This window comes from Zingiber officinale, chromosome 1B (genome assembly GCF_018446385.1).
Source record: "Zingiber officinale cultivar Zhangliang chromosome 1B, Zo_v1.1, whole genome shotgun sequence".
Lineage (NCBI taxonomy): Eukaryota > Viridiplantae > Streptophyta > Magnoliopsida > Zingiberales > Zingiberaceae > Zingiber > Zingiber officinale.
In genome coordinates, this window is record NC_055986.1 from 145133797 (window position 1) to 145186032 (window position 52236).

At 38.8% G+C, this 52236-nt stretch overlaps 5 protein-coding genes across 6 annotated transcripts; 3 read left to right on the forward strand and 2 right to left on the reverse strand.

Annotated features, from left to right (window-relative positions):
* The first annotated feature begins 5464 nt into the window (after positions 1-5464).
* LOC121983474 lies at positions 5465-10334 on the forward strand. The gene is made up of 2 exons (XM_042536344.1): positions 5465-6082; positions 10197-10334. Exons 1-2 carry the CDS (start codon positions 5804-5806, stop codon positions 10332-10334), a joined length of 417 nt encoding a protein of 138 aa, XP_042392278.1. The 5' UTR covers positions 5465-5803.
* A 6684-nt stretch (positions 10335-17018) lies between these two features.
* On the forward strand, positions 17019-24044 carry LOC121983490. Of its 2 annotated transcripts, XM_042536347.1 has the most exons (3): positions 17019-17150; positions 17451-18773; positions 22892-24044. In XM_042536347.1, exons 2-3 carry the CDS (start codon positions 18495-18497, stop codon positions 23027-23029), a joined length of 417 nt encoding a protein of 138 aa, XP_042392281.1. In that variant the 5' UTR covers positions 17019-17150; positions 17451-18494; the 3' UTR covers positions 23030-24044. The 2 variants fall into 2 exon arrangements, with proteins under 2 accessions (XP_042392281.1, XP_042392280.1); XM_042536346.1 differs by having other exon boundaries at positions 17019-18773.
* Positions 24045-29524: 5480 nt separating this feature from the next.
* On the reverse strand, positions 29525-33075 carry LOC121983516. Its single transcript, XM_042536348.1, has 6 exons — positions 32675-33075; positions 31830-31915; positions 31591-31710; positions 30709-31506; positions 30421-30628; positions 29525-30326 (listed from the first exon to the last, which is right to left on the reverse strand). The coding sequence occupies exons 1-6, from the start codon at positions 32985-32987 to the stop codon at positions 29809-29811; spliced, it is 2043 nt and encodes a 680-aa protein (XP_042392282.1). The 5' UTR covers positions 32988-33075; the 3' UTR covers positions 29525-29808.
* Positions 33076-41330: 8255 nt separating this feature from the next.
* On the forward strand, positions 41331-44379 carry LOC121983532 (exocyst complex component SEC15A-like). The gene is made up of 3 exons (XM_042536349.1): positions 41331-41543; positions 41661-42138; positions 42237-44379. The coding sequence occupies exons 2-3, from the start codon at positions 41731-41733 to the stop codon at positions 44205-44207; spliced, it is 2379 nt and encodes a 792-aa protein (XP_042392283.1). The 5' UTR covers positions 41331-41543; positions 41661-41730; the 3' UTR covers positions 44208-44379.
* Positions 44380-45205: 826 nt separating this feature from the next.
* On the reverse strand, positions 45206-49086 carry LOC121983548 (14-3-3 protein 6-like). Its single transcript, XM_042536350.1, has 4 exons — positions 48522-49086; positions 48195-48317; positions 45633-45749; positions 45206-45525 (listed from the first exon to the last, which is right to left on the reverse strand). Exons 1-4 carry the CDS (start codon positions 48999-49001, stop codon positions 45469-45471), a joined length of 777 nt encoding a protein of 258 aa, XP_042392284.1. The 5' UTR covers positions 49002-49086; the 3' UTR covers positions 45206-45468.
* Between the last annotated feature and the right edge of the window lie 3150 nt (positions 49087-52236).

A 52236-nucleotide genomic window follows, 5' to 3' on the forward strand; every position in this document is an offset into this window, starting at 1 on the left:
CAATTAGCTTTGTTTGTGGATTAATAAAGCTTTTGGAATATTGGCTTACCGCATCAATGGGAATGGAAGTTGAGTAACATTTTCACTAGAACTAGAGTAGAAGGAAATATTTCTATGGAAATAACATTTCTTTTACTTGAGAGAATTATGAAGACTAAGTGATCAAAACATATTTATAAATTTTCAATTTTGTTAACCTTACAATTTTCTTTTGATGGTGTATAAGTATTGAAAAACAGGATGTGCTAAAACAGGTAAATGGGGATAAAAGCGGCATAAGACTAAAAGAATTATAAAAAATAGATTTTGTATGTGATTTTTCTTCAATGTATCACAAAAGATATTTATTTTTTCTTCATTGTTATTAGTAGTACTTTTGTTAAATAATTGTGATTAGTTATATTTTCCATGATGAGTTTTGTACTCCAAAGTACTTATGAATTTCGGCATTGACGTGACTTGTTTTGCAGAGCGGAGCGAGGTCTACAGTCGGTCAGCGAAGCCGCCACATCCCCAGCTTTCCACCTTCTCGTTTTCGGACATGATCATATAAAATAGGGATTGCCTTGTGTTGAGTGTCAAGTCAATTGAAAATTTTCATAAGACCACAATACAAGCAATATTTATTGAAGTGTTTTAAATTGTTTGATAGCAGCACATATAGAATGTTAATATAGTAAAGGTGAAATTGTTAAGATGGAAGTATGGAACTATTATATGTTTAGATGGTAAAATGTGAGAAAATAGATTGAGATAGTATGGATATTTTTGGAGGCGATTTATATATATTTTATAATTTAGAATAATGGAATATGGTAGAGTGGATGTTTAAGTTGTAGTTGGAGACCAAATAAAATATTCGTCAAAAGACTAGTTAATTGATTTGAATATTACTTATATATGCTTGTATAGAGCTTAATTGAGGATAAGATTCATGTAGTTGACCCTATATATATATATATAATTGATTAATTTAAATAATTGTCTAGAATTATATTATTATAGTCCATAAAACATATTTATAATTTACTTTTGAATATGATCTAAGTTTTAGTTATACACAATATATCAAAAGGCTTAAAAACCTTATCCGCAGTGTTATCAATTGACAAGAAATATAAAAGACAAGTTTTTATTTGTTGATTTTGGAGTTTAACACACTAAATTGTTCGCTTTCATGTATACTCTAATTCTTTTTCATGTAATCCATTCTTGTGTATATTAATTTGGTCCGAACCCAAACAATAGGCATAGTTTTTAGTAGCTAATTGAAAATTTTAAGCAATATGCTACTCTAATATTTTTAGTCACATGGCTAGAAATAAAGCATTCATTCTGTAGTTTCTTTGACACTATCATTAGTAGGCTTATGTTTGTTACTAAATTTAGAATTAAGAGAAATTAGTAGGCTTATTTTGGAAAGCATGACTTGGCTGTCTAAATTCAGTGAGTTATGGCAATAAGAAGTGTACTAATTTCAAATATCTGTTATACTTTATCTACTATTGTTAACACAACTACGCTTGTTCACACTTTAGATTCATAAATGTCTTTTATGTAAAGAATACCTAGTTGTGTTCAAAGCGTAAACTAGATATATATGTCAAACTCTATAAAATTTAGTCCATATCTACTAATATATGGTCATAGTAAAATCATTTGGACAATGCTTGAACATAAAGGTATTAGGATTTATAAGATGCCTTTTTGTTTCTCCCGTATACCTTTCCAAATGCTTTATTGTACTTATGTGTACTTAGATATGGTATTTGAAGTAGTTATTCATCTATATATGTTTGACATGAATGTTTTTTAAAAATTTGTGCAAGTGATCGATTGGTGTTATAATCTAAATTAGAAACAATTTCAAAGTTGAATTAAATATTTACAATTTGAATGAGTTTAATATGTTGAAATGTTTAACTATTTGACATTTTAGGAAAGTAATTAATTATTATTATTATTAGTTTTTGTTTCTTGTTGTGAAAGAACTCCCTATGTATTTGAACCCATAATAGCTTAATGAATGTTCTGAAAATTAAGCCAGAAATCGAACTTGTAAAGCTACTAGATGGCTGGATCAGTTGTACTAGCTAACCCCAAAAAATAGTTCTAAATAATTATTTATATTTTTATATGTGACAAATATATGATATCAGTCAATAGCCATTTTAAAAATAATATTTTGATTAATCAAACTATCAACTCATAAAATAAATCCATAAATATAAATTATATTTTTTATATCAAAATACTTTATATAAATTTAATAAGCTTATTAAAAAATTAATTTTAAAGTACTTGAAACTTATAAAACTTGTATATAATTAAACCTATTCTAGCTTATATCATATAATATATAGTAAAAAAATGCATATAAATTCAAAGTAAAAAATTTTAGAACACGCAAACTACACTTGTATATTACCAAAGCTTATGTACTATATATAAAGGTGACATGATATTTTGGTCTGGTATAATTTAGCTGTGTTGTTGGACCTAGCTTGGGAATCGGATTGGGTTAGGCAACAACTGTTTAGGCCATACATGCCTTGCAATATGGGTTCAATATTGAAGGTGTATGAAGTGGCCAAAAGTACCTTTGATTTTAAAAGACATCTCGTTTTAGGATATTTTGATTAAATTGTCTAAAAATACCAAATTGATCCAAAACAATTTCCTAATAGAATTTTTATTAATACCAAATTTTAAATTAAGATATACATAATTTTCAATTTCCTGAATTTTTGAACATTTTTCTGTTTATATATATATGTATATTATTTTTTTGTATTTTTTTCTTCTGTTTTTATTATTTTAAACATTGTTATGTTTTAAATCATTTTTTGGCCTACATGCTCATGCAGTGTTGGGCTTTGTAATGCAAACAATAAAACACCATGTAAAAATTGAAATACCTGGCTGCTAGATTAAGAATTTTATATTAACAATTTTCATTTTCACTGATTTTATGCCAATTGGTTTATAAATCAAATTACACTAGATTAATTATGAATTCCTGGTACTCGAAACAAAAAAAAACTGAAGTTGTGAAGTGGATCAATTGTCTAGGAGAAAATGACTTTCGCTATGTCTATGTTAGGCTCCTTTATCAATTTTTTTTTTTTGCATTGAACATTTTTTTTATTATCATTGTTGCTAGTAGCTTTTTCCTTCTACCGTTTCTCGTTAATCTGGAAATGAGATACTGGTTATGCCATAATATTTCAATGTGTGATTATTCCTAACCATGACCAAATTTTAAACTTATGATTTATTGTAATTTCATATTCAAGAAAAATTATAATTTTTTTTTTAATCTCTGCACAACTTTATTGATTTTATGCTAATTCTTTATTATGATCCTAATAGAAACTAAACATCCTGAGAGAATGTACCTATTTCCAAAAGTACCTAACACTAGCTGGTTAGATGGTTTTATTGAATGTACCTATTTCCAAAATTACCAACTGTCATGAACCGTGAACAAATGTTCATTAGAGAAAAGTGAGTAGAGTACCCTGTTACACTGAGATCCTATTCATGATAAAACACCACAATGGTTGACATTAGGTTTGATTCGCAAAGTGAAATTGACTAATAATGGAGTGGTTGCTCTTGGATAATAGAATAAAGTAAAAAAGAAACAGAAACATATGTTCATAATTTGTTCAAAAAGAAAATGAAACAGAAATATATCTTCATAATGTTTTCAAAGCATGGAATGGATGATTAGTGTCATTCCTACGTTTGGTTTGCCAAAATTGTAAGTCATAGACAAACTAAGGTGGTATAAGAAGAAATAATTAATCTATGAATTTGGATTCTAGGTCTATTCTTTAAACTTAAATATAAAAATAATTATTCTATCAAAACATATGCTATTCCTGCAAAGCAAACATACAAGTACAACTGAGGGCCATACTAGTCATGAGGTATTCACATTATCAGGAGGATTGGAACAAGGTATTCTAGGTGAATCTCAAAATATCCACAATCATGCTAGATTGGAAGGTAGGGTTTTTTAGTCAGTTGCCTTAAAATTTGCTGTTTCTCAACCTTAAAACAATTAAACTTCAAGACAAGCAGTGTTGAATCTCAACTCTTAATCAGTTAAACATCAAGACAATACCTGGGTGCACGACTGCGAGGGCGATTTCTTGGACGATTGGGCGCTTGCGCCTTTTTTCTGGCGACGATGGTCGCCTGATGCCGTCGGCTACAGATCCTTCCCACTTCTCTCTTCTATCTACATCTCGTCAAACTTCTGTTGCGGTGAGGGCAGATTCAGAAAACGTGATCCCTAAACCTCTGTACGAGGCGGATAATGTACCTTCTAGGGCATCGTATGCAGCGGCACTGAGACCACTCTCCCCCGCGCATCTAAGAAGAACTTTGAGGGCGTTGGAGAGGATTTCAAACCTGCGATCATCTATAATAATAAGCCAGGTATTTTCTATATGGAAGAAGAAGTTTCATCGCTGGCCAAACCATTTGAGTTCTCTTTGATTGGAAAATTTTCTGGTTCTCGCCCTCCTTATGCGGTGGTTCTCCAAGCTTTTCGAAATCTTGGTCTTTCGAGCTTCTTTAATATCCGATTTCTTAGATCTGGCTATGTTTTTATGCGCCTCACATCGAGTGAGGATATGGCTTGGGTATGGATTAGAGGAGTGTGGTTTATTGGAGGTGTGCCTTTGAGAATCTTCAAATGGACGCCATATTTCTCATATACTGCTGAATCTTCTGTAGTTCCAGTGTGGATACGCTTTCCAGATCTTCCAATTCATATGTTCAGCAAGGCTACGCTTTTTTCTGCTGCCAGCATCATAGGGAAGCCAATTAAAATTGATGAAGCTACAGCAGACTGCTCGAGACTATCTGTAGCAAGGGTGTGTGTGGAAATTGACTTGGTAAAACCAAAGATCGAAGACTTCTGGATTGGTATAGGTGAGGAAAAGAGACTACAAAGAGTGGAATTTGAGAAACATCCAAGTTACTGTGTTCAGTGTCTGTCTGCATCTGGACCATTCAGTTGAGGAATGTTATGCAAGTGGAAACAATGGGAAATCAGCAGGGTGGGGTCCGGCATTGGGACCTAAATCTGGTGGTGAGGATCTAAGGGAGAAGTTAAACAATAGGAATGCAGCTTTTACAGAAAAGGTGGATTCTGAGCTCCCTATTGAGGCACTGGATGGTAATGTTCAGAGGGTTGAAAAGCAAGTTTGGATACAAAAGAAAGGTATTTCAAAAGATCAAGCTACTAAGTCTAAGTTTGTTAAAGCTCAGGGAAACAGTTTTTATTGTTTGGCTGATTTGGAGGAGGAAAAAAAGGAAGTGCTGAGGAGGTGGTTGAGCAAGCATTGGTTGATGTGGACTCTGGATGTAGAGGAGACATGGGTGAATTAGAGGGGAAGCATGAATTGGCAGAGAAAATGTTGGACGTTGAGGAACAAGAGTTAGATGAGCTAGATGCTCACTTGGTGCTGTCTTAGATCCAGCTCCTGCTGTTAATCAGATCAATACATTAAAGGCTGGAATAAGGAGGGATAAGGGTAAAACTGTTGTTGGTTTTTCAGTAAAGGAGGCATTTCAACAGGTTGTACAAGACAATCGAGGTAGTTCTTTAGTTCAAAATCAGAAGGTGCCAATTCTGAAGGAGACTACAGGGTCTAAATTGGCTGCACAGGTTTTATATGGAAAGGGTCAGATTGTAATAAATCCAGGGCAGAAGGTTTCAGCAGGAGGAAGTGTGGTTGTTTTACAGAATCAAGCTAGCCCTGCTGGTTTGGCAAGTTTACTGGAAATGGATGATAATTCTATTTCCAGGACTGAAGCTTATAATGCAGCTGTTGGTTCTGGGATTTTTTATATGGCTGGGGTGAATCTGAAGGATGAAGTTGAAAGAAATGATATTTCTAAGTCGTTTGAGGATGAGGATGATTCTGATTATGGAGAGGCAGTGGATTCACAGAGGTCTTCATCTTTTCCACTGGCTTCTAATGTGAAAGACCCTCTTTGGAAAACCTCTACAATGTACAAACCACCTGGAGTTAGCCGAATGGTTACTAGAAGTAAGGCTCAGGTACCTAAAGCTCCTTCTTCCTCTATTTCCTAAATGGCTGGCTTAATATGGAATATAAGAGGGATAGGGAATAATGCTTCTATTAGGAGATTACTTTACTTGAAGAAGGTTCATCATATTAATTTTATGGGAATTTTGGAACCATTTATTCCACTTGATGCTAATTTTATTACGAGAAGATTGGGTTTTGATGGTGCTATTTCTAATTGCTCTGGTAAGATTTGGTTTTTGTATGATTATTCAATAATCTGTACTGTGCTGATAGATAATGATCAGTTTTTGCATCTTAGAATCTGCTCTCCTAATTTTCCTATATCTATATTGGTAACTGTGGTATATGCGAAGTGTGATAGCGTGAAAGAAGAAAACTATGGGATGATGTTCTGGCTGTTAAACCGGAAATGGATGAGTTTTGGCTAGTAGGTGGAGATTTTAATGTAATTTCAGATATTATTGATCATTCGGCAGGGTCTCTTGCTAAGCCTAGCACCACAAATGAATTTAATAATTTTATTATGTTAGCTGGACTTCTAGATGCTGGATTTGTGGGTGATAGATTCACATGGACAAATGACAAAGTATGGAAGAGGTTGGATAGGGTTTTGGTATCAACATATTGGGGAGACCAAAAACATATGGTAAGGGTGGAACATTTAAGTAGGGCAGCATCAGATCATTGCCCTTTGTATATCTTTCCCTAGCTTTACTATGCCAAGGGCTTCATTCAAGTTTCAAAAAATGTGGATTAAACACCATAATTTTTCTCTTACAGTACGATTGAATTGGATGTTACCGTGTTCAGGTTTTGGACTTCAGAAATTTCAATTTAAGCTTAAAAGGTTGAAGGCACATTTGAAATGGTGGAATGTGGAGGTATTTGGTAATATTTTTGAGAATGTTAAGAAGGCTGAAGAGGATTTTGAGTTGCCAGAAAAGGCTTTTGATCGCTCTCCAACGATGGAGAATAAAATTTATATGGCTAAATGTCAAGCTTCTTTGTTTCATATATTAGATATGGAAGAAATGTTTTGGAAACAAAAAGCAGCGATGAAATGGTTCGGAGAAGGTGAAAGGAATACTAAATTTTTCCATAATTTGGTAAGGAAAAGGAGGATGGCAAGCTGAATATTCAGGATTTGGGATGAAGGAGTTTGTTTGGAAGATAATAATCTTATCCAGACTTCTGGAGTTCGTTTTTTTGAAGACCTATTAACAGGGGAGGATTTTGAGTGTGACTCTGTAGGTATGGACATCATACCACAGTTAGTGAGTTTGGAAGAGAATCAAGTCTTGTCAGCATTACCATCTATTGAGGAGCTGAAACGAGTGGTATGGGAGATAGGTGAAGACAGCGCAGCGGGTCCGGATGGTTTTTCTGCAGCTTTTTATGTGGCCTGCTGGGATATTATAAAGGAGGATCTGTACCAAGCTATTTTAGAATTTTTTCAAGGGGGTTCTCTCCCTAAAGGCATGGCAGCAACTACAATAGTGCTTATTCCTAAAGTTGACAATACGCAGTGTTGGCAAGAGTTTAGACCAATTAGTTTATGTAATGTTTCTAATAAAATTGTATCTAAATTGTTGGCAAACATGTTGAGCTTGATGCTGGATAAAATATATCTCCATCACAGAGTGGTTTTGTGGCTGGAAGATTAATTTCTGATAATATTTTGTTAGCACAAGAATTCTATCATAAGTTGAACTATCATATTAGAGGAGGGAACTTAATTTTGAAATTGGATATGGCTAAGGCATATGATAGAATCCAATGGAGTTTTTTGTTTAGAGTTATGGCTGCTTTTGGTTTTTCTGACAAGGTTATTGATATAATCAAGAGATGTATTAGTGATTGTTGGTTTTCGGTGAGAATTAATGGACAGCTGTCTGGTTTCTTTCAATCAAAAAGGGGGTTAAGACAAGGTGATCCTATTTCTCCTTTACTTTTTATTATAATGGCGGAATTTCTATCAAGAGGTTTGGATGGCTTATTTGTTAAATATCCTCATATGTTTTTTGAATTTGGATGTACTATGAGGATTTCTCATTTAGCTTATGCAGATGATGTTATAATTTTGATGAATGGCTCGATAAATTGTGTTAGAAGGATTCGAAAGTTTTTGGATTTTTACATGGCTTCTTCGGGCCAATCTATAAATGCTGCCAAAAGTTCTTTTTATCCTTCAAAATCGATTTCTACTGATAGAAGGGGTCAGATTGCAAGTATTACAGGTTTTAGGGAAGGTACTGCTCCGATCATGTATTTGGGTGTGCCAATATTTTCTGGTAATAGAAAGGCAATTTATTTTCAGCCTCTTTTAGAGAAAGTGAGGGCAAGGCTGCTTGGTTGGAACCTCTCTAGGCTTTCTCATGGAGGTCGGCTCATGCTTATTCAAAGTATTTTGTGTTCGGTGCCTCTTTATCTAATGCAGGTTTTGCTCCCTCCTTTATCCATTCTTCATCAGTTAGAGATGATATTTGCCAAATTCTTTTGGGGTTCTTTGGGCTCTAATAAGAAGCCACATTGGATTAGTTGGGATGATATTTGTAGACCAAGATTGGAAGGTGGATTGGGGATACGAAGGCTCTCGGATGCTGCTATGGCGTTTACTTTGAAACTTTGGTTTCGATTTAGGGAGCAAAAATCTTTTTGGGCAATTTATATGTCTAAGTTATATTGTGGTGGTGCTTCTCCATGTGGTTCCTTTAAAAAGAAATGCTTCCCCATGCTGGCGTCGGCTTGTGAAGTTACGGAATTATGGAGAGAATAATATAGGTTGGATTATTGGAAATGGTGAAATTAATTTCTGGTATGATAATTGGTTGGATAGTGGTCCTCTCCATCTTTTTTGTCCAATTGTTGGCAATCCTGATAGCAGAGTTGTTGATTTTATTTGTAATTTGGGCTGGAATGTAAATGAGCTTCAAAGTTGTGTGCCGGAACAGATTGTTGATGAAATTAAGGAGGTTGCTCTGCCTGGGGGAATTTCTGGTGAGGCAGAAAATGTGGAACAGGCTGTACAAAATGGTGTTAGGGATTGTATAGTATGGAAGCCATCTTTGAATGGAAAGTTTACTATGAAAACTGCTTGGAAGGGTATCTGGAAAGACTAGCAACAGGCTGGAGTTGGGCAACAGCAAGCAGTTTGGAGAGCAGTCTGGAGTAAGCTTATTTTCCCAAATATCTCTATTTTTGTTTGGCGTTTCCTAAGGAAACGTTTACCTGTGGATGAAGTGCTGCAAAGGAGGGGAGTTTATCTAGCTTCAAAATGTTATTGTTGTGATTTTGTGGAGTCTTGGAATCATTTGTTTTATCATGGAACGATTGCATTAGAAGTGTAGAGGTATTTTGCTCAATTGTTTGGAGTTGATAGGTTTTTGGTTTTTGAAAATTAGAGAAGTGGCCGGTCTTGGTCCTATGGTGGTCATGTTAGGGAGGCTATCCCATTCTTGATTATATGGTTTTTATGGTGTGCACGAAATGATGCTAAGCATCGTGGGATAAGAATGGTAGCTAAAAAGATCATTTGGAATGTTTCCCAGTATATTATTTCTAGTATAGCTGCGGGGATCATTAAACCATGGCATTGGAAGGGCTTTATTATGGTGGCTCGAAACTTGGGGTTGCTAGTGAAACCAAGAACTGTTAATACTATTTCAGTGGTGACGTGGAAGAAACCAAAGGTTGGTTGGTTCAAGTTGAATGCGGACGGGTGCTCAAAGGGGAATCCAGGTCTAATCTTCTTTTGGAGTTATTATAAGAGACCATAGTGGTAATGTTATGATGGTAAAGTATGGACTAATTGGAAGGGGGTCAAATGTTAGGGCAGAATTGATGGCAATCCTTAAAGGCTTGGAATTATGTGTAGAAAAACAGTTCTTTCCGATTTGGCTGGAGTCTGATTCTTTGATAGCTTTGAAAATTCTATCAGCTTCGTATTTTTCATGGGAATGGCGTAATCTGATATGTAAAATCAAATGTATTATTTGTATGTATCAGGTATGGTTTTCTCATGTGTATAGAGAGGCTAATGCAGCAACTGATCATATTGCTAATCAAACGTTTATTTCACTTGTGGATGATGGATATTGAATGCTCCTCTTGATCTGTATACAGATAGAATATGTTATAATCATGAGATTGATAAGGAGCTTCGTGGAATTTGCAATTTGGATAAGAGTGGCCTTCCATATATTCGGTTTTCTTCAAAACCATGTTAGAATGAAGATTGGAGACTTGAACCTGTGGCTATAAAGAGCAGAATTCTTGAATGATTATTGTGAATTTGGTGTTTCTGTCAGGCTGGAATTTTTTATGGAATTCTTTTGGATCCGATGGTTTTTTTGCTCTTGTGTATTTCAGTTTGGAAGTCTTCAAAAAGGTTATGTGGTCGATGGGAGTTTTTTTAGAGATGAATGATGTATTTATTTCAAGGCTGCTGTGTATAGAATATAAAAGATAGTTGTGGGTTGCTAAGTAGACATGCTGGGCAAGTTTTCTTTGTGATTTGGTAATGTGCAAGATTTGGAGGAATTAATGTGATTGGCTGTGGAATTCTTAGTGTTCCTTATTACTGAGGGAGTATTTTATGGAACATTTTTTTCTTCTTATTGATATTATCTTGTGTCGTTGATTTCCTGGAATTTATACTAAGATACTGAGGGTTCTTTTATGATGGAGGGCAAGTTGCTGTAATATTTGAAGTGCTTTATCTAGTGGATATTAGGATATGTAGCTGGCTTTACTATGGTTATTTGGATGCTAAGTTCGGTGGTGATGGAGGTTTTATTTGCAGAAATTTTAAGCTGTGAATGTTTGCTAGGTGTGGTAAATTGTTGTTATTCGGTGCAAGTGATTTGGAGCTGCTTTGTGTCTACAAAGAGCATTGATTACAGAAGTTATGTGAGGGTTTTAAATTGCTGAATTTGGTGTAATTGCCACTATGAGTTGCTGTTATTTGGTGTTATTGTTGATGCGTGATTGCGTGCAGGTAAATTGAGATTTTGTTGAGCTGATGTTGCTGTTGAATTCCTCAGTTTTGCTGTTGGGTGCTGCTTCTTTTAAAGAAAAGCTGGTTGAAGTCTGTTGGCTGTGAAATTAATGCTGGGATTCATTTGGCTGGTTGTTTCTGTTATCTAAATATGAAGTGAACTAGGGTGAAAATATTGGTTTTGGTAATGTTCGTTGGATTTCTTTTGTGCATTTATTCTGTTTATTATGTGATGCCAATGTGTAGTACTGGGATTTCTGCATTACTATAGAGATCACTGTAAGTGGTTGGAGTCCTTGTAAATAAGCTATACTTGAGGTCAGGTTGGGCCCCCTTCTAGTATGGTTTTTTTTTTATAAGAAATGACATCTTTGCCCAAAAAAAAGCAGTGTTGAATCTCAAACCTTAAATAGTTATACTTCAAGACAACAAGCAGTGTTGAAAGTACACTTATCCAACTATGAAATCTAAGGACCAACATTTGGTATGGCCATATCTTAATTGTGGTTGCAGCTTCTCATTCCTCATACACTACATTTTTGTATAAGTTTCTTTAACTACCAAAAACTCTTAATCATGCATTATGTTTGGTGGTGCAGTGGTCACATATAAGTTTTTCAACTACTGAGCAAGAGAAAACTTATGTAAGGAATACTACTTCATTTAATGAATCCAACTTTATGCTATCAACAATATCTTCATTGTTTTTATCTCGATGAAAATAGATCCAACTACTACGATATAAAGCACTTTTCATTTTATTAGCGGTGGAAGTTACATTACATTATAGTATTTCTTTACTGAATTTTCATCATGGAGTAATTAAGTTTTTGTGTCCAAGTCTTGTGTTCTCTTTTCAGTACCATGACAATTTAACTATCAGTGTGTGCAACACTCTACTAAAGGATTTGTTCTTCTTATGGTGGTGTTTAATACTTTAATTCTCTGTGCTTGGGGCTCAAACAAACTATTTGATGTGAAGCTATTTTCTAACCACACTATCTATGCATTTCCAAACACATCCAGCCAATTTTCAATTATATAACAATTTGTTCGCTCTCCCTTAATATGGTATGCGCTTCAGAGAACATTAGTGTTTTGATCTCATTATATAGATAATCTATATCAGAGTTCGTAGTTGATTATTAAGTTTTAATTTGCATATGAGTTATCAGATTTGGTGTGGGACAACCAATCATAATTCCACTATCATCCTAGTCTTGAAGGAAAAGAATTGGATGGTGTTCAATCTGCTATTTCTTCACATATCTTGCTCTGGTGCTTTGATTGTTTCGCTCAGCAGTTTCCTACGATTTAAATGAATATTATGTTTACTGTGGTTGGTTTCCTGGAACTGGTGTCCTATCAGTTTAATAAACTTGCATGTTTCATTGTTACAAACAGCCAAGGTCAGAGAAGCATTTGACTAGTGTTTTATATGATTGCTTATTATATCATTCTAAAATCAAGCAGTTTGAGATTCTTTCATGCCGGTTTTACAAATACATCATTCAGACCAAAATCCTTTAAATTTATTTTCAGGTTTGAAATTGCTTTTTTTTAAACAAAAAAAAAAATCCTGTTGAGTTTCAGGATGGTAGAGTAAGAAGAGTTTGATCAAAGTAATAGGGGGTTGGGATGACTGAAGATGGAAAACTTTATAGAAAGAGAGAAATATGACTTAGAGGTATTTTGCAATATGCTTTTGTTTTGAATATTTTCATTTTGTTAAGGTTTTAATAATTATTATAATGCTATAATTTTATATTATTCTATTCAGTGTGAGTTGATTTTTCTCTTCTATAAATTCAAATTTGACTCTTTAATTAATACATTGTTTCAGAATCTTGTACCTATGGAATGACACCAGGATTCTTGTAAATCGCTACTTTATGAATAAATATTTTATTAAGGGAAATTTCATTATACACTCCAAGGTTTTAATCTAGAACTCTTTATCATTTTATGCTTAGATTTTTGTAATGTGACTTTAAACAAACGACATTGTAACTGAATACTTAAATTATAAGTTACCATTTAATAATCATTAAATTTATATAATCTTATACGACTATTTTAAAAATTTTAGTTTTCATAAATAGTTTGATTTCATTGTTACAATGTACAATTTGATTAAATTGATATTCATTATATTATAATTAATTAAATGAAATAAGTGAAATTCTATTTTTTTGTATCATTTTTGTTATATATATATATATATACATCATGTAAATACATTTTGTTATACATTATAGTTAGAAGGATAGTTAGGAGTTCTATATATTCTAATTTTTCTTTCTATTTAGATGTATAGCTTGTTAGATAATATTTAATAAAATATGAAGAGTTCAAATTTATATAAAATTTCTATATGGTTAGTAACTTAGTATAAAATTAAAATAAATAGCTAGTTAAGATTGGTCAATAGATGAAATATGGTAGTTCTTTGAATTTCCGCACACCTTACCTTGCACACCCAAAAAAATTTTGATTTGAAATTTATTTTTGTTTAATACTATAACCCAACCCCTAAATCCTAAAAACAAAAACTTATTGGCATAATCAAGAGCTCAAAAAAAAAACAAAAAAAAAATCAGTGTTTCACATGCTGTAAGAGGCGCCCATGGTGGTCGCTCACCACACCGAGGATAAATATATATATTCTCGTGTGATATGTGAGCTTGTTTAGACGTTGGAGCATCACATTTGTAATGTGATCGCCATCAATTTGGCTCTGAAAACTATTTTTTCCTATTGATTTTTTATATAATTCCTCATTTTCTCAAAATGTTGAATTACCCATTCATCTATTATGTTGTGGTAATTTGCAATTATAAATAAAAAACAAAGGATTAAATCTCTTTGGACAGAATAGATGATAAAAAAAAAACAAATCATAAAATGGAGCCACAACTTCTCAAATATACAAAAAAAATTATAATTAATAATTATATATACATATATGCCAAAAATACACAGCAATGCAATTTATTTTATTCTCTTTTTTTTGTAGGATTTCAAAGGATTTATCTTTGCTTTGGTTGCCCTTTAGTTCAGTCCGAATAAATTGCTTTGGTGGGCATTAATTTTAATCAGTGACCATTAGATTCAGATCCCTAAATCCTAAAGTCCAAATCTCCTTTGAAAGAGATTCCTATAACTCTTTATTCAGATCCTTCGTTGAAGTTAATACTTGTATTATTATTATTTTTTTCAAAACACATGTTGCCATAATTAAGCAACCAAACAACGTGAATGTCACTTCCTCTTCTACTAATTCCTCTCAGTCAATACTGCATTGTAATGCAAAGACAAACCCCTTTTGCAATCATAATGGCTCATGGGGTATTGGGGTTGCAACGAGGCTTCTTCTTCCTCTTTTCGTCCTCATTTCTCTTGGTGGATTTCTGCTTCCTCATTTCTTCGTCATGGAATCAATGACAACACTGCCGCCCCCTCAAAGTGATGAGAAATCAAGTGCTTTGCAGCTAGATCGGAATTCCTTCCTTGAAGGTTTCATATTTAGGACTGCTAGTTCAGTATATCAGGTATCTTTTCCTGGATAGCTTGATCTTTTTCTTAAAAAAGTCAAGTAGAAAGTTGTTTGTAAAATTCTTACTAATCTGCCAATGTTTGTTTTGGTTGATTTAATGGTGACATTATGAAGGCGCAATGAATGAAGGTGCAGAGGGCCAAGCATTTGGGATACCCTCAGTAACAGGCAGCCAGGTTTGATTTTTCTTCTTTTATTTTCTTTTTCTTGTGGTGTGTGCGTGTGCCCATTTTCTTTACATTTTTTCTTTTAAATTGACATGAAGAAACTTTGTTCTTACGCAGAGTTAATAGCTGATGGAAGGAATGGGGATGTAGCAGTTGATTCTTCCATCTCTACAAGGTAGATTAGTTGTTTTCCATCTTAAAAAAGGATTGCTCCAAAAAAAATTTAATTTAAATTTATGATTAATAATTAGATGAAATCACTGGAAGATGTGAGCATCATGAAGAGAATGGGCATGGATGCTTACAGGTTTTCCATCTCTTGGTCCAGGATTTTATCAAGTAATTATTAAACAAACTTACTAGGGTCGAATAAGTTCTCATATTTATGTATATATATTCGAGTAATACTTTGTTAGTTCACTTCAGCTGGAAGCTTAAGTGGAGGAATAAACAGGGAAGGAGTGAATTATTACAATAACCTCATCAATGAGCTAATAGCCATTGGTCGGATCAAATTCCATCAACCATGATCTATTTCCCCCCCTATTTTGTTTTCTCAACTAAAAAAATAAATCCTAATATTTGCAGTTTTGCAGCCATTTGCGACACTCTTCCATTGGGACTCTTTCTCAAGGATTGGAAGACAAATATGGGGGTTTCTTAAGCCAATTAATTATGTGAGTACATAGTTTCTGCACTTGGAAGTTTCAAGAATCTGAACATAAAAAATTTCTATTTCATTTTCACGTTATGTTTCAGTGAGGAGTTCATGGATTTTGCAGAGTTGTGCTTTAGGAAGGTCGGTGACACTGGATGACCTTCAACAAGCCTTGGACTTTTGCGTTGATGGTGTAGTCTGATGGAGACAAATTGGGGCAGTGTTTTACTTGGGCATCAGGGGAGTGTCATGTTGCAGATCTGGGTAGGGATCCGTACACAATTGCTCATCATCAGCTTCTGGCTCATATAGCTGCCGTGGCTTTATTCAGGGACAAATTCAAGGTGCCGCTCCCATTGCGCCTACTCACTAGGGTTTTTTGTGATTCTGGTCGGATTAGGATTTTATTTGAATCCAAAGCTCTAAACTTAGAGGCCAAGATGTCCAACCCAAAATACGATAAGTTGGATTAAAAAAAATAAGTATTTGTCATAACATGGATATGTCTACTTTGACAAGTGTCCTGCCAACTCCAATACTTGGACTCTTTATGACCTCCTTTTTGGAACACTCGGGGAGAGTTCAGGCTATGCAGAAAGGTTAAATAGGGATAGCCCTAAACTCCCACTGGTTTCTACCCTACAATGGAACAGAATCTGTCCATGAAGCTGCTTCCAAGTCTCTTGACTTCATGCTTGGATGGTAGGCATGACATAAACACCATCATATATAAAGCTGATGATTATCAAGCAAAAAGAAAATAAAATCATATTAAAGCCATAAGTAATTAGCCATTACTGGTTATATATATAGGCTTATGGATCCCTTAACTAGAGGGGATTACCCTGCAAGCATGAGGACTAATGTAAAAGATAGGTTGCCAACGTTCACTAAGAACGAGTCCCAGATGCTTAAAAGATCATTCAATTTCATTGGAATCAATTACGACACCAGTCTCTATGCCTACAGCAATCATCCTACTGCTGATGCGAACCCTAATTTTTACAGTGATCAGCATGCTATTCGAACAGGTATATATATTTAGGGAATTTTCATTTTACCCCCTAAGATTTACTTGCTTTTGAAATTCCCTCCCCATATTTTTAAAATTGTTGAAATGATCCCTGGCCGGAGATAATGGAGCTATGATGACTTAATTTTCTAATTTCAATGAATGAGATTGCATGTCTGCAGGTTGTCATTTCGCTCAGTGTTGGTGGTTGGTGGCTAAAAGGACAAGATTTTTTAAACTCTGGGGAGCATCGAATCTTGATGATCTTAAAACTCGAGGCTGATACTTCAAAATAAATAAATAATTAGGGAGCAACATGGTTTTCCCATATAATTCACATTTTGATAATTTGAGTCTGTATTTTTTTACCTTGTAAAGTTTTGAAACAGGGAAAAGTGATGGAGTTCTCATTGGTCTGAAGGTAAGAACATTTTTATTTTAAACAATGTGGAATTGCATTTTCTTTTGTCCTAATCCTGGACCGGTCGTCAAACATATTCAATCAAGAATTGGTGATTTAAGCCGGTCTGATTCTATTAGGGGAGAGCACTACGTTGAATCGAATTTTCAACTGGCTCGATAGGAATTTCTTGACCGGCTCACCACTCTCCCCCCGCGCATCTAAGAAGAACTTTGAGGGCGTTGGAGAGGATTTCAAACCTGCGATCATCTATAATAATAAGCCAGGTATTTTCTATACGGAAGAAGAAGTTTCATCGTTGGCCAAACCATTTGAGTTCTCTTTGATTGGAAAATTTTCTGGTTCTCGCCCTCCTTATGCGGTGGTTCTCCAAGCTTTTCAAAATCTTGGTCTTTCAAGCTTCTTTAATATCCGATTTCTTAGATTTGGCTATGTTTTTATGCACCTCACATCGAGTGAGGATATGGCTCGGGTATGGATTAAAGGAGTGCGGTTTATTGGAGGTGTGCCTTTGAGAATCTTCAAATGTACGCCATATTTCTCATATACTGTTGGATCTTCTGTAGTTCCAGTGTGGATACACTTTCCAGATCTTCCACTTCATATGTTCAGCAAGGCTATGCTTTTTTCTGGTGCCAGCATCATAGGGAAGCCAATTAAAATTGATGAAGCTACAGCAGACTGCTTGAGACTATCTGTAGCAAGGGTGTGTGTGGAAATTGACTTGCTAAAACCAAAGATCGAAGACTTCTGGATTGGTATAGGTGAGGAAAAGAGACTACAAAGAGTGGAATTTGAGAAACATCCAAGTAACTGTGTTCAGTGTCTGCATCTGGGCCATTCGGTTGAGGAATGTTATGCAAGTGGAAACAATGGGAAATCAGCAGGGTGGGGTCCGGCATTGCCACATTGGGACCTAAATCTGGTGGTGAGGATCTAAGGGAGAAGTTAAACAATAGGAATGCAGCTTTTACAGAAAAGGTGGATTCTGAGCTCCCTATTGAGGCACTGGATGGTAATGTTCAGAGGGTTGAAAAGCAAGTTTGGATACAAAAGAAAGGTATTTCAAAAGATCAAGCTACTAAGTCTAAGTTTGTTAAAGCTCAGGGAAACAGTTTTTATTGTTTGGCTGATTTGGAGGAGGAAAAAAAGTGGTTGAGCAAGCAGTGGTTGATGTGGACTCTGGATGTAGAGGAGACATGGGTGAATTAGAGGGGAAGCATGAATTGGTAGAGAAAATGTTGGACGTTGAAGAACAAGAGTTAGATGAGCTAGATGCTCACTTGGTTGCTGTCTTAGATCCGGCTCCTGCTGTTAATCAGATCAATACATTAAAGGCTGGAATAAGGAGGGATAAGGGTAAAACTGTTGTTGGTTTTTCAGTAAAGGAGGCATGTCAACAGGTCGTACAAGACAATCGAGGTAGTTCTTTAGTTCAAAATCAGAAGGTGCCAATTCTGAAGGAGACTACAGGGTCTAAATTGGCTACACAGGTTTTATATGGAAAGGGTCATATTGTAATAAATCCAGGGCACAAGGTTTCAGCAGGAGGAAGTGTGGTTGCTTTATAGAATCAAGCTAGTCCAGCTGGTTTGGCAAGTTTACAGGAAATGGATGATAATTCTATTTCCAGGACTGAAGCTTATAATGCAGCTGTTGGTTCTGGGATTTTTGATATGGCTGGGGTGAATCCGAAGGATGAAGTTGAAAGAAATGATATTTCTAAGTCGTTTGAGGATGAGGATGATTCTGATTATGGAGAGGCAGTGGATTCACAGAGGTCTTCATCTTTTCCGCTGGCTTCTAATGTGAAAGACCCTCTTTGGAAAACCTCTACAATGTACAAACCACCTGGAGTTAGCCGAATGGTTACAAGAAGTAAGGCTCAGGTAGGTAAAGCTCCTTCTTCCTCTATTTCCTAAATGGCTGGCTTAATATGGAATATAAGAGGGATAGGGAATAATGCTTCTATTAGGAGATTACTTTACTTGAAGAAGGTTCATCATATTAATTTTATGGGAATTTTGGAACCATTTATTCCACTTGATGCTAATTTTATTACTATAAGATTGGGTTTTGATGGTGCTATTTCTAATTGCTCTGGTAAGATTTGGTTTTTGTATGATTATTCAATAATCTGTACTGTGCTGATGGATAATGATCAGTTTTTGCATCTTAGAATCTGCTCTCCTAATTTTCCTATATCTATATTGGTAACTGATGTATATGCGAAGTGTGATAGAGTTGATAGAAGAAAACTATGGGATGATGTTCTGGCTGTTAAACCGGAAATGGATGAGATTTGGCTAGTAGGTGGAGATTTTAATGTAATTTAAGATATTATTGAGCATTCGGCAGGGTCTCTTGCTAAGCCTGGCGCCACAAATGAATTTAATAATTTTATTATGTTAGCTGGACTTCTAGATGTTGGATTTGTGGGTGATAGATTCTTGTGGACAAATGGCAAAGTATGGAAGAGGTTGGACAGGGTTTTGGTATCAACATATTGGGGAGACCAAAAACATATGGTAAGGGCGGAGCATTTAAGTAGGGCAGCATCAGATCATTGCCCTTTGTATATCTCTTTCCCTAGCTTTACTATGCCAAGGGATTCATTCAGGTTTCAGAAAATGTGGATTAAACACCATAATTTTTCTCTTACAGTACGATTGAATTGGATGTTACCGTGTTCAGGTTTTGGACTTCAGAAATTTCAATTTTAGCTTAAAAGGTTGAAGGCACATTTGAAATAGTGGAATGTGGAGGTATTTGGTAATATTTTTGAGAATGTTAAAAAGGTTGAAGAGGATTTTGAGTTGGCAGAAAAGGCTTTTGATCGCTCTCCAACGATGGAGAATAAAATTTATATGGCTAAATGTCAAGCTTCTTTGTTTCATATATTAGATATGGAAGAAATGTTTTGGAAACAAAAAGCGGCGATGAAATGGTTCGGAGAAGGTGAAGGGAATACTAAATTTTTCCATAATTTGGTAAGGAAAAGGAGGATGGCAAGCCGAATATTCAGGATTTGGGATGGAGTTTGTTTGGAGGATAATAATCTTATCCAGACTTCTGGAGTTCGTTTTTTTGAAGACCTATTAACAGGGGAGGATTTTGTGTGTGACCCTGTAGGTATGGACATCATACCACAGTTAGTGAGTTTGGAAGAGAATCAAGTCTTGTCAGCATTACCATCTATTGAGGAGCTGAAACGAGTGGTATGGGAGATAAGTGAAGACAGCGCAGCTGGTCCGGATGGTTTTTCTGCAGCTTTTTATGTGGCCTGCTGGGATATTATAAAGGAGGATCTGCACCAAGCTATTTTAGAATTTTTTCAAGGGGGTTCTCTCCCTAAAGGCATGGCAGCAACTACAATAGTGCTTATTCCTAAAGTTGACATTGCGCAGTGTTGGCAAGAGTTTAGACCAATTAGTTTATGTAATGTTTCTAATAAAATTGTATCTAAATTGTTGGCAAGCAGGTTGAGCTTGATGTTGGATAAAATTATATCTCCATCACAGAGTGGTTTTGTGGTTGGAAGATTAATTTCTAATAATATTTTGTTAGCACAATAATTCAATCATAAGTTGAACTATCATATTAGAGGAGGGAACTTAATTTTGAAATTGGATATGGCTAAGGCATATGATATAATCCAATGGAGTTTTTTGTTTAGAGTTATGGCTGCTTTTGTTTTTTCTGACAAGGTTATTGATATAATCAAGAGATGTATTAGTGATTGCTGGTTTTCGGTGAGAATTAATGGATAGCTGTCTGGTTTCTTTCAATTAAAAATGGGGTTAAGACAAGGTGATCCTATTTCTCCTTTACTTTTTATTATAATGGCGGAATTTCTATCAAGAGGTTTGGATGGCTTATTTATTAAATATTCTCAAATATTTTTTTGAATCTGGATGTACTATGAGGATTTCTCATTTAGCTTATGCGGATGATGTTATAACTTTGATGAATGGCTCGATAAATTGTGTTAAAAGGATTCGAAAGTTTTTGGATTTTTACATGGCTTCTTCAGGCCAATCTATAAATGTTGCCAAAAGTTCTTTTTATCCTTCAAAATCGATTTTTACTGATAGAAGGGGTCAGATTGCAAGTATTTCAGGTTTTAGGGAAAGTATTGCTCCGATCATGTATTTGGGTGTGCCAATATTCTCTGGTAATCGAAAGACAATTTATTTTCAGTCTCTTTTAGAGAAAGTGAGGGCAAGGCTACTTGGTTGGAACCTCTCTAGGCTTTCTCATGGAGGTCGGCTCATGCTTATTCAAAGTATTTTGTGTTCGGTGCCTCTTTATCTAATGTAGGTTTTGCTCCCTCCTTTATCCATTCTTCATCAGTTAGAGATGATATTTGCCAATTTCTTTTGGGGTTCTTTGGGCTCTAATAAGAAGCCACATTGGATTAGTTGAGATGATATTTGTAGACCAAGATTGGAAGGTGGATTGGGGATACGAAGGCTCTCGGATGCTGCTATGGCGTTTACTTTGAAATTTTGGTTTCGATTTAGGGAGCAAAAATCTTTTTGGGCAATTTATATGTCTAAGTTATATTGTGGTGGTGCTTCTCCATGTGTGGTTCCTTTAAAAAGAAATGCTTCCCCATGCTGGCGTCGGCTTGTGAAGTTACGGAATTATGGAGAGAATAATATAGGTTGGATTATTGGAAATGGTGAAATTAATTTCTGGTATGATAATTGGTTGGATAGTGGTCCTCTCCATCTTTTTTGTCCAATTGTTGGCAATCCTGATAGCAGAGTTGTTGATTTTATTTGTAATTTGGGCTGGAATGTAAATGAGCTTCAAAGTTGTGTGCCGGAACAGATTGTTGATGAAATTAAGGAGGTTGCTCTGCCTGGGGGAATTTCTGGTGAGGCAGAAAATGTGGAACAGGCTGTACAAAATGGTGTTAGGGATTGTATAGTATGGAAGCCATCTTTGAATGGAAAGTTTACTATGAAAACTGCTTGGAAGGGTATCTGGAAAGACCAGCAACAGGCTGGAGTTGGGCAACAGCAAGCAGTTTGGAGAGCAGTCTGGAGTAAGCTTATTTTCCCAAATATCTCTATTTTTGTTTGGCGTTTCCTAAGGAAACGTTTACCTGTGGATGAAGTGCTGCAAAGGAGGGGAGTTTATCTAGCTTCAAAATGTTATTGTTGTGATTTTGTGGAGTCTTGGAATCATTTGTTTTATCATGGAACGATTGCATTAGAAGTGTAGAGGTATTTTGCTCAATTGTTTGGAGTTGATAGGTTTTTGGTTTTTGAAAATTAGAGAAGTGGCCGGTCTTGGTCCTATGGTGGTCATGTTAGGGAGGCTATCCCATTCTTGATTATATGGTTTTTATGGTGTGCACGAAATGATGCTAAGCATCGTGGGATAAGAATGGTAGCTAAAAAGATCATTTGGAATGTTTCCCAGTATATTATTTCTAGTATAGCTGCGGGGATCATTAAACCATGGCATTGGAAGGGCTTTATTATGGTGGCTCGAAACTTGGGGTTGCTAGTGAAACCAAGAACTGTTAATACTATTTCAGTGGTGACGTGGAAGAAACCAAAGGTTGGTTGGTTCAAGTTGAATGCGGACGGGTGCTCAAAGGGGAATCCAGGTCTAATCTTCTTTTGGAGTTATTATAAGAGACCATAGTGGTAATGTTATGATGGTAAAGTATGGACTAATTGGAAGGGGGTCAAATGTTAGGGCAGAATTGATGGCAATCCTTAAAGGCTTGGAATTATGTGTAGAAAAACAGTTCTTTCCGATTTGGCTGGAGTCTGATTCTTTGATAGCTTTGAAAATTCTATCAGCTTCGTATTTTTCATGGGAATGGCGTAATCTGATATGTAAAATCAAATGTATTATTTGTATGTATCAGGTATGGTTTTCTCATGTGTATAGAGAGGCTAATGCAGCAACTGATCATATTGCTAATCAAACGTTTATTTCACTTGTGGATGATGGATATTGAATGCTCCTCTTGATCTGTATACAGATAGAATATGTTATAATCATGAGATTGATAAGGAGCTTCGTGGAATTTGCAATTTGGATAAGAGTGGCCTTCCATATATTCGGTTTTCTTCAAAACCATGTTAGAATGAAGATTGGAGACTTGAACCTGTGGCTATAAAGAGCAGAATTCTTGAATGATTATTGTGAATTTGGTGTTTCTGTCAGGCTGGAATTTTTTATGGAATTCTTTTGGATCCGATGGTTTTTTTGCTCTTGTGTATTTCAGTTTGGAAGTCTTCAAAAAGGTTATGTGGTCGATGGGAGTTTTTTTAGAGATGAATGATGTATTTATTTCAAGGCTGCTGTGTATAGAATATAAAAGATAGTTGTGGGTTGCTAAGTAGACATGCTGGGCAAGTTTTCTTTGTGATTTGGTAATGTGCAAGATTTGGAGGAATTAATGTGATTGGCTGTGGAATTCTTAGTGTTCCTTATTACTAAGGGAGTATTTTATGGAACATTTTTTTCTTCTTATTGATATTATCTTGTGTCGTTGATTTCCTGGAATTTATACTAAGATACTGAGGGTTCTTTTATGATGGAGGGCAAGTTGCTGTAATATTTGAAGTGCTTTATCTAGTGGATATTAGGATATGTAGCTGGCTTTACTATGGTTATTTGGATGCTAAGTTCGGTGGTGATGGAGGTTTTATTTGCAGAAATTTTAAGCTGTGAATGTTTGCTAGGTGTGGTAAATTGTTGTTATTCGGTGCAAGTGATTTGGAGCTGCTTTGTGTCTACAAAGAGCATTGATTACAGAAGTTATGTGAGGGTTTTAAATTGCTGAATTTGGTGTAATTGCCACTATGGGTTGCTGTTATTTGGTGTTATTCTTGATGCGTGATTGCGTGCCGGTAAATTGAGATTTTGTTGAGCTGTTGTTGCTGTTGAATTCCTCAGTTTTGCTGTTGGGTGCTGCTTGCCTGCTTCTTTTAAAGAAAAGCTGGTTAAAGTCTGTTGGCTGTGAAATTAATGCTGGGATTCATTTGGCTGGTTGTTTCTGTTATCTAAATATGAAGTGAACTAGGGTGAAAATATCGTTTTGGTAATGTTCGGTGGATTTCTTTTGTGCATTTATTCTGTTTATTATGTGATGCCAATGTGTAGTACTGGGATTTCTGCATTACTATAGAGATCACTGTAAATAAGCTATTATATTATAAATGATTAGAAACTAATCCACTTGTATGATCCAATATCCATAAAAATAATGTTTTAAGTATAATACGGTCGGTTCGGTTTTTTCGATTTTTTGGGAGTCAAAATCGTAAACCGAACCGAATAACCGAAATTTAAAAAACTTAAACCGAAACCGGCCGAAACACCAAAAAAACCGAACAAAAAAAATCGAATTTTTTTTGTTCGATCGATTTTTTCCAGTTTGAACCGAATTATGCCCACTCCTAGGTACAATACACAATCGGTCGACTAGAGATTCGGCTGAGATATATATTCAGGGAATAATATTGTCAGAAAAACACAACAACCTATCAGGGAGTAATAATAATTTATTAGAGAATATTCTTCTATTGTAACATGGGGATTCAATGAAACCTTCTTCGAAGGTGACTTTACACTTTTCATCATCCGATACATTATGACAGCATATTCCTTCAACCGTCACATTAATGGCGTAAGTTATAAAAGGGGTGCACATACGGATAGTGGAAGATTCCTCGGATGGTGATTGTACATCTTTCAGACTGTATATATTTCCTTACTCGACAATCTCTGACACTCGGCATTCTTTGCCACCTCATGATTCCGAAGGTTATGAGAGATGGTATATGATCCTGTCCGGAAGCTGAGTCGGATGAAGGTGAGCCTTGATGTACTGGAAGTTGACGGAAAGTCGCGGCGGCGTCGGATCTACCTAGCACCCCTCGGAAAGGTTCGCACGGGCGGATGACAAAGGAAGATGATTAGGATGATGACACTGCGGCTCTGCGCACACTCAAACGAGCCCACGAGTCGTTAGAGACCAGAAACCAGGGAAAAAGTCCTTGAGTCAAGCCCTCTGACGCTCAAGTCAGGTACTTTTCCCCAGAAAACACAAAGAAATGACGAAAAGTAAAGACTAGTGAGAAATGACGAGTGAGTGTACCTGCATAAGGGACAAAGCATCCCTTTTTATACTGCAACGGATGTTTCTGGGGTCTGACGGGTGTCAGGGAATGTCGGCTGTCAGGCTTTGTCTGGCGGTGAATGACACGCGGCACCTCATCATAGGCGGACGACATAACCAAAGGAGTAATGAGCTCCGACTGTTAGCATATTCCCTGACACTGATTATTCTCTGACAAGCAGTTACGATTCCCTGGCTTGTTTGTCCTGTAGTGCCTGGACGCTCGATCTGCATTTCATAGTATGTACTCCGGCCTGCTTCTGTACACTGTTATCCATGGTTCGTACGTCCCGACCTATACGTCATGCATGTATCTCGACCTGCTTCTGTCCGCTATTATCCATGGCTTGTCCGTTCCGACCTGCACGCCCAGGTCTGTCTCCCGACCTGCTTCTGTCTGCTATTATCCATGGCTTGTCCTTTTCGACCTACACGCTCAGGTCTGTATCTCGATCTGCTTCTGCCTATTATCCATGGCTTGTCCGTTCCGACCTGCACGCCCAGATCGGTATCCCGACCTGCTTCTACTTGTTATCCATTGCTTGTACGTTCCGACCTGCCCGCCCAGGTCAGTATTCTGACCTGCTTCTGTCCGCTATTATCCATGGCCTGTACGTTCCGACCTGCACGCCTAGGTCTGTGTCCCGACCTGCCTTCGTCTACTGTTATCCATGGCTTGAACGTCCCGACCTGTACGTCAGGTCTGTTTCCCAACCTGCATTCGTCTACTGTTATCCATGGCTTGCACGTTCCGACCTGCACGCCCAGGTCTGTGTCCCGACCTGTTTTTGTTCGCTGTTATCCACGGTATGTACGTTCCGACCTGTACGCCAGGTCTGTTCTCCGACCTGTTTCTGTTCGCTATTATTCACGGTATGCACGTTCCGACCTGTACGCCAGATCTGTATCCCGACCTGTTTCTGTTCACTGTTATCTACGACATGTACGTTCTGACCTGCACGCCCAAGTCTGTGTCCCGACTTGCCTTCGTCTGCTGTTATCCATGGCTTGCACGCTCGACCTGTACGCCAGGTCTGTTTCCCGACCTGCATTCGTCTACTGTTATCCATGACTTGCACGTTCCGACCTGCACACCCAGGTCTGTGTCCCGACTTGTTTTTGTTCGCTGTTATCCACGGCATGTACGTTCCGACCTGTACACCAGGTCTGTTCCTCGACCTGCTTCTGTTTGCTATTATTCACGGTATGTACGTTCCGACCTGTACGCCAGGTCTGTGTCCCGACCTATTTCTGTTCGTTGTTATCCACACCATGTACGTTCCGACCTGTACGCTAGGTCTGTTCTGCGCCAGAGGCCTTCTTTCCTTTACCTTTACCTGGCCTGTAGGCTCAGTCCTCAGCTGTACCTGGCCCGTGGGCCCGGTCCTTGATCGCTATCAGGGCTGGCTCTTATCCGACTTATAATCCTATCCTTTGACCGTCCTGTCAGCTGAGATTTTGACCCTAGCCACGTAAACTTAACTTTTGACCTCCACGTAAGCTGGACTTCTGACCAGCCACGAAGGCTGGACTTCTGACCTACATGTAAGCTTGACTCCTGACCATCCTGTGGTCTTGACTTCTAACCACATCATCTTACTGACCCCACGACCATGCACTGTATCAGTATATAAAGGGGTTCTTTTCCTTAGCGAAGTATGTTTACGCGGCGCGCTATATTTTACGCTCTGCTACACACATATATCTATTGTTCATCTCTTCATTTTTTGCTCGGTCAAGAAACTAACTTGAGTGTTGGAGGGCCTTTGTCAAAGACCCCTCCCTAGTTTTGATGTTAACGTTTTGTTTGCTCTTTTTGGTGTGCTCAAAGAGGAAGAAGAAGCTCCTTTTTCTTTCAAGTCAAAGTCTTCTTAGTCAACATCTGAGCTACCTGTCTAAAGTATCATCTTTTCAGGATCCAATAGATTAAAAATGACAATTAATCTATTACTCGATCACATTTATAGGACAAAGATTGGTTCAAAATATAGCAAGTGTAACTAGTCTTCTTACGTGAATATTTTGCTCCTTTCTTTAAAAGTTGGATTTATTATGATACAATTAAAAAAAATGATTAATCGGATCATGTAATATCGAATTTGGATGATTGATCTGGTCCTATAAAAGTTTTTTTTGGCCGCTAGGATAAATCGGAAAGTGTTCGCGGCGGAGGGCTCAGAAGTCCAACATTTCTTGATTGTATGTCTCATTTAAAGAAAAATTTTCTATAAATGCACGATAATTGTGAATAGAATCGTAAATATCTGGATAACAATTGGACATACATGAAACAAAGCCTTGCATAAAACTCCAAAAGGGATACAATTGATTACACCGAAAAAAATTGGCTTCTTTTAGCTGCATTATTCACTCTCATCCACTTTGAATTGGGGTTTTCTAGTACTTTAGCTGTGGATCTTATTTGCAAGTTAAGTATCAGCGTAGATGATTCTTTTGACTATGCGTGTGCAAAAATTTGTCAATTTTTGGCAAATATATGAATTGGAGATTTAGGCACAAACCAGATCATGAGTTATTAGAACCATCCATTATCCTGATCCAGATCCTGATCCTGATCAATCAAATAGATAGCATTTTCAGATGTATATAATCCTCTGTTCTCGTTGTTCATAAGTTGGAGATCTTATATTTGCAAATCTCTAAATTTTCTTGCTTTAGTTTGTAGATTTCCAATTCCTTAATCACCATATTAAATAACACGACCGCTATAAACTTTCCTTGAGTAAATATCACAGCATGGGATCCCATAAACTTCTCTTAGTAGCTATCTACAATTAAGACCAGAGAATCATGTTTAGTCCATAAAGACAAGTTTATGGATGCTTCGGAGCTATAGCTCTATAATTGGTAATCTTCACTTCCTTGATCTCCATGATCTTGCCCTTTTTCCTTAATTTGAATATCCTGAGGGCCGAAGGTTCCACACCCACTCACCCTGCAGTGAGTGCTGCCGTCCACAAAATGGCTCTCCAACTCTTCGATACCCAACCAAACAGCAACAGGCCACTCTATTGCACAACTACAATATAAATATGAAGGGTTGTGTCATGTATAACCTTGCATTTGTATAATTGTATCAGAGCTCTCTTGATTCTCCTGTAACAGCCATTGCGGTCGATGTTCATCCTCATAGTCATGCAGTAAAACTGAGCAAAATGAACTAGTCAGCAAAATATAACGGATTCTGCTTGAATCCAGGATCGTTGGGATTGCACCCTCGTCCGTCCTCTGCCTCGATATACTTCCAGTGAGTTCACTGTTGTTCAGGAGAAGGATAAAGGATCAGGTTCAAAAATTAGATATCCTTTAACCACTTCAATGTCGCCACTACAACGTGCTTATATGCTTGAACGGAGATGATAACGGAAAGGGACCCGGAAATGATCACATAGGCGGTAAGCCATAGTTGGCCGGAGACAGCATCTTTAAGTTTATGGATCCCATTTCAATCACACTTTTGCTTTATCAGAAGGAAAATTTTGGTCTGGAGCTACCAACTTTATTGCAAGTGGGATGAGTTGTGGTCTCGCGGATTCCCTGACACTCTCCTCGTGCTTGCCCTTTTCTTGAAGATAAAGAGCGGGAATTGAAGCTGTCTAATCACGTAACCCATTCTTCGTCAACGATTCTGCTGCCAAAAAAGTCCAGATTACTGGTGTTCAATAGCCCTTTAGCCCATATATCTAGTGTCTATCTTGGCAAAGGAAAGAGGAAAAGATCTATCGCCCGTAATTGTCAATTACCACTTGCAGCTGTGCCCATCGATACCCACCAATCGATGCTTGTGTGCTTGTGGTCCTCCTCTTAACTTTTCTTGCTGTCCACGCTATCCAACATCGTCCATCGACGATTTGGGCGCCACTCTCCTTAAAGATAAGGACGTCTGGTCGGATTTCGTCGTTCTAAAAAACAAGAATCAATGGTAAGTTTGTGGAACCGAGGCATGCAAGTGGCCATGTGATCAAGTTGGTAGAAAGTGATTATATTCGTCTCTATAATTTTTATTAATCGGTCAATAGGGAAATGATAAATTATAATAGATGATTATTAACCTTTTAATAATAAATATATATGAGAAAAATATTTATTTCTACTATAGTAAGATTCGAATTTTAGATTTCAAGTTGACCATACCTGATGCGTTAGCCAACCGAGAGGCCAAGTGGCCATGTGATCAAATTCGCGATTGCGTTGGTAAAAACCAGCGGCCGGCCGTTTCTGACTGAGTTATTGCTTCACAAAGAGACAAAATTGCAATTTCCCTCGTGCCGCCCACTGAAGAAGACCAGGAGGAAGCCACCCACGCAACTTACAAAAAAGCGACAAAAATGCTCTCGTATTCGTTCTTACATGCTAGAAAACAAAGCACACAGCTTTGAATTCAATACCAGCCGGCAGCACGCCAAATCAATAATGCACGTCGGTCAAACAATCGCAGTGCAGGAAGTGGCGCATCCAAAATGAATATAGGCAGCAAAATTTGGATTTACTTGTACTGATAAAGGTTAGAATAGAACTTCCAGGAATTGTTACATCAAGCAATCCTAGTTACAGTCCTAAATGAGCTATAAATACAAGAAGTACATGTCAGAATTCGTCAGCTCAAGGTGTTTATTAATCCTACAGAATCCCTGGTCTGAGAGGAGCAAGCATGGTGATGCTTGAAAATTGCATCAAGCCATGGTTAGTAATGACCAATTGAATAAGTATCACATTCCCTCCGGTTTTGGGGGCTGTACAATCTTGAAACTTTACTGGGACATCACCAGATTGGAAAGAGCCATTGGGGTACTGAAAAGGGGATCACTACCAATCTTGCAGTTCTCATGATCTACTGTCAATGACTTGGGCAGCACAAAGCTTCCACATAGAATATGCTCCTCCAAGGCCTGATGGCTACTGCTGTTAGTCACACGATGTCGTTTCTTCAAAGCAGAAGCATCATTGAGATTCACTTCCCTTCGATGTTTCCTCTTCTTGGATGAACTCCATTTTAGCTTGAACTGGTAGTCCTTGGTCAGGTCTGGAATGCCAGCCTCCCAATCACTTGATGAACCCCCGCTAGCTGTGCCACCAGCCGATAAGCTATTGGTAACCATTTGCATCGTGAGGTTCCCTTTGAAGGAGCCAAGCAGAGGTGAATCCTTGATACTAGACAGCAGAGAGTTGGCAATGTCGACCCTGTCTTCTATAGCATTCCACTTGTTACTGATCCAATCATGGGACTGCCGCAGCTGAGCTTCGCTGAAAGTAGAGGAACAATTTTCTCCTACACAACCGAAATTAGCAAATATGTCAAAGTTAGTTTTGAAAAACAAACAAAAAGAACCATTAACGTTACATATTCATGCCACTCTATTTACCTGGAAAGTATACATGCAGTCGCCCCATAGATTCTTCTCGTATAACAATACCTTCCCACCATCCATCATGCCACCACGCATCTACAATAGCACCAACATGGAAATGGCAAACTGATACACCCTGCAAAGGCTTTGGACGAACAATGGGCCTCTCACTATGAATCACGAGACTATCAGGTCCTGCAATTTTGGATAGTAGAATCCACTCCTGTAAGATGGAAAAAAAAGACATTAGCATCGGATGCCAAGTCACAATGGTAACTACAGAAAGAGGATCTGAGCATCTACCTCTAAATTGCCACTCTCATCCGGATCTTGAATATCTTGGTAACGGACCTTCACCTTGTCGCGGTGCCTCTTTATAATCACACATCGGAACCAGCAACCTCTTATTCCGCTGTCTTGTGAAAGTATTTCAACATGAGTCCCAGCATGAAACTGTTGCTGAAATTTGTGTTCGGATAATTCTTTTGTTGGCAATGCAGATTCAGAAAGGGTGTTAGCAGGGTTCCTTCCAGACTTGCTGCAAACAGGCCTTGTCTTATCTACGGAAGAAGTTTCTGCATCATGACCACTCTCGGCTTGCGAAAGGTGCTTCCTCTTGGAACCACTTACAGAAACATCACTGCTTTTATGCTCAGAAAAACTAGAGTTTGGACGGCTTCTCTTTATTCGCAACTTAAAAGGCGACGTGAAGGACATAGAACGAACTATTTCCTGACTCCAGTAGCCTTGGAGCTGAGTTATGTTAAATGGTTTGATGTCATCATTATCGATCTGCCTGTGGCACATGAAAGGTCTCCAACTGGTGTGCCTTGCCTCATTCTGAAATTGTTCGAAATGCTGAGGGCTGAGGACTGCAGCCAACCCATCGATGCATTCAACACTGAAATCTTGAAGACAAAGAGAAAAGAAAATCTCTCTGTCATTAGCATCGGGAGGCAAAACAATACCAAGTTCATCAACTTCGTGAAACCATCGTACCACAACCATATTTTTGTTGCTCCGTGAGTCTTCATATAAATCATCCACATATCCAACGCGTCTCTTGTTCTCCTCCACCATAACAAAGATAAAATCATGGACCTACAGAAAGGCAATAGATGAATTCTAAAAACTAGAACGCCAAGATTATACTGATAGCAAAGATGAAAATGTAACTGTTCATACCGAAATTGTAACTCCATTCTTGCAGAAGGATCGATAATGCCTTTTCCTTTTTCTGCATAGCCACAGGGCACCTAGCCATTGAAATTCTCTTGAAGGATGCTTTCTTTTCTCTGAAGGAAACTGCATGAACAGCAGTAGCATCAAAGATGAGTGAAATTTGACTAAATAGGAACGCCAAAAAACAGAAGAAGAAGAAGAAGAAGAAGAAGAAGAAAACCCAAGAATGATGTCTTCAGTACCTTAAAGTTTAGCATATCTGCAGTTTCATAATCCTCACCAACCCCAAACCTATCAGGAGAAGGAGAAGATACAGTGCCAATGGGATCTGCAAGAACAAGCGTGTCAGTTAGCCAAATTGTAGACAGCTCAAAATTCTAGGTTTAACAAAGAAAGCAAAAAGACGATGTCAGATAATGTCAAAGAACACACGATAAATATCTAGGCAGAAAGGAACTCCAAAGATCAACAGCAAAAAAAATCAGATAAAATCACTTACAATTAAGAGAACAGATTTCATAATCTACAAACTACGGAGAAAAAACAAATTCCATGGCAAATAAACAAAACTCGAAGATTCCTCCATGAACAAATTATGGAAAATAAAAATTTTGATTTTTAGGTTCCAGCTAGCGATGAAGGTAAAATAGGGATGAACTCGCAATAGATCTGAGAATGAAGACAATTTTTTTTTTCATAACAAACAAAGCAATAAAGAATTCAGAACCAGAATAGAGGTACGGAAGATGTCAAAGACGAAAGATTGCAGGAAATCGAATTATTTGAATTAAAATAGAACAATAAACTCTAATCAAGGAACAGCAATTGAACGTAACGTCTGCTTTTGGAAACAGGATGGCGCTTGCCAGCTGCCAAAGAAAACATAAACCGAATAGCAAAAGCCCTTTCTCAAAGACATGAAAATAAACAAAACAAAACATTAGGAAAAACGAAAAGAACCATCAAATGTTCTCCTCGCGTAGAATAAAATACAGATCAGCAAATTAAATTCCTTCCTCAAACCCCGTTTTTTTTCGAAGCTTCTCCCCCAAATCCAACCTAAAAACGAAAACCATGGGACACATACCTGAAACGAGGGAAGATAACCAGTCGATGACCTCCCTCCTCGAGCGCCACTTGAACGAGACCGCCTCCGGCGGCGAGTTCAGCGACGACGATGACGAAGAGGGTGAGGGTTGTAGGAAATAGGGCCTGGCGATGAGAGATCTAACAAACTGATTCGGGACAACGTAGGACATGTGTCGCGAACTCTTCTCCCGGCCCACCACCGCCAGATCCGCCCTGCCGCCGGCGCCCTTGAGGTAGTAGTGCACCACCCGGCGCCCCTTTCCGTTCGACACCACCACCTCCTGCCAGCTCGAATACCTCGCCGCCTCCATCTCGCCAAAGCCTTCGTCGAAACCCTAGAAAATCGCCGCCCCCCTTTGCCTCTTCCACCCTCCGCGACCAGAACAAGATCAAGATGGCATTTTTAAATTCTTTTCCCTTCAGCTATATAGCGAGCTGAAATGACTGAGAGAGTCATCGGTTTTGAGGATCGACGGCGGAGATCTAAAGCACGAAAACTAATGCGGAAAATCCAAACGAACACGAAAAAAAGGAAGACCAATCTCAAGAAAAAACGAAGACCCTCGTATCTGAGAAACAATTACGGAAACGCCACCGTCATCAGATGTCCAGCTTGACAAACGCGTTGCTTACGTCATAAACGCGTCCTTTGACTCGATTTTTGCTCGATGTTTGAAACGTGGCGTGTTTTGTGCCGCTTGAATAACCCGAGCGTGTCGGAGATGATCCGAACGAGGACAGGCTCTGCCTATTGTTTATGTTAAAATGTGTCTATTTTTTTTAAAAAAAAATAATATTGTTTTAGCTAAAATTATTAAATCTTTTTCATTTTGAATTAAATAACTTAAATTTTTAACTTGGTTCAAACTGATTAAATATTATTAAAACTGCTATAACATAAATGATTAAATAAAATTATTTAAAACGGTTTTAATTAAAACTTTTTAAATAGCTGGATTACAATGAATCAGAATGGATCAGATTATATTGCGGTCAAAATGATGAGAAGTGGGTGCCGTGTTAAACTTATCAAAGACTTTTTTTTATGGGTCAAAATAATAAATTTAAACTTTTTTTTACTTGTTTAATTCTAATCAAAACATGCAAAATTACACCAATTTTACACTCTATATAACATTTTAATAAACAGGCGATGAATTATACTAACAGTATAAGAGAGGTAGTGGCTAAATATATGCACAACTTTATTATTTTACATACTTTTTATTATAATATTTTTACTATTCTCTAAATCATCAAAAATTGATTTGAGAAAGTTAATATCTGAAACTCTTTTTTAATCCGATACTAACACTTCTTATATTGTAAGATCATATGGAGTATTCGTCCTGCCAATTTTCGAGCTACATCTTTAGTTTATCATCTTGTTTTCTTTCAAACATGATGAAGTATTATTAATTTCGGATATTTAATTTTATAATTTCAAAAATACATAACACATTCCCCGTTAAATACCATTTTTTTAATGAAATAATCATTAGTGTTTGAGTGCATGCGTCTCCCTTTCTTTTGCATAAGGATTTGCAAGTTTTTAAAGTTTACTATTCTTAATCGACATGAAGAAAAGATTTCAAACGGTCAAAATTAATGGATAGATGTTAAAAAATTTTAATCAAAATTAATAGTCTTAAAAATCTTTTTAACGTTTCCGTACCATTAAATCTAAATTTGATAGCATAAATTGAATATTAAATTTTTAAAAAATTTATTACAAACTCATTATAATATTTAAGATTAACTATACTCATTAATCAACATTACCAAAACATTACTAATAAATTCATATAACTCCACTAGTTCTAAAAAAAATATCAAATATTTAAATTTTTAAATAATATATGATACGGATTATGACGAATAGATCTTGAAGATGACATGTTAGTCAAAACCAAGGTGATGTGGAGGTCAAAATCAGGATAAGAGAGGATTTCGCACTTGGTTCTATTGATCGCCCAGCCTATAAGTTCTCGGATCTCGCTCGTGCGACCCTATAACAGAACGCCCAGATAAGGATGACTAGCAACGAACCCGGTCGAATATGATGACACTAGAGTTTTACTCTGAAACTAAAGAGATAGTGCACTTGGTAGCTAAAATGGTCGGCCAAGTTACAAGGAATTCAGCAGAATAAAAGACCGCCCGAGCTCTAGATACTTAGGCCTTCTAGAAACTCTTTATCCTTGCATAGCCGGATCAGAGGTTGGCTGGACTCGAGGTACATAAGGCTCTCTCTACAGGCTCGGTCGGGCAAAGACCGACCAGGTCGAGTACCCCTAGCTTCAAAAAGCTCTTAACATATGATCGATCATATAAAGGCCGATTAAACATAAGGCTCTCTGTATACGCTCGTCCGGGTAAAGATCGGGTGGGCTTCGCAACAGTTAGCCTCATAAAACTCTTAATATACGGTCAGCCAAATAGAGGTCGGTCGAACATAAGGCTCTTTGTGTACACTCGGTCAGATAAAGATCGGGTGGGCTTCATAACACTTAGCCTCATAAAACTCTTAATATATGATTGGTCAGATTGAGGTCGGTCGAACATAATACTCTCTGTGTACGCTCGGTCGGGTAAAGATCGGGCGGACTTAACAACACTTAGCCTCATAAAACTCTTAATATATTATCGGTCGGATGAAGTCTGAACGAATATAAAGCTTTTATATACACACCCGATCGGGCGAAGATCAGTCGGGTTGAGCACCCTTAACCTCATAAAGCTCCCAATATTCGCTAGGTTGGATAAAGGTCGGACGATCATAAGGCTTATTATGTAAGCCCGGCTGGGAAAGGGTCGGCCAGGCCTAAAGCCCTTAACCTCATGAATAGCTCCTAATATTCGCTCAGTCGGGTAAAAGTCGGACGATCATAAGCCTTCTTGTGTACACTTGGTCGGTTAAAGGCCGGCAGAGCCCAAAGCCCTTAGCCTCATGAATAGCTCCTAATATTCACTCGACCGGGTAAAGACCAGACGATCATAAGGCTTCTTGTGTACGCTCGGTTGGTTAAAGATCGATTGGGCTCAAGGACACGTGGCTTCATAAAGTTCTCAATACACGCTCGAGTGGGCGAAAGCTCAACCAGGCTTGAAACTACCTTTCCTCAGGAGATTTCCCATTAACGTTTGGCCATATAAGGGTATTGGAGCAATCCCAATGGTCAGTGCGACCATGTGTTTTGATGTTTGAGCAAAGGGTTTAAGTTAGGATTACCCTTGTTATTTGATATGTGTATGTGAGTGTGCAGGTTTACAGGATACACATACGACTCAGCTTGTTAGCTTCAGGTCTGGTGAAAGATGAAGCATATGAGGAACCGTGGACAAGGTAGCAAGGACAAGAGCCGAGGGAAGCACACTTCGAGGCATATGCGAAGGATGACATTGAGACAAGCCGTGAGCTTGAATGCATTCGAAGCCCGAGAGCCAAAGGAAAAAGGCTTGAAGGCAAGAGCCAAGGGAAGCGACTTCGAGGCATACGCGAAGGATGGTATTGGGACGAGCCGCGGGCTTGGATGTATCCGAGGGACGAGAGCCAAAGGAAGTAAGCTTGAACGCAAGAGGTCAAAGCTGCGAAGAAGAGTCAAATGAGTTGTGAGGGTCCGAGTGCTAAGAGAAATGTACTCGGGATGGGGAACCCTAAGTATAGGGTTGTACCAGTCGACTGGTATTGGGATCAGTCGACTGGTGGTGAGCACAGAAAGGTTATATCCCCGAAATGGTTGGGATCAGTCTACTGGTTCATGGACCACTCGACTGGTAGAAAAGCCGTTAGGCTGGCACCAGTCGACTGGTGCAAGGACCAGTTGACTGGTAACGGTAAAACAACATGGTTGTTTTCTTCCAAGCTCTATAAGAAGGAGCTTGGGATGACCGACCAAGGTGACGAAATTAGACTTAGTTAAAGTGTAATTAGTAGTCTACTAGTTCTCAAGTGCTTGTGTAATCCAAGAGATCTTGGTTGGAGTTGTGGTGAGGTTTCTCCACCCACAAGGAGACTTGAGATAGTTGGAGTTTGTCAGGGGCTAATCCACCGACGGATAGGGATCACAAACTTACAGATAACCATGGAGTAAGAGCTCTAATCTCCGAACCATGTTACATCGACGTGTATTGGTTTGTATTTTTTCTTTGTCTTTAACTTTCATATTTGTGTTTGTATTATTGTATTTTCGCTTGCGCACTAACAAATACGTAGGAAGTAAATAATTGGGGGCACGCCTATTCAACCCCCTTCTCGCCGGCCGCAAGATCCCTATCAATTGATATCAGAGCGAGGTCGCCCTCCGTCAGACTAACCGTCGAGGAAACTAAGAAGATGACCGGCTTGATAGAACCGCTGAAGTATGAAGGAGGAAGCTTATGGGACATCACCTTTTGGATGGTGAAAATAAAGAACTTCTTCTAAACGGATTGGGACACAATGATATCGTGAGGAATCATTTGAAGTCCCGAAAGACAAGAAAGGGAAGAAACTCCGACTACAATATTGGACGGAGGAGTAAACATCACGGTCAAAGGCAAATGATAAGGTAATATCAATGTTGATTAAAATTTTACCTTCTAACGTGATAAGTCGTGTAAATGAATATAAGAACACCCACGATTTATGGAGCGAGGTAAAGATGGTTCTAGGATAAGAACTCATGCCTACACAAGAAAAAAATGATGAAGTGGCTCAAGTTGAGGAGGAGCCAACGGAAATTGAGTCATGCTCAATATCCGAGGAGGAGAAGGAATATAAGACATCATCTACATCCTCAAGAATTGAAGAAGATTACAAGACAAGTGAAGAAGAAGAAGTCTTGGAAACCAACTTAGTGAGCATCTCCACCGAATTGAAGTCAAAAGACCACATCATTTTGCTTCGGATGCAATAAGAAGGGACACTACAAGAGTAGGTGTCCAATGGGTAAGAAATCGATATCTCCTAAACTTAATTCAATTTCTTTAGAATCTAATCTAAGTTGTAGGAAGAAAAGGAGAAGAAGCATATTAGATGCTTCACGTGTGGTGAAATGGGGCACTACCATACAAAATGCCCAAAGAAAAAAGAGCTCAAGAAGTTGGAGCAATGAAAGAAATTGGAGAAGAAGAAAAGGAGCTCAAGTCGAAGGGGAGCTTCAAGGGTAAGGGAGGTATACCCTAATTTGAAGTGTAATTCAAATTCAAATTCTTATGTTCCCATGCTAGGAAAAATAATGATTATCATTATGTAGCAATAAAAAATTTCGAATTTAGATATCATGATAGGAATAGGGTAAATGTTAGAGATAACCCTAGGAGACTCATGCATGATAAATCTAGAAACAATATACCTAAGGAAAACTAAGGCATTAATCCCAAGAAGGGGAGACACATGCCTAAAATGGGTAGGTATAGGAATGTCCAATTTGGACAAGTAAATTCTAGGGTTAGGAACCTAGAAAGGGAAAATCAAGCTTTGAAGTCAAAGCTTGATAGTTTGGAGAATTTCCTTAAGAAATTCACTATTGGATCTACGGGATTAAGTATGGTGTTGGGTAGCCAAAAACCCAACAATAATAGATCGGATTTGGGATGCTGATCTAGTCCCTCCAGGCCAATGAGAGATCATATGCTAGGGTGGCAAATGATCATGGCAATGGAGGATTCCCCAAGGCTAAGGGAAAGTCTTATGCTAGGGTTGCATATGACTATAGCAAGGAGAAGTTAATAAATGGCAAGGGAAAGCCATTTATGTTGGTGCGGGAAGCATCCGACGATCGAACTCAAGTTTTGATAATGACAAAGAGATTCAAAATTAAGTTTAATTGTTATCTAATGTGTATGATTGAGTGTTTCAGGAAAGTTCTAGTTGCGGTTAGGCAAAGGAAAAACCCTAGGGGGTGGTAACCCTAGGTCATAGGGGGTGGTAACCCAATGCGAAAGTCTTGGCGGGTCGAGTGCTTCAGGCGAAAGTCCTAAGGGGTGGTAACCCTAGGTGGAAAGTCCTGGTGTCGCGAACCAGGTGGAAGATTGGACGGGTCGGGAAGCGGACGTCGAGCAGAAAGTCCGGAGGCAACGAGCGCCGAGCAAAAGTCTAGTCGATCTGGAGGATCGTACTAGCAACAGGTAAATCTCCTGAGTGGAGTATGTGAGGGTACGTTCCCCGAAGAGGGAACAGTAGGCGTCGGGTCGACCTAGGATTTCCGGTCGGAAACCCGAAGTCAGACCCGGACAGTCCAAAGGCTGTCAGTTTATTCATTTATATATTCTATTGTGTTCTAACTCTGTTTTGCAGGTGACTAACATTTTTATGCAGAGTTAGAAGTGACCGGGATCGATCGACCGAACCTTAGGATCAGTCGACCGAACCCACAAATTAGCAGATAAGATCTCCAGAGGTTGGACCGAGCTCGACCAGGGGATCGGTCGACCGAACCTTAGGATTGGTCGACCGAACCTAGGTTGGGTGTCGACTGGATCAGGATGACTGGGTTGAGTCAGAAGAGCTTATCAGTCGACCGGACCGTTTTATCGATTGACCGAACCTCGGATGGAGTTTGACCAGAACAAAGCGGAGCGAGAGGATCGGGCGGATCAGATAGGAAGAGATCGCCTGATCGGTCGACCGAACAGGGGATCGGTCGACCGATCCGCCTCGAGTCAAACCTGATCCCAAGACTTGGGGATCTGGATCAGCGTCTGCAGAGCTATAAAAGGGAGCCTTGGGGTGCACATTCGATCAACGATTTCAGAAGCGAACTTTCTACTTCCTGCTGCTAACAAGTCGATCCCGAAGTGCTGCAACATCATCCCGACGACCCGGAGCTCAGTTCTTTCACCTTTCTATTGTCTTTGGTATATCTTATTGTTATTAATTGTCGTACTTCAAATTGTAAACATTTAACGAGCTTATAGTTGTTGCCCACCGAAAGCGATCAAAGATCGCGGGCCTTGGAGTAGGAGTCGTCACAGGCTCCGAACCAAGTAACCACTTGCGTCTCTGTGTGTTTGCATTTACTTTCCGCTGTGTATTTTACTCCGATAGTTTTTCAATTCAGTTAAAATAGCCACGAGCTCTATTCACCCCCATCTAGCGCGATCTCGATCCAACAATTGGTATCAGAGCGGGGTCGTTTTGAATTGGTGCAACCACCATTCAAAGTAATTTTACATGGTTTTTTGCTTTTCGGAAGTCAATTAGAATTAGCTTTGTAGCTACATTCTAATTCTTTTTACGAATCAGTTTTACTCGAATCAGGTGCAACACCAAATCGAGTTCGTAATATTTTTTTCTTTTCTCCCGCACTACTAATCCAAGTTTCTCCACCCACAAGGAGACTTGAGATAGTCGAAATTTGTCGGGGGTTAATCTACCAACGGATAGGGATCGTCCACCTTACAAATAACCATGAAGTAATAGCCCTAATCTCTGAACTACGTTATATAAACATGTATTGGTTTACATTTCTTCTTTGTCTTTAACTTTCATATTTGTCTTTGTATTATTGTATTTCTACTTGCACACTATATGTAGGAAGCGAATAATTGGGGGCACGCCTATTCAACCCCCCTCTAGCTGCCGTAAGATCCCCAACAAAGGATTGGCCGGGTCTAAAAGTACTTGGTGTCACATCGTCTCTTAAAGGTTATTTTAACATATAATTAATCATGTGGCTTCTCAAATGGATTCTTATTATATTTTGGACATCATATCAGTTTCTTAACAGTTTTTTATAACATTAGATACACAACCAAGCATATTAATATAAGGGCGAGTATAAATAAGGTCGGCTTTGAAGACCGACCAAAATATACTTAGTAGACAACTTCTGACAACATTATAATAGATCATCAAAACTTGTCAAGGAATATTCCTTTGAAGACTTCTTCAAAGGTTATTTTGCCTCTTATAGGCCAGCTAAGCATGACATCATATTTTTCTAACCGCCTCAGTGAGGGCGCGAAGCATACACGCCAAAAAAGTACATCAATGGGTAGATAAAAGATTCCTCGGATAATCATTCCAGAAGTTTAAGGTGGTACACTTTTCATCTCCTAAAAAACTCTGACAATTTGAGTCATCTCATGGTCACGGAGGTTATGAGAGATGACATATAAAGGAGGTCATCTCCGTTGACAAGGTACACAATTGGCATCACCTACACCTTACTCTCGTGCGAAGCTTTTTCTGAACTATTCTTCATTCCTCCATCCAATGCTGGACTAATTTGAGTGTCGGAGGACCTTGTCAATAACATCTTCCCTGATTTTTTATCACTAACGTTTGTTGGATCGACGTATTGTATGTAGAAACGGTGGAGGGTCTCATTCTAAGCTAAGGAAGTCATCCATCGATCAACAAATTAGCCATCAGAGTCAACGCATCATCTCCCTAGCCTCTAGACATGATCAATATACATTCATAAGTCAATTTCATTGGAAATGTATAAGTGAAAGCCTTTTTTTTCAATAATGTATCTATGCCCTGGACCTCAACTTGATAGGAGGGTGAGTTTTCAAAAATCTTGCAAAGGCTTGTGTAAAGATTTTGAGATATGCGTCTGCAAACTCAAGTGATTATTTAATAGAAAAAAGGGTGGGGGGAATATATTAAGAGTTTTTAGAATTACGAAAATAAATATGCGAAATAGATAATATTGAAACTCGTAATACAATTGTTTAAAAATAACATATAATTTAAACCAGGGCCTTAGATTTAAGGGGAATTGGACATTTGGCAGAAAAATGGACGAAAGACTGATTCAACTGCGCAGCGATTGCTGCGCTTCAAGGATCATACTTGTTCTTGTTCATCTTTCTCCTTCCTCTGCCCTCCAGCGATCCTCTCCGCCTCCTTCAACGCGACATCTCCTGCGATCCAGGTTTCCTCCTCAGAGCCTCTTTGAGATATATCAATAACCATACAAAAATTTCACCTTTTTCTTTTCCGTCTTAGATTTGAAAAATGAAAAAAGCTGCATTTTGAATCTGAGTTTCAGGGATTTCCGTCGCCATTTTTGTCACGGGTGGTCAAGGATTTGCATGCATTTGGCGTAGGGTTTTGAGAAAATGATGCTGCACGCGCCCTCCAAGAGGCGCCCCGCAATAGAAAACGTAGAAGGCGGCGTCGACGTCGTCCTCGCAACCTCCATCGGCAATGGCGAAGACTTGGGCCCCGCCGTCAGGCACGCCTTCGAGAGCGGCAAGCCCGAGACCCTCGTCCACCAGCTCAGAAACTTCGCCAAGAAAAAGGAAATCGAGATCGAAGAGCTCTGCAAGCTCCATTACGAGGACTTCATCGTCGCCGTCGACGAGCTACGCGGCGTCTTAGTCGACGCCGACGAGCTAAAGAGCATGCTCTCCAATGAGAATCTACGGTTACAGGGAGTGGCAACCGGATCCCTTCTAAATCTCGAGGAGCTCCTCGAGCTGTACTCGATCAAGAAGAATGTCTCAGAAGCCATGAAGACATTGAAGGTACGTACGTAACGTAATAAATCCTTTTCCTTTGGCAGTCGGAGGATTTGGGGCAAACTGATTAATTAACCGATCGATCGATCGATCGACTTCAATAGATTTGCATTCAGGTTTCGAAGCTGTGCTTGACCTGCAACATGCACATCTCGAGCGGCAGGTTCTACCACGCAGTGAAAATCTTAGACTTGATCGAGAAGGACTACATCCAGAACACCCCTCTCAAGGCCTTCAAGAAGGTGATCGAGAAGCAGATACCGACGCTGAAAAAGCACATCGAGAAGAAAGTCTGCAGCGAGTTCAACGACTGGCTCGTTCATATACGAAGTGCGGCTAGGGAAATTGGGCAGTTGGCGATCGGACAGGCCTCCGCGGCTCGACAAAGGGAGGAGGAGAAGCGGTCTCGCCAAAGGGAAGCCATAGAACAGAGCAGATTTGGCGTCGTCGGAGATTCTCTCTACTCTTTGGACATCGAGCTCATCGATGATGACTCGGTGCTGGAGTTCGACCTGACGCCGGTTTATCGCGCGCACCACATCCACACTTGCCTCGGCTTCAAGGCGAAATTTCACGAGTATTACTACAAGAACCGCCTGATGCAGCTGAACTTGGACTTGCAGATCTCGTCGGCGCAAGCGTTTCTCGAGTCCCACCAGCCCTTCTTCGCCCAGATCGCCGGCTTCTTCATCGTCGAAAATCGTGTTCTTCGAACTGCCGGGGAATTGCTGTCGGAGAGTCAGGTGGAGACCCTGTGGGAGACTGCGATCGGGAAGATGACGGCGGTGCTGGAGAATCAGTTCTCGCGGACGGATACCACCAGCCACCTGTTACTCATCAAAGACTTCGTCACTCTCCTCAGCGCCACCCTGTCCCGCCATGGCTACAGGGCGGCGCCTCTGATTCAGGTCCTCAACAGCAGCAGGGACAAGTACCATGACCTCCTGATCAGCGAGTGCCGGAAGCAAATCAGAGACATCCTGGCCAGCGATGACTTCGAGCAGATGGTGATCAAGAAAGAGTACGAGTACAACATGAACGTGCTGTCGTTCCAGCTGCAGTCCTCAGACACAGTGCCGGCTTTCCCCTACGTCGCGCCGTTCTCCTCTTCAGTTCCAGATTCGTGCCGTATCGTTCGTTCCTTCATTGAGGACTCTGTCAGCTACTTATCCTACGGCGGCCCGATCAATTTCTACGATGTGGTCAAGAAGTACTTAGACAAGCTCATGATTGAAGTGCTGAATGCGGCACTGCTAAGCATGATTCACACAGGCAATATAGGCGTTTCCCAGGCGATGCAAATTGCGGCGAACATAGCTGTTCTTGAGTGCACTTGTGACATGTTTCTTTGTCAGGCTGCCCGGCTTTGCTCCGTTCCGTTACGGTTAGTCAAGAGGCCGAATGCCGGGTTGGCTGCTAAGGCTGTATTCAAGGCATCACAGAATGCTGCCTACACTGCACTGATGCATTTGATCGATTCCAAGTTGGATGATCATCTTGCATTGTTGAACAATATCAATTGGATAGCTGATGACTCGACCGAGAACCCGAATGAGTATGCTAACGAACTCGTCGTGTTTCTCGACAACCTGATATCCACTGCTCAGCAAATTTTGTCTTTGGAGGCTGTTTATAAGATCGGAATTGGCGCTCTTAGCCATATTTCTGACTCGATTGTAGTCGCTTTTCTTAGTGATAACCTGAAAAGGTTCACCCTTAGTGCTGTTGTCGGCATTGGTAATGATGTAAGAGTGTTGGAATCTTTCGCAGAAGAAAGCTTTCAGAATTCCGGCTTGATCGATTTGAACAAAGATCGTAGCTTCAAAGACTGTTTGATAGAGTCCAGGCAATTGGTGAACCTTCTGCTCAGCAATCAGCCTGAGAATTTCATGAATCCTGTGATCAGGGAGAAAAATTATGGAGCTCTGGACTACAAGAAAGTTGCAAACGTCTGCGAAAAGTTCAAGGATGCGCCGGATAGGTTGTTCGGAAGTCTGTCGAGAGGAAATGCGAAGCAAGATGCTCGAAAGAAGTCCATGGACATGTTGAAGAGAAGACTGAAAGACTTCAGTTAACTATCATTCATTCAGTATGCAGTAAGAACTTGGCTTCTTTTTGTTACTTGACTTCAGTTAACATCTTTCTCGTTTCTATCAAAGAAATCTAAACTTGATATTTATACGAGTATCAGAAGGATGATCCAAGGAACTTCCTTGCCATCATCTCTTTATTTATTTGTACATTTTGCAAGAGGATTAGTGTTAAGATCATGCCCAAGCTCTGGAAATTGTTATTGAGCAGGACGTTGATGTGAGCTTAGAATTGTCTTTCTTGAGGATACAATTCAGATGTATTATAGAATTGCCAAAGCTCTGGAAATTGATCCTCCGCTTTCACCCTCAGTTGTTTAAACGACCAATTAGTTCCTCCGCTTTCATGCAGACAACCATAATTAATCCTCCTTCATGGCATCGTCCCCGTCTGGCCATGTCGAAGACCAATCTTCCAGATCTCGACGTTCCTCACCATCTACATGAGCGATCACGTCGACCAATTACTCCTAGTTACAGTAGTACTGTAGTGTCAAATACTTCGAAACATTACACACACATATGTAAGACATACTGCAAAAGTGAGTGAACTACTATTAAACGAAAACCAAATTACCACAAAGTTTCAAATCCATTCCATCGGATGACTCGTCTGTGGTATTTTTTTTATAAATATATAATAAATCAATTCAAAATCACCTTCAGTGGATAAAACGGATTGAAAATTTCATGAGAAAAGAAAAAGCTTAGAGTGCGTTTGGTTTGCATCATTTTCATTTTTATTTTCTGAAAAACGCGTGTTTTCTATAAAACAAAAAATGATTTTTTATCATTATCTGTTTTTCTAGAAAATGATAGTCAATTTTTTAGAAAATGCGCGCGAAAAACGCAAGCCAAACACCGTTTTTCAGAAAACGCGCGTTTTCCAGAAAATGAAAATGGAAAACGCGCGTACCAAACGCCCCCTTAAATTCCCGAGAGAGAAAGAGAGAGTACGAAGCCAAATTGAACAATACCAAAAATAAAGAAACTAATGTTAGTTTTTAGATTACAAATAGAATGCCATAACATCCCATAAGTGGAACTTAAGAGCACAGTTTGGCCACACTTTTAGTACCCACCAAATCCAAACTTCTCTGGGACACTAAGAACAGGCATACATAACCACTAGGAGGATTTTAGAAATACAAGCCACACAGAAAACAGGAAGAAGAAATAAAAGTGACAAGAAAAGCCAGTGGACATTAAATTTACGCACCACACTGAAAAATCTTCTCAGCTGCTATTACTCATCATCAGGCTTGGTTGTTTCTTTGATTTCATCCATGTCCATGCCATCATCCTAAAGATATAATACAAGTAGCCATGAATTAGACTCATGAAGAGGCCAAGGCTTACGGATCAACAATGGCAAAATGGCAAGAATTTTAGGAGAAACGTTTAGGACACCTGCATATCTGAGGTCCACAAGGTAAGGTTGTCACGTAAAAGCTGCATGATCAGAGTGCTGTCTTTGTATGATTCCTCTCCAAGAGTATCCAGCTCTCCGATTGCCTCATCAAAAGCCTAAAATGTGACAAGATAGTTAATGCTACATGGACGATAAGAGTTCATACAAAATCAAATGTACATGGATCACAGCAACTTTGAGAGAGAGATTCTTGGCCAGTAGAGTTCCTGATAGTGGTATATCCACTAATGAAAATTGTTAAGGGGCATCTTGTACCACTGTTAGAAATAGGGCTTTGTCCACTCAATCATCTGATCAAATATTTGACGGATGTCCCATAGACAGGAACTTGAAGGCTGACAACATGCTGAACAAATCTCTCTGCTCCCAAGCCCCATGTCAATAATAAGGTTGAGAGAACCACAACTAAAAATGAGATCCTTCTTAAGTATGCGCACACTTAGCATTTTATCATCATTTTTTTTACGTTAAGCTGAATTTTGTTTACCTAGTTAAGCTGACTTCAGTGTTGGTAAGGATCGCTCACTAGGAAACCAACACCATGTCTTGCTTCAGTGTAAAGTTGATCCAGATGCAGCTTGGATCAAGCCCCTCAATTTGGTGATCTAGTTCAACCAACAAGTGCAATAATCCAATTTAGTAACACGAGGAATATTGGTGCAGAAGGTACCCAGTTATTCACCTTTTAGATGTTCTGTTAGAACCAAAATTTAACAAGATTCTAGTATGCCAATTTTTTTCATAATACAACTCTTTGACCTGCCAAATTGGGCTACGTGTGATACTAATTAGACAAGTGGTGATTCAAAGAGGTGAAAATTGAGAGTCCAGAATCAAGTTGAAGAACCAACTTCAACTGAATTGAAGATAGAGAGGGAAGACAAGTTTAATGAATAGCAAGGGCTACAGGAAGACCTTCTCCACAACAAATATGCAAACCTCATGCTTCCCCTCCCTTTCAAGGGATATTTGAAAAGAAAAACAACTTTAACAGCTTAACACAAAGAAGGTTTTAACCAAAGGATATCGAAGAAGGCCGAAAGTAACATAAAACTTCACCTTACAAGCAATGTTTTTAAACCCATACCAGGCAAGAAGCAGAGGCCCTGCTAATTACCAAATTTTCAGATCAACCGGTCAAAAATTGGGTTCTAGATGGCCTCCATTTAAATAATGAGACTAATTTGGTTTTCACCTCCCAATTAACTGGTTGAACTGGTCAGTCTGATCTAGGTTTAGGAACACTTCTACATTGCAACACAGGGGAAAACATTCCACCATCATCAAGTTTGAGTCCTCTGAATAAACCACCTCATACTTATTAAGTCCCATGAGTGAGTCCCCCTAAGGTTGCTAAGCTATCAGATAACTTTGCAAAACACTCCCAACTAAATCATGAACAAGTCAATTACACAATAAATATGGATAGAGGGCCTATACCTACAAAATGGATCTTTCAAGAATCAAGAAGGCTATGCTTCCCTTAACAATTCTATGATAAATCATGGAAGATGACTTATGTTTCTTTATTTAGTTGACTTGTTCATGAACCCAAAAACAAACACTATTCGGCACTCTACTTTATCTGTTAGTATGGAGATTGTATATCTTGAGACCACTTGACCACCCAATATAGTGATCAAACCGAAAGTGTCCTATTCTAACTCACAAGTTAGTTAGATTGGAGAACATAATCTGACAAAGTCAACTTTATCCAAATTGGAGAGTATATATCAACAGATGTATGCACAATCATTTAAACAACTTTTCCAAGGTCACCATTCAAACACATCCTTCATGTCGCCTATATGCAGGATCTTGAAAAGCTGGCTTATTCTCACTAGTTTACCAAATTAAAGTGTCTATATGATTTGATTATGATGCTCAAGTTCAAGACAATCAATGTCAGTTCTAAGCCAGACGACAACAGTGGATGATTTAATTGGATCCTAGAACAAGTAAAAAATCATGCCAACGACCAAATGAACATGAATTTCAAACATATTTGTTATAAGGTTGGAATGTTGCTTGTGAGTAGCATTAGGGAAGTTCACCATTCAGGTGTCCTGGATATGCAAAGGGTGCACTAGTGATGGCAAAAGGCGATTTGCTCGCCCCTAGCGCCTCCGCCAGCCCATCCCCAAGCCAACATAGAAGAGGTAAATCACGGGTAGACCACATGATAGCAACACCACCATGCGCTAGCCAATTGTCTGCCCTAAGAGGATTTGATCCTGGACCTCATGATGGCAACACCACCATGATATGCAAAGTGTGCACTAGTAACTAGCAAGTAGGAAGTTGCACAAAATGATTAATCAAAATAGTTCAAATTGGATAATACTTGGAAAATTTTACAAAATAATTAGCTGGAGTGGTTGACTACAAGCTGTTTTGCCATAGGTACCACATGAAATTAACCAAACCAGACTAGACAAGCTAATTACACTTCAAAGTCAGTATATTACTATAACATCAGATGTATTGTCATGACTGAGCACCTAGTAAGAAAAAGATCCAGTAGAACAGGATAGGCTCACCTGTTTCGCAAGAAAGCAAGCTTTGTCCGGCGAGTTCAAGATCTCGTAGTAGAAGACTGAGAAGTTCAAGGCCAGTCCTAGCCTAATTGGATGAGTAGATGCCAACTCCGCCGATGCAATATCCTGAGGGAATTACTGATCAGCTATTTTTCGCTAGATTCCCAGAACACAACTTAAATGTTTAATAGCAATAAATGAGAGGTCAATAAACAAAATAAGCAGGGGGAAATCGTCTTTATTAGCAGCATGCACTTAATCTGAAACCCTAAATCGCACCAACAGGAGCACTAAATGAACCAGATCAAGATCCAGAGAACCGGAGTGGACCTGAGCAGCCTTGTAGGCTGAGAGAGTGCCCTCGGCTGCATCCTTTCGCTCGGATCCGATCTTGAACTCGGCGAGGTAACGGTGGTAGTCGCCCTTCATCTTGAGGTAAAAGACCTTGGAATCCGCAGTGGCGGCGGCCGGGATGAGCCGATCCTCGATAAGGCGGAGGATCCCGGCGCATATGTTGGAGAGCTCGTTCTCGATCCGTCCTCGATAAGCGCGGATGGCAGCCACGTGGTCATGGTTGCCGCGGCCCTCCTCCTTCTGCTCGATGGAAGAGACGATCCGCCAGGAGGCTCGGCGGGCGCCGATGACGTTCTTGTAAGCAACAGATAGGAGGTTGCGCTCCTCCACGGTGAGCTCCTCCCCGGCCGGCACCGATCTAGCAACCTTCTCCATGTACTCTACCATCTCCTCGTACCTCTCCCCCTGCTCTGCCAGCTTCGCCAGGTACACACTCTGCTCCCTCGCTGATGCCATCGCCGAAACCTCGCCGCCGCCGCCTGCCGGATAGGATCTGGGCCCCGTAAATGGGTACGCAGCGGAGGCGAAGAAATGGAAATTGGAGATTGGCAGCTCAATTTATCACCGTCGTAGTCCACAACAGTCCACCCAAAACAGTTACCCCAAAGAGCACCCAGAAATTATCGTCTCAGTACATTCGTAATTTCAATTTTCCATCATTTTCAATTTCTTCGTTTTTTTTTGGTAGTTTAATAAACTTAAACAACAAACCTGATAATAAAAAATTAAGTAATTAAAAATTTTACTCTCTAAGAGTTGTACTTTTTTAATAAAAAAAACTAGAAAAAAGGATTTAGAATTTGTCCGCGCGTTAATTTTCGTCCATCTTTTCATCCATTAAAAATTAGGTGGAATGAGATTTTGTCTTCTCTGAGAAAAATCTCTTATCTCCTTTCCCAATCCTAGTGGGGTAAAGTCCGATGGTGTCGCCATAAGGCTGCCAACTTGTAGGGCCGCAGTGGCCGCAAACTCGCAGCATCACGGTGGCCACGAACGTGCAGTCACCGTTGCCGCAAACTCCCACGAATTCCCATTCGCGACGAGGCTGCCGGTTTCCAACGTCGGCGTTGCTGCAAGTTCACTCTATTTTGCCGAGAATCAAGCAAATTATACTAGCGTCTGAGTGTGAATAGATGATTGGAAAACATAGAAATCCATGTATTTTGAAGTGATAGAACACGGCGAAACCTTAATTTATTTGCTTTGTTTCTCGTCGAGCTTCTCCGTTTATGAGTTAAACTAGTGTAACTAATCCGTCAATGCTTACAGTGTCGGAGAAAAGAGGCGGACGACGGCTCCTACGAAAAACTAACCACATGTGATTCAATTTTGGAATACCGGTGACAGATGAGAAGGGGCTCATAAGTTTATTTTAAACAGATTTGATCAATTTCAGATCCAATGCAAATGATAGTAAATGACGAAAAGGCCAAGCAACACATGGGTGTTTAATTCGACAGTGGACACATTCCAAAAATAACGACGAGCGCTAATAAATGACCAAAAGGAACTTCATAAATAATTTTGCTTCATATTATTGATTTTAAAAGCATAAACCTTTTGTGGACGCTTTTGAAGACCATTAATTAGGCATGGGTCATGCTTCTTACACAAAATGAACAAGTTATACCAAAAATAAAAAATTACATGCAAAAAAAATAAATACATGCAAAAAAAAAAAAAAAAAAAAAAAAAAAAAAAACAGAAGAAGGAAAAAAATCCGCTAGTACTTATATTTTCAATACCAACGATTTAGCGCACAGTTTCTGAGAGGTTCTAAAATATTTTACTTTAAACGGAAGGCCCTAAGTTATCATTTAACATCATCATAAAAAATTTAAAAAAATTATAGATTCAGGGGGTGTTTGGTTGATGGGTTTAAGAATGAGGAAATGGAATGATAGTAAAAGATAGTATTTGGATTGTGGGTTTGGGAATGACATTTTGGGAATGATTACTAGATTTATGGGAATCAACAAAATCCATATAACTTGATGGGTTTCATTTCCATTCCTATTCCCATTCCACCCTACTATCAAACTCATACACATAGTCATTCCCATCATTTAACCAAACGCCCCCTCACTACATTAACGCCCCCAGTAGCAGCCCGACGGATATGAAGGGAGGTAAATACAGATACACAGACGTTAAGCGCATGATAAAGTAAACCCCAAGTTATTAGTTCCTGAGAATCGACCTCTGATCATTACGTCAGAGATATCATGCACCCACCGTCTGTGCTATGTACTGAGAGCATTACAAAAGCTTATAGAATAGAGGGGACAATTAAAACTTTATTCTGGCCCTAGTGAACAAAGGAGAATCAAAAGATCAAATAACTTATCAAAATTTAGACAGGGGATTAACAAAAGAGAACTCTAGGCTAGATACATACCTTGATTAGAATGAGAACAAAAAAATTACAAATTTTAGATGCTAGATTTGCAGTTAAAATGCAATTTTCTCAGCCAAATTCTGGGATCAAAAGGTGCATCCTAGGAAAGGAAGAAAGTAAATACATTCATAGGCCATTTAGGTAAGATTGTAGTAAGGTTCCCATTTAGTATCAAACCAACAGGACAAGGATCATTCAAATAAGTTGGACACAAGATGATATGAAGAAAATTTAAACTTCCATAGGCCTAGGATTATTTAATGCCGTATACAATGCGCAACCTCCATATGTAGCAATTCAAATGCTGACTAGAATAACTTAAATTTTGTATTACACAATGTATACACTCCACATATAAGTACCATACAAAGTCTTAGTATGTTTTGGATCATATGCAACAAAAGTGTGAGTAAACATCGATGGAACAATCATCTATATTGGAATATGCTTCTTAATTTGCATAAACAATAAGATTTGGATGCAATAATAGATCTTACACAGAGTTTAATGAAGAGGTAAGTTCATGTCTCCAACCTCGAGTAGTTTTGACTCACATGCATGACATAGTTGGGACTCATGCATCATGAATATCATAAAGAATAAATTCATGTGCAAATATCATGCATATCAGTTGTCAATATAATTTTTTTCTTTAAGCTACAAAAGCATTATAACAAAAGGAGAGTCTTGGCACAATAGTTGTTGTTTTATGACATGGTAGTCATGGGTTTGAATCGTGAAAATAACCTCTTGTAATATAAGATAAGACTAGGATAAGACTGTATACAATAGACCCTTCCCGGAACCTCACATTAGCGGGAACTTCATGCACCGAGCTGTCCTTTTTACAAAAGCATTAAAACACAAAATGCTAGCGAAAACAATTCTTCTATATATACAATTGTTTTCTAATTGACTGAATTGTGTTGAATGCCAGAAGTTACCTGGATATGCATAGTTGGCACAATTCGGAGTACTGAGCAAAAGACATGAGAAAAGATGACATGTAAAATATACCAATGTCTAAGACTCTCCGCCATGATACCCTTGTGCAGTAGTAGTTCAAGTTGATGCGTCAGTTTTGGGTTAGTGATATCATGCAAACAGATTGAGTTGAAACCCAAATCTATTGAAAACTTGAAACTGATAGACTTTGATTGCTTAAATAGAAAAAGACATTCATATCATCACATAAAGAACATAACTCTTTCTCCATTTAAGACTTGAGAAAAACTCATCTCTAACTTTGGCAAATGAGATCCTTATAGTTTTAATAGTGCGATAGCTTTCAGC

What these genes read in the sequence shown, in the direction of transcription:
- LOC121983516 (XM_042536348.1), bottom strand. Translation starts at nt 32,987, where the DNA reads ATGGAGGCGGCGAGGTATTCGAGCTGGCAGGAGGTGGTGGTGTCGAAC. An exon ending in ATGAGAGTGGCAATTTAGAG is followed by an intron (nt 30,629 to 30,708) that starts GTAGATGCTCAG and finishes TCCATCTTACAG; the next exon opens with GAGTGGATTCTACTATCCAA. An exon ending in ACTGCATGTATACTTTCCAG is followed by an intron (nt 30,327 to 30,420) that starts GTAAATAGAGTG and finishes TCGGTTGTGTAG; the next exon opens with GAGAAAATTGTTCCTCTACT.
- LOC121983532 (XM_042536349.1), top strand. Translation starts at nt 41,731, where the DNA reads ATGATGCTGCACGCGCCCTCCAAGAGGCGCCCCGCAATAGAAAACGTA. An exon ending in AAGCCATGAAGACATTGAAG is followed by an intron (nt 42,139 to 42,236) that starts GTACGTACGTAA and finishes CGACTTCAATAG; the next exon opens with ATTTGCATTCAGGTTTCGAA.
- LOC121983474 (XM_042536344.1), top strand. Translation starts at nt 5,804, where the DNA reads ATGGATGATAATTCTATTTCCAGGACTGAAGCTTATAATGCAGCTGTT. An exon ending in TTACTAGAAGTAAGGCTCAG is followed by an intron (nt 6,083 to 10,196) that starts GTACCTAAAGCT and finishes ATCTGTATACAG; the next exon opens with ATAGAATATGTTATAATCAT.
- LOC121983490 (XM_042536346.1), top strand. Translation starts at nt 18,495, where the DNA reads ATGGATGATAATTCTATTTCCAGGACTGAAGCTTATAATGCAGCTGTT. An exon ending in TTACAAGAAGTAAGGCTCAG is followed by an intron (nt 18,774 to 22,891) that starts GTAGGTAAAGCT and finishes ATCTGTATACAG; the next exon opens with ATAGAATATGTTATAATCAT.
- LOC121983548 (XM_042536350.1), bottom strand. Translation starts at nt 49,001, where the DNA reads ATGGCATCAGCGAGGGAGCAGAGTGTGTACCTGGCGAAGCTGGCAGAG. An exon ending in CTTGCTTTCTTGCGAAACAG is followed by an intron (nt 45,750 to 48,194) that starts GTGAGCCTATCC and finishes GTCACATTTTAG; the next exon opens with GCTTTTGATGAGGCAATCGG. An exon ending in TGTGGACCTCAGATATGCAG is followed by an intron (nt 45,526 to 45,632) that starts GTGTCCTAAACG and finishes TTATATCTTTAG; the next exon opens with GATGATGGCATGGACATGGA.